Below are 72,089 nucleotides of genomic sequence, written 5' to 3' on the forward strand. Positions count from 1 at the left end.
CACTGTCACATCCTATATCAGTTTCTGTGAAGATGTGTGTGTACCAACAAAATCATTTCGGACACTCAACAACAACAAGCCGTGGTTCACTGCTAAACTTAAGCATCTTCGCCAAGCTAAGGAAGATGCATATCAGAGCGGGGACAGGGCCCTGTATAATCGAGCTAGAAACCAGCTTACTAAAGAAATTAACATTGCAAAGAGGATCTATGCAGCAAAGTTGGAAAAACAGTTTAGCGCGAACGACTCGAAATCAGTCTGGCGTGCATTCCAATCGCTGACTAATTACAAGCGACGATCCCCCCAAGCTGAGAAGAATAGCACACTAGCCAACGACTTGAATACCTTCTATTGCAGATTTGAAAAGGACAGTTTCACTCCACACACCCACCCGGCCGCACCCACGACCACAACCACACCTCTGACTTCTGCGTTAACCATCCATGAACAGGATGTGAGACGCATCTTCAAACAACAGAAGATTAACAAAGCAACAGGACCGGACCATGTGTCCCCATCCTGCCTCAAAGTCTGCGCGGACCAGCTCGCTCCAGTCTTCACTCAGATCTTTAACAGATCTTTGGAAATGTGCGAAGTTCCATCCTGCTTCAAACGCTCCACCATCATTCCAGTCCCCAAGAAACCTGCAATCTCTAGTCTGAATGACTACAGGCCTGTCGCTTTGACATCTGTGGTCATGAAGTCCTTTGAACATCTCGTGCTGGACCACCTCAAGAGTGTCACAGGTCCCCTGCTGGACCCCCTGCAGTTTGCCTACCAAGCGAACAGGTCTGCGGATGATGCAGTCAACATGGGACTGCACTTCATCCTAGAACACCTCGACAGTGCAGGGACCTACGCGAGGATCCTGTTCGTGGACTTCAGCTCAGCGTTCAACACCATCATCCCTGAACTCCTTTCAACCAAGCTTCTCCAGCTCAGCGTCTCACCTGCCATCTGCCAGTGGATTTACAGCTTTCTGACGGGCAGGACACAGCAGGTCAGGCTGGGGGAGGCCACCTCATCCACACGCAGCATCAGCACTGGGGCGCCCCAAGGTTGTGTCCTCTCTCCGCTGCTCTTCTCTCTCTACACGAACGACTGCACCTCAGCGAACCCGACTGTCAAGCTCCTGAAGTTTGCAGATGACACCACTGTCATCGGCCTCATCAAGGACGGTGACGAGTCTGCATATCGACAGGAAGCGGAGCGGCTGGAGCTGTGGTGCGGGCGACACAACCTGGAGCTGAACACGCTCAAGACGGTAGAGATGATCGTGGACTTCAGGAGGCATCCTTCGCCACAGCTGCCCCTCACGTTGTCCAGCTGCCTTGTGTCAACCGTCGAGACCTTCAAGTTCCTGGGAATTACAATCTCTCAGGACCTGAAGTGGGCGAACAACATCAACTCCGTCCTCAAAAAGGCCCAGCAGAGGATGTACTTCCTGCGGCTTCTGAGAAAGCACGGCCTGCCACCGGAGCTGCTGAGACAGTTCTACACAGCGGTCATCGAATCGGTCCTGTGTTCTTCCATCACAGTCTGGTTTGGTGCTGCTACAAAAAAGGACAAACTCCGACTGCAACGGACAATCAAAACTGCTGAAAGGATTGTCGGTACCCCCCTACCCACCATTGAGGACTTGCACGCTGCCAGAACTAAGACAAGGGCGTGCAAAATCCTCTCGGACCGTCTGTACCCCGGTCACCAGCTCTTCCAGCTCCTTCCCTCAGGTAGGCGCTACCGATCAACGCAAACTAGAACTAGTAGACATTCCAACAGCTTCTTCCCTCTTGCGATCAACTTCTTAAACACCTAACCTATAATTCCATTACAACAAGCTGGCAATTTTTTGACTTGAGTTCGTTGTCACATTTCTGTGGGGCCAATTATGTATTACTTGTGCACTCACTGTAGTTGTCTCGCCATGCTGCACTATTTGCATATACTGGCCACTCATGCCAGAGTAGCATCTGCTCCATTTGCACACTGATTGAGGAGTATCTGTAACATTTGCACAACCGACATTGTCCCAGATGATCGCACTACTCGTCACTTTAAACCGCATACACTCCTTGAAGTCTCAGCGCCCTTTGCACAATGGTCATTGCACCGGACTATTGCAATATTAGTCGTTCGAACTGCTCTAAGTGCTAGAGGACTCTGCATCTTTTTGCACAATTGTTTTTTGTCAATGTCTTTATGTCCCCAAAGTGTTCTGTAAATTGACTGTTTGTTGTACTAGAGCGGCTCCAACTACCGGAGACAAATTCCTTGTGTGTTTTGGACATACTTGGCAAATAAAGATGATTCTGATTCTGATTCTGATAAACTTTATTCTTTTTAGCAAATAATCATTACCATCTTTGGATCTATTAATAAAATATAAGGAATACATGTATATTTCAAGATGAAGATTGATTATATTTGAGGACGTTTAACCCTTTAATGGCCATTCTAGGCTTACATAACATAACGCCATAGTTTTTTATTAAACAAAGCACCAAAATGAATATATCCATCCATCCATCCATTTTCTGAGCCGCTTCTCCTCACTAGGGTCGCGGGCGTGCTGGAGCCTATCCCAGCTATCATTGGGCAGGAGGCTGGGTACACCCTGAACTGGTTGCCAGCCAATCGCAGGGCACATACAAACAAACAACCAACCATTCGCACTCACATTCACACCTACGGGCAATTTAGAGTTTTCAATTAACGTGCATGTTTTTGGGATGTGGGAGGAAACCGGAGTGCCCGGAGAAAACCCACACAGGCACGGGGAGAACATGCAAACTCCACACAGGCGGGGCCGGGGATTGAGGAAAAGCGTTATTGAAACACAATATCAACAAGTATACGACATATACACATTAAAAATATATATGTATGTACTATACAGTATAATGCTATGTAACGCTACTGCTTAAGTTAGGCTTACTATTGCACTTTATCGCTGTTGGTCAATGCCATATTTTATTTTGAAACCACTTTTCAACTCATAAATACACGCTGACATACACGCCTCAAATGTTTGCACACATACACCTCAAACACACTCACATGAACATGTCAGATCTATTCACATACCATCCTCAAATCCATTCATCATTTCCATCTCAAATGCTCGCATACATACTTGTGGGAGATTTATTTTAAGATAGATAGATAGATAGATAGACAGACAGACAGACAGACAGACAGATAGATAGATAGATAGATAGATAGATAGATAGATAGATAGATAGATAGATAGATAGATAGATAGATAGATAGATAGATAGATAGATAGATAGATAGATAGATAGATAGATAGATAGATAGATAGATAGATAGATAGATAGGGCCAGATGTGATCATGGTATGGAAAATATTAACGTTGCCCATTTTATGTTCGAGAAAATACGTTTGAACAGTGTTATTACAGGTGTATCAGTGCACAACCAAAGGATTGAGAGACTATGGGCAGAGCTCAATAGAGTTGTATCCAGACACTTTATAAATCTCTTTAACTTCATGGAGGAGCATGGGGTACTGGATTCGCTGAATGAACTACATCTATTTTGCCTGCACTATGTGTATCTGCCAAGAATTGAAAGAGCAACAACTGAATTTATCAATCAATGGAACAATTATGGCCTCTCTTCACAAGGGGGTGGCATGCAGGTGTTATTAAGAATGCAGGAATCTATCCAGCAATTAACAGTGTCTTTGATGATAAAAACGACTTTGGCGTTGATCAAGAAGGCCTATTACCTGAACTGCAAACTAATAATAATGTGGTGATTCCAGAAATTAATACAAACATGGATGACATTACAATGAACATGATTCAACAAGTGAACCCACTCGAAAATGATGGTAACCATGGAATAGATATTTTCTGTTCACTTCTGAACTTTATTCAGTGACTAAACATTGACTATACATCTGTTAAAGAAGACCAAGGTTTTTTTCCCCCTCTCAAGAGTTTGTAATTGGAGGTCAAGTTCATGAAAATTGTCTTATTTTTGTTACAAAAACACTAAAAACATTTTGGTTACTTCTGTAGATTTCTTAGCCATGTACTTTCACATTTGAGAATAACATGATCATGCTCGGCCAAACCCATATGTGTTCCCTCACGCAAAGTCGAACTTCTCCTTAAACAGTTCGTAAGAGGCATATAATGGCAACTTTATGCAATTAATGCACGTGCTGGCAAGAGGGAACAGAGAAAAAGCATCATCATCTCCTTGATGAAGGAACTGGACAGAAGGAGTTGGAGTAAAGCCAATAGGTGGTACCACAGATGCTCCTTTTGTGAATGCCAAGATTTTCTCAAGTTTGGATGGCCCCTCTTCTTCTGTTAGAACTAAACAGTCAGTTAAAGTACTTAAAAATAAATAAAATACACACACACAATAAGGGGGGTGGAATGAATGTGTGTATTTGACCACTAAAGCAAACCTTCTGCATCTAGATAGTAACCACCATCTCCTCAGCAGCTCTCTTATTGCTGAGGAGATGGTGGTTCCCTTCTGGGGAGAGACCAATATTGAAAAGATCATCCATCTGGTCAGCAGTCAGTTGGTGTGGCTCGAAGGAGAACAGGGGACGAAAGCCGTCTGGATGTTGTTGAATTTGCTGAAGAACCCCAAGAGTTTTCAGTCCTTCACAAAATCTGCAAACAATTGCACAAAGCACAACTGTAAAGTCAAATCACCCGTTGGTTTCATAGACTTTCATTATATTTTGTGACAGTCGTCTTAAACCGTGCTTGGCATACCCAAGAGAGAAAAGTGTACAACAGCTATTACTGCATACCTCTGAAATGGGCCTTGAACCCTGTGAATGACCTGAAACATGACAATGTCATGTACCAGCAGAGCCTTTTCTGTAATCGACTGCATAGGCCTCAAACATCCTGCATTGGCCAAGTAGTCGAGCAAAGGATTTATTTGATTTCTCGAGGTAATCAAGCGTTGTACTTTCAGATACCTAGCATCACAAGGATAAGCAGAGTGACTTATGGCAGCTTCATACAAGTCTTATTAAATTTTGACAACAGGGCTGGTTGATGTAGCCTTGAGTTTTTATTTTTTAACCCAAAATTCTCCAGACAGGGGGAGAAAGGCAAAGACATTCAAAACTCTGAAAGTTGCCCTTTAAATGCTACCCTTAAAATTTAAATACTGTGCACAAATTTTCAACATGAAATTAAATATTCCCTGAAGGATTAATATGTTACTGCAAAACTGAAAAAAAAATTAACAAATAAAAGGTGCTGCTTCCAAACAACCTTGTTTCACCAAATGCTTTCCTAACAGCGCACTGTTCCCTAACGTTACTATAAGTAAAAAGGGAAATGCGCTTTGCAATCAACACTTGCCAATTCAGCAGTGGTGGCATTCAAAGTAAAAGGTGGGTCGCTTCACCTTTCAAATTGGAAAACAAGAGAACTTTGCAATGTAAAATAATTGTAATGCAGTTTAAGATGTAACAACGACCAAATTACCTTTTTTACTTTATCCATGAGTTGGGTGTCAGCTATATCTTCAACATTTGGATTTGCTGAACCATTGACCAAAAGACTAAATAGTACTGGGGAAAGGAAGTTTGGTGGTGGACCGCCATGTAGCAAGCTCACTGCAGTGGCTCTCCCAGCAAAGTCGGACCAGTTCCCTCTGAGAGCTGCACAATGATATCATAAAAGGATATTTAATATTGAATAAAGAAAAAAAAATTCATCCATTTTCTTTTTACCGCTTCTCCTCACTAGGTTCGCGGGCGTGCTGGACTATCCCAGCTATCTTCAGGCGGGAGGCGAACCTAGCATGCATATTTTTGGAATGTGGGAGGAAACCGGAGTGCCCGGAGAAAAGCCACGCAGGCACGGGGGGAACATGCAAACTCCACACATTGAACCCCGGTCCCCAGAACTGTGAGGCAGATGTGCTAACCAGTCGATCAACGTGCAGTCAAAACATTTTTATCCATCCATCCATCCATTTTCTACCGCTTATCCGAGGTCGGGTCGCGGGGGGCAGTAGCTTTAGCAGGGACGCCCAGACTTCCCTCTCCCCAGCCACTTCATCCAGTTCTTCCGGGGGGATCCCGAGGCATTCCCAGGCCAGCCGAAGGACGTAGTCTCTCCAGCGTGTACTGGGTTGTCCCCGGGGTCTCCTCCCGGGGGGACATGCCTGGAACACCTCACCAGGGAGGTGTCTGGGGGGCATCCAAATCAGATGCCCCAGCCACCTCATCCAGCTCTTCTCGATGTGGAGGAGCAGCGGCTCTACTCTGAGATCCTCCCGGATGACCGAGCTTCTCACCCTATCTCTAAGGGAGAGCCCGGACACCCTGCAGAGGAAACTCATTTCGGCCGCTTCTATCCGGGATTTTGTTATTTCGGTCACGACCCACAGCTCTTGATCATAGGTGAGGGTAGGAACGTAGATTTGAGAGGTAAATTGAGAGCGTCGCCTTTCGGCTTAGCTCCTTCTTTACCACAACGGACCCATACAAAGTCTGCATCACTGCAGACGCTGCACGGATCCGCCTGTCAATCTCCCCTTCCACTCTTCCCTCACTCGTGAACAAGATCCCAAGATACTTGAACTCCTCCAATTGGGGCAGGATCTCATCCCCGATCTGGAGGTGAGCCCATGGGAAGGGGGACCCACGTTACCTTTTCGGGCTGTGCCCGGCCGGGCCCCATGGGTGCAGGTCCGGCCACCAGGCGGTCGCCTTCGAGCCCCACCACCAGGCCTGGCTCCAGAGGGGGGCCCCGGTGACTTGCGTCCGGGCAAGGGAAAACCAAGTCCATCGTATGTGATCATCATAAGGGGAACAAATTTTAGTTAAAAAAAAAAAAAGTTCCTACAGTCTGTCAAATGTGGAAGTAGGTCGGGGCATACAGTATTCCACATAAAAATAATCATGTACATTTATGTAATTCAACAATATAATCAACGCTCACTCCAATGAGGCCAGAGCAGAGCTGTATAGTAATAACAAAATCAAATTCTAATAAATTCTCAATAAATTCTAATATTTCACATGAAATAAAGCCAGTCATTACCTGTGAAGCCAGTCATTACCTGTGAAGCCAGTCATTACCTGTACTGTAAAGCGCCAAGTTCTTTCTGTTTTCCTTCCCCTCAAACATGGGTGACCTGAATCAACTAACTAACTAACTAACTAACTAACTAACTCACTAACTCACTATCTATCTATCTATCTATCTATCTATCTATCTATCTATCTATCTATCTATCTATCTATCTATCTATCTATCTATCTATCTAGCTATCTATCTATCTATCTATCTATCTATCTATCTATCTATCTATCTATCTATCTATGTTTACCTGACATCATCCCGGAATTTGCCCACAAAAGCCATCCCTGACACGTTGTGGAACAGTTTGGTGGTCCCAGTCCTTCTTGAATTCAAAGGCACTGAGTATGTGTCCATTTTTGTGCAACCATGATTTTGGACCATCACCTTGAACTGGTTGCCAGCCAATCGCAGGGCACTTACAAACAAAAAAAACATTCGCACTCACATTCACACCTACGGGCAATTTAGAGTTGTCAATCAACCTACCATGCATGTTTTTGGGATGTGGGATGAAACCAGAGTGCCCGGAGAAACCCATGCAGGCACGGGGAGAATATGCAAACTCCAGACAGGCGGGATTGAACCACACTCCTCAGAACTGTGAGGCAGACGCTCTAACCAGTCGTCCACCGTACCACCTATTTACATGATATCATTTGTAAACATTCAATTCTGCTTGTGAATTGTTGAACGAGCGCTTGTGGATCAGTGGGCACGCGCGTTTATTTTATAGACAAAAGTAACGCAATTTTGAAGATATTCACACACACACACAAGTTGAGAATCTTCACACGTGTGGGAAGGCCCGTCCCTCCATCCGCTAGGCGGCAGTGTTGCTGTCTACATTGAGAGTGTAGACTATGAAATAGATGATTGAGAGCTTGCGACTGTTATTATTTTAACACTGTTATAAAAATTTATTTTTTATTTTAACATTCCCAAAACGGTAGTCAAACCCGGGCTGCCGGGGTGAAAACAAGGAATCCTGACCACTAGACCAGATAATGGTGTCACTTCCATCCATTTTCAACAACGCTTATCCTGGTTAGGGTCGCGGGACGCTGGAGCCTATCCCAGCTGACTTCGGGCAAAAGGTGGACTACACCCTGAACTGGTCGCCAGTCAGTCGCAGGGCACATATAGACACGGACAACGATTCGCACTCACATTCACACCGTCACTGAGTGGGAACTGAACCCATGCTGCCTGCACCAAAGTCAGGCGAGTGTACCACTACAACATCAGTGGTGTCACTTCAACTTTCTTAATAAATCTTCACTTACTTTCAAGCCTAATTTTTCGGAAAACGACCAGGCCAAAACAAAAGAATTCAGGTTACATTCCCATACCGGGAGTAGGAGACCAGTGAAAACCACTACTCCTGACTGCCAGATCATATGGGACACATGTTGGTGTCTCTAACACTGATTCTTTCCAAAATTATGAATTAATTTTTTCAAGTGCAAAATATTTGAATTTTTTTGCATGAAGATCAAAGCCCTTCTTCTTCTTCTTCTTTCTCTAGATCTACAAAGACACAATGTAGTTCATTTTGACCCTCTCTGTAGTTTTCCATCAACATCCTCAAGGCAAATAATGCATCTGTGGTGGAAACATCCTTTGTGTGTGGAAACATCCTGTTGCTCTCAAATACTCACTTCTGAGTCCTGAGCTCACTAGCCTCCACTACTCTTTCCCATAACTTCATTGTGTGGCTCTTCAACTTTATTCCTCTATAGTTCCCACAGCTCTGCACATCACCCTTGTTCTTAAAAATGGGCACCAGCACACTTTTCCTCCATTCCTCAGGCATCTTCTCACGCGCTAGAGTTGAACAAGCTGGTCAAAAACTCCATAACCAATTCTCTGAGATGCTTCCATACCTCCACAGGAATGTCATCAGGACCAACTGCCTTTCCATTTTTCATCCTCATTAATGCCTTTCTAACTTCCCCCTTACTAATCATTGCCACTTCCTGGTCCACCACACTTGCCTCTTCTACTCTCCCTTCTCTCTCATTTTCCTCATTCATCAACTCCTCAAAGTATTCTTTTCATCTAGCTAGCACACTGCTGGCACCAGTCAACATATTTCCATCTCTATCCTTAATCACCCTAACCTGCTGCACATCCTTCCCATCTCTATCCCACTGTCTGGCCAGCCTGTATTGATCCTTTTCTCCTTCTTTCGTGTCCAACCTGCCATACTTGTCATCATATGCCTCTTGTTTGCCCTGTGTCGCATCTCAATATATTCCTTTCGCCTCTCCTCGGTCCTCTTCGTGTCCCACTTCTTCTTAGCTAACCTTTTTCATGTCCTGTGAGGTTCCACCACCAAGTCTCCTTCTCTCCTTTCCTGCCAGAAGATACACCAAGTACTCTCCTGCCTGCCTCTCTGATCACCTTCACCACATGCACACAACTAAGCTATGGTAACTTTTACTGCAGAACATCACCAGCACACCATGTACAACAGCTGCCTGACAAGCAAGAAAAGCTGTTTCCACCCGGTCTCGAACCAGGGACCTTTCGCGTGTTAGGCGAACGTGATAACCACTACACTATGGAAACTGTGGTGGCTGTTGTGCCCAAAAGCGGACATGGATTTATTGACAGACCAGACCACCAAGTTACCAACTCAGAAGCAGAATTGATCCATCCATCCATTTTCTGAGCCACTTCTCCTCACTAGGGTCACAGGGTTGCTGGAGCCTATCCCAGCTGCCATCGGGCAGGAGGCGGGGTACACCCTGAACTGGTTGCCAGCCAATCACAGGGCACATAGGAACAAACAACCATTCACACTCACAGTCATGCCTACAGGCAATTTAGAGTCTCCACTGAATGCATGTTTTTGGGTTGTGGGAGGAAACCGGAGTGCCCGGAGAAAACCCACGCAGGTACAGGGAGAACATGCAAACTCCACACAGGCGGGGCCGGGGATTGAACCCCGGATCCTCAGAACTGGGAGGCTGACGCTCTAACCAGTCGTCCACCGTGCCGCCAAGCAGAATTTAATATTTACAAAATGATAAGTCATAATGGAATTTATTTAAGCATTACTGAAGTCAGAATTCTTTTGAGAGGACCAAGTGTTTTGAGCAGTTATTGAGCCAACCATCTTTTCTTCTTATTTCGACATCACGATAATTCCTACAGCCATTTGTGATTTGAAGAAAGGAAACAAACAAAGTGAACACATGCAATGCAGCACTCTGAATTGGGTTTTACACCATATGCAAAGCTGAACACGAGTTAGCCAGGAGTTGATCCTCAAATCTTCTGATCCATTGTCAGATGTGTTATCCATTCCAGCCACAAGCCACAGAAAGGTTTGAAGCCCTCTGCAAGTCCCTGTGGAGGATTTTCACTGTCCCAGCAGCACGGCCACAAAAAAGCAACTGCAGGGGTTCGCTCTTGCCGTGACCCGGATTTGAACCGGGCTTGTTGCGGCCACAACGCAGAGTACTATCCACTATACGATCACGGTTTGGGTTGTTTGAACCTATCTCTCAAAGTATTTTCTTCCATTTTGATTAGTAATGGGGACCAATGCGCTAAAACCACATGTGAATAACCCAACACAGCTACAAATGGAAAATGTGCTCTAATGTGAGGATCATTTGAGTGTTTGCACCTCATTCAGCTGTTAAATGTGTAACTACAGTATTTGTGCAGACGACCTCAAGTTTCTTCCTCTCTCCTCCTTTGTTGGGGATGCCACGTGGGAGATAGAACAAGTGGTCAAAAGGGCTCAGAGAACCCAACCAGATCCCAAGACTGGACTTCCAGACTGGCTTTACGTCCCCAATTTCACACGCTCTGAAGTACTTCAGTGGGCCCACAACTCCAACTACATTTGGAAGGACGTCAGGGCTCGGTCTGCCGAAAGAATATAGCGGTTGGTGGATCTTCGTCGCTCCCCTACGCCTGTATACAAGGTGGGTCAGATGGTTTGGCTCTCCTCCCGTGACCTTTATCTCCAGACCGAATCACGGAAGCTCACGCCACGCTTCATTGGTCCTTTTCCGATCACTAAAGTCTTAAATCCCACTAGTTCAGTTGAAGCTCCCTCATTCTCTCAAAATCCACCCGACATTTCATGTGTCTCTGCTCAAGCCTGTCACCACCAGCACCCTTAGCCCTCCGCCCTTACCCCCTCCGCCCCACATAATCAACAAACATCCTGCTTTCACGGCGTCACACATCCCTTTCGGGGGGGGCTGTCATGATCTGTGCCCTGCTGCAGTTCCTATTTGGAACTTGGGTGGCACTTTGTGCCTCCCTTTTCCCTCTCTAACTCTCCAGCAAGCATCACCTCCTCGCCCACGCACCTGTTCTCAATCAGCACTAATCGCTGCCTGCATATACAGTAAGCCTTCCAGATCCAGGAATCCAGCACCAATAGTATCGTCCGTGGTACTCTTGTGATTCGTTCTCTTGTGTTCGATTGATTACTTGGCTACCCACATTTGTACTGACTCTCTTGTGTTCTCCTCCACCTCCAGTCTTCCTTACACATGTTTGGCAAACATAACAACCACTACACGACTGAAACTGTTGCTCTTGTGCTATCCGTCAGCAGGACCAGCAAACCGTCTCGCTGGCATTGCCATGCATTCAGGTGCATACACTCAGTGAAAGTAGGTCAAAAGACTCCTTGTTAGTATAGTGCACAGTATATCCGCCTGTCACGCGGAAGACAGGGGTCTGATTCACTGACGAGGAGTTAACTTCAACTGGTCTTTAGCTTTTCGTGGGGCTCTTCTTTGTGGGAAAACAAAAAAGCCCATCAGCCTTGTTTCCAAACAGGGACCTTACGCCTGTTTGGTGAACATAACAACCACTACATGACTGAAACTGTTGCTCTCGTGTTATCCGTTAGCAGGACCAGCAAACCGCCTCGCTAGCTGGCATTGCTGATGCGTTCAGGTGAATTGACATGGTAGACACTAGGTGAATGCAGTAGAAGGGACTCCTCGTTAGTATCAAGGGTATGTCACATTCCCACTGGAACACGGCCCCTCATTGAGGTGCCACTCGGATTGAGTGGCAAAACATGCCTGCGTTCAACACATTCTTTACGAGTTCCTGAGGAAATCTTCTCAATTTAAGTTTCAAAATGTAATTAAATACCAAAAAACTATTTAAGTTTGCATACTGTTCAATGATGCACCAGAGAGAAGAGAGTACTTAACCCCCCCCCCCCCCCCATTATATTATTTCTGTCTCATTGCTGAAATGCAAAACAAACATTTCTGTCGAAAAGTAAATCTGACAATTATCAAAGTATGTTAGACTTAATGAGGAATCGCAGAGCTTTCTGTTGCTAATTAATCGATACGGGATGACAGTGAATTCTGATCTTGACGCGCCTGTTATTCTTTTTTATATAAGCATCAGAATCATCCTGCACATCACCCTTGTTCTTAAAACTGGGCACCAACACACTCTATCTCCATTCCTCAGGCATCTTCTCACCCGCTAGAATTCTTAAACAAGCTGGTCAAAAACTCCACAGCCACCTCTCCGAGATGCTTCCAGACCTCCACAGGAATGTCATCAGGACCAATTGCCTTTCCATTTTTCATCCTCTCGAATGGCTTTCGAACTTCCTCCTGACTAATCATTGCCACTTCCTGGTCCACCACAGTTGCCTCCTCTACTCTTCCTTCCCTCTCATTTTCCTCATTCATCAACTCCTCAAAGTATTCTTTCCATCTATCCAGCACACTACTGGCACCAGTCAAGACAATTCCATCTCTATCCTTAATCACCCTATCCTTCCCATCTCTATCCCTCTGTCTGGCCAACCTGTAGAGATCATTTTCTCTTTCTTTTGTGTCCAACCTGGCATAAGTTATCATATGACTCTTGTTTGGCCTTTGCAACCTCTACCTCTACCATTACATCTCAATGTATTCCTCTTGCATCTCCTTGGCCTTTTGCCTTGAAAACAGAAGCTTAAAAAGACACACAAGAACCTACACTGGTGAGAAACCTTTTGCCTGCTCAGTTTGTGGTCAAAGATTCTCTGTCAAGGGAAACTTAAAAACACACACAATAACCCACACTGGTGAGAAACCTTTTGCCTGCTCAGTTGGTGGTCAGAGATTCATTGAAAACGGAAGCTTAAAAAGACACACCAGAACCCACACTGGTGAGAAACCTTTTGCCTGCTCAGTTAGTGGGCAAAATTCTCTGTCAAGGGAACCTTCAGAACACACACAAGAACCCACACTGGTGAGAAACGTTTTACCTGCTCAGTGGGTGGTAAATTACGATCATACTGGTTTACAAAAATTTACATTCTTGTATTCTGTCTACCATCTTTTATTTTTTCAATCTTTTCATTTTCTTTGTCTCTTCCAAAAGCCTCCTGTGGACAAATGTTGAGAATTATCACTGGTGCCAAAATACTTTTGTCTCATGTTTTAAAATGGGGAAATGATTGATCGAACTAGATTGTGATTAACTGTTTGACTTTTGGTGATACGGTTGAAAAGTGTAAATGGGAACCTTCATAAAATACAATTCTTCAAACAGTGAGAGTCACTCAATCGTCTTGCATGTCAAATTTATTTTCCCCATTGAAAAGAACTGAAATGCCTTTAATCCTTTCGAACCCCTCCAAAACCAAAATGAAAAAATGGCCTAAGCGACTAGACCGAAGTGTAAAACTGTGTGGAATTGAAACAATGTCCCCGCATAAACTAAATAAAAAACAAATGCAAACAAATGACCTCGACAAAATATGAGGAAATGCAATCTCAAGATGAATATGTATCAAAACAAATTTAAAAACAGACAATTAAAATTGCCAAAAAACATTCAAGAATCCACCCCTTCCCCACAATGTAAAACCAAGCATGTCAAAAACACACAAGGAATTTGTCTTCTGTAGTTGGAGCCGCTCTTGTACGACAACCGACAGTCAATTGACAGAGAATACTTTTGAGACATAAAGACATTGAAAAAAACAGTCACTGAGAAATAAAAGGTTGCTAGTAATCTGGTAATGCAGGTACAATTTATTTTTTATTTTTTTTTACAATTGTGCCCAAAGATGCAGAGTCCTCTAGCAATTAGAGCAGTTTGAATGACTAATATTGCAATGACCAATGTGCAAAAGGCGCCGAGACTTCAAGGAATGTATGCAGTTTAAAGTGACTAGTAGTGTGATAATCTGGGACAATTTCGATTTTGCAAATGTTGTTGATACTCCCCAGTCAGTGTGCAAGTGGTGCTGATGCTACTCTGGTATGAGTGGCCAGTATTGGTCAACAACAGATAACCAAAAATAAACACAAAAACAGCCACATGAGAACACACACCCACACATACACAAGCACACAGCAGACAGTGATCAATACCGGTTGTTTAGCAATGTGGTCAGGCAAGGAGAAATCATTGTTATTATTATTATCTATCCATCCATCCAATTTCTGTACTGCTTATCCTCACTAAGGTCACTATTTATGGGCGAGAGGCGGTGTACGCCCTGAACTGGTCGCCAGCCAATCACATATTATTATTAGAGGTGTAACAATTCGGGCCATGCAATTAACTGTTTGCTGAAAGCCGCCACTACCGACAAGTTGTGGAATATAAGTGATATGAAAAGCCACAATCACCGGAAGCAAGAAGCAAGCCGAGGCCAAACATCAATTTGTGAGAGATTTCAACCAGGTTTTCTTCATGATCGCAAGATGGAGATCTAAAAGGTTGGTAAAAACATTTGAACCACAATACAAATTTCCACCACATACTGTACTTCAGCAAAAAGCTAACGCAGACACTTTACTAAGAGACAGACCAAAGTAGTCAATGAGAGCATCGAGCAGGCAGACTGGAAAGTGTCTCACCCTGGACAGATGGGAACTTGGACATCACAAGCTACTCAGAGCTACGTAACCACTACAGTCACACTGTCAGGTTCAAGACACCTAAAACACTTGTAAAAAAACAAGACAGACACCGAGGTAGTTCAGTTTTCAGACTTGCAAGGAGAAACGGACGAGAAGTGTGTTTAGTTACAGTCTCGAATACCGCTCTGAATTCACTCTGTCCGTCCCCTCTCTTTTTATTTCCTTTTGGGCAGTTCCTAGTTACACAGCTGTTGTTGCTATTAAGTTGGGGGAGCACATCGCATCATCGTAAACAATCACATATATGACTCTCTGTGGAGATGTGTTCTTCCTCAAGGTTATTGCTCCAACCTTTGACCTCTGACCGCAAAATGCTCCAGCCGCCATCTTTGGAATGAGGGCACACATGTTTGTTGTAACTCATGTGTTCAGCACATAACACTCTTTGTTGTGGTCCAGATAGCAGAAGAGTTATAGCCTATTTATCAAGAAAGAGTAAACTCCTCTTCACAGACATCAACTTTTATGATACAATCAACATACTGCTAAATGCATGCTTTGAAAATACTATAAGAGTAAATATGGGATAACAATGTACTTTTATTCTAACATTTCCCTCCTGTTTATCACATATTTTCTCAAATTCTCATATCACCATACATCTGTAACTTCAGTAAGATTTGTTTTTTTTTTTTACTGTCAGATCATTTTTATGAAAACACATACATTTACTCTCAGAGGCAATGTTAATCTTTATTCATAGCCACCTGGATCTAGAAATAAATCAGGCAGGTCATAATGCACGTCATTATCATCATCACTGTCACTACCTTCAGAGTCAGGGCCAAGTAAAGGATACATTTGAGCCATCCGGGGTCTCCATGGGTGAGATTGATGTTGTTATCAATCTAATTAATGAGAGAACACAGACAAGGAATACAACAACATCCACACAAGGTCTAAATTACCAAAATTTAGGACACCACGGCTTTGTATTTTCCAAAGGCATTCATCCAGGAGTTCCTCATGGAGGTGTCAACACCATTTTACCATTAAGGGTTCGGAGTCCCTCTATGGACTTGGTGAGACTGCCATCCGTAGCTGTGTTAATGTGCAGTATTGTCCTCCTGAACATACCACATACTCCTCCTCTCTCACCCAACAACATGTCAACAGCTACCCTGTTTTGGAAATGCCATAAGTGATGTGACTGATAGCTGTTCAAGTGCAGCTTCAAACCCACTCTGTGTCCAATTGCCCAATTGTTTTTTTTGTTTTTTTTTACATTGTAATGGATGTAGTTGATTCTGTCTACGTTTTTGTTGGTTGTGCACCACCAACAGATCGAGGACTCAAATCCTGCATGCTATTTGATTCTCGAATTTGTACTCACTTGAAACACCATGGGGAACACCAACGGCGTCAATGTATGTTGGATCATTTTGGTCCTGCCAATCTGCTACTCTTTTCTCTGACTTCGCCAATGTTCTGGCATGACAGTAGATAACCTAGCTGTTAACTCTTATACAGACATAGGATGTGCTGATACCGGTAACAACAAGTTCACTCGAGCACGGAGACCTGTTACATTCTTTTGCAATTTATCAAATAGCATAGCATCTCCACACCACCACCAGATGTTCCCTCTTGGCTACGGATTGAAGTTAATTTCTACCACTATTGATACTGTAGGAACCTGAATTTTATAATCACCTATTACTCTCGAGGTTCCGTGAGTGTTCTTTTTCCTGAAAGAGCTACAATTTTAACAACGCGTTAAATGTCAACCAATTTATACCTAACAGAGGAGTCTATACATTTTACAGAGCTCTGGGTCCGCAGCTACGCTTATCCTTGCCTCATCAAAGACAGCGCAGACTGAACAAAGCTATCTGTTCTTGTATGGAATCGCCGTCATCTGATTTGTCCATGTTCCCATCTGACGTCCTCATTGTCCTGTAGAATGATGGACCATTTGCAGCTTGCTCCAGGTGCGGTCTTGCACAGTGGCTCCTTGCAGCCACTTCCTCTCCGACATCTGTCCTTCATGGTCTTCACATGTAGCCTGGTGGGGGCTTTCCTGCAATAAACTCCTACACCCTTATCTGATTTCCACTTGATACTATACTGCAATAAACACCCTTGTATACTCCCAGACCTTTTTGGAAAACAGGTGCGTGCTTATCAACTCTAGTCACAGGAAACACGCTGTCCCAACTCATACATGTAATTCCTAGGATTAGTATTATTCATAACATCAATGACACAATTTTGCGGAATGATGGCTGGTATTATCTGTAATAATGGTCTAGGGCCCATGCACACTACACAGTCCTCGTTTTCCAAGTGTTATCTTTTTATGAAAGTACTTTACCTCGTGACTTTGTCCTATGGACCAATAGTCACCCGTCTTGGGTATTAATTAGAGAATTCCAACTCAAATCTAATACATGTCCTGTAAGGTACCTCCAATACGTCTCATAATCTTTTCCAGTTATCTGTTTGGTGTTTGCAAATCCTTTTAAATTAGTAATTTGGAAGCCTCAATTTAGTTGTGTTTGGTGCTATGGTTACCCTAATTGAATTATTATATGCCCATGAGACTATACAGGGAATGACAGGAATTGGTGTTCCTGACTGTCCGCTACTATGTCTAATCCTATGTAAGAGTAAGGGTTTAGTGGTTACTTTATGGTCCGCTCGTTTAACCTTGGGTGATTCCCACAAATACCATACTAACATAAAACTCTAAATAACAGATAGCGTTGACATCCAACACCCCTTAGCTGATTTTAAACACTTAGGGGTCATTCTGGTTAAAATATCTCCTCTACCTTAGTTTGGTGTCTTATAAAATCTTCACTGACTTTCAGGTCTTCCCAGATTCTAAACGTCTGAGACCACACTATTATCAGACTTTTGCTCACCTCCCTTGTCGGAGTTTTCAACCAAAATGAAATTTTTACAATGTGTCAAATGAATCCAAGTTGACCTCTCTGCTATCTTTACAGCTATGGGGGTTGTCAACAATACTTGAAATGGGCCTTAATTTAGTCATTGTTTTTCTAACCTTTTTATGCATGTAGTCTGCTAAATTAGCTTCATCATTTGTTTCCCATTGCTTCTTAAATTGAGGTAGTATATAAAGCCTTCCAAACAATGTTTCATAGGCTGTTAGTCCTGAAATACTTATTTTTATATACAGCTTTACTAATTTCAAACACTGTGTCCACGGCCTTTCTGTTTCTTCAATGCACTTTTTTATTCTGTTTTTTATTTTATTTTTCCATTCATCCTTTCCACTAATCCAGCGCTTTTAGGATGGTAAGCACAATGATTCGTTATATCAATGTGAAACATTACTCCTATCTTTTTCACAATTTGGTTAACAAAATGGGTACCGTTATCACTGTATATTTTTTCAGGAATATCATATCTTGGAATGATATTCTTACAAAGTGCTTTTCCACTGTCAACGCGTCTGGATATTTGGTTAGAAGATTTCTATCCATTTTGAAAAGGCGTCTATGATGACCAAACAATATTTTTTCCTCACTTTGATTTAATTCAACAAAGTCCATATGGATAATTTGAAACAGGTATTGAGGTGCAGGAAATTTTCCTCTCCTGGGCCTCAAATTGCCTTGTGGATTATGCCTAGCACAAATCATACATGCTCTACAAAAGTTTTTTTTTTGAATAAGAATTAAAGCCATAGGTTGTATATCTGTCTTACCATCCCTCCTGTTGAGACATGTGTTGAACCATGGCTCAATACTGCTGCCCATTTATATAAGTTTTTTGGTAAGACAGGTTTATTATTTTTTGTCATACATAGATGTCTTTTGTCATGTTTAAGAATTCTGCATGTGTAACCAATTTGCCTGTTGATGATATCATTACCTGAGCTGAGTCATTAAATGGTAACCGTTCAGCTTTTATTAGTGTCTTTAGTCACTACTGCATAACCTGTTTGTGTTTTCCCTAGTTAATCTTTCTTAGATGAGCCATCTACAAATAGGACCTCTCCTTTTTCTAAGGGCTGATCTTTCAGGTCACTTCTGCTTTTGGCTGTTGTTTCTGCTAACTCTTGACAATCATGTTTTATTTCACAAAAAGCTTTTTCTGCTTCATCAATCCACTTTAAGGGTGATGTCATTTTGAGGTCTTCCTCATACATCATTTTACTCAGGTGCGCAATGATTTCCGCATAATTTTTAAACTCAGATTCTACAATAATTTGTTATCTTCTATTGCTCACATGTCTGTCCTGCAGCTGCTTTTTTTTTTTTTTATTAAGGCTTGAGTAGGTGTTATCACATTCCACGACCTTTTAAGGATGTGGTCAATGCCTGGAGGTGTGGGGGCTTTATTGCCTTGTGGCAATCTAGTAAGAGTGTATCCCCATCCTCCAAACACAAATGCAAACCAAAACTGACCATCCCCATCTATGGGTACAGAAAACAATGCATTGCTGATATCTACTACAGTAAAGACTATAGCATCTGTATTCAGTTTTTTTTCCCCCCCCCCCCTAATTTGTACTTCCTTCAACAAATCTTCCTCATCCTCAGTGAACATTAAGTCTCATTTTTGCTGGGAATGTAGGTGTATCCCCTCTTATGCCTGAATTGTCCAAAACAGTACCTTTCTTTCTATTCCTGTTGAGGCACTTGTTTCTGTATTGTTTGAAAAGGTAACCCAATCAGTTGCTCTCACACCTTGTTCAACTATTCTCCCTAAGTCTTTCCATTTTTTATGTCTATTATTTATTTATTTATTTTTTACAAAAAGATGTGGGGTGGAATCCACATTCTAAACAGTGCTTCCATCTCTTCATTTAATGTTACTCCCGCAACTGCTCTACTTTCTGTATCAGTGTATAAATAAATCACAGTGACTCTGGCTGGTGTTATTTTTGCCAATTTTCTCTCATATTCCACATCTGGACTAGGTGTCCCTTTGTACCAGAGTGTAATATGCAAATCATTCTCTGACATTTTGTCTTATAATTTGGGGATCATCTTTCTCCCTTCAGTCATTAATGTTGTTACTGTTTCTTTTATCTTTTATTATTTTATTTATTTTCCAGCATGGAGGGCATGATTTCCATACTCCTCCAAGGTGGCTGTTGGCAGGCCAATATAATGTTTGTTAACCCAGCTGCGAATTGCGTCTTTTAAACCTGCATGGAGAGCATTCTTCAACTGCTGTTGAAATGGCTCATTTACATCTCCATCCTCCTGCAGGCCGCTGTGAGTCTTGAATACAGTTGTCATTTTCACTCTGTATTCCTCAAAAAGGCTCATCATCCTTTTTTTTTGTACTCTTGCTATTTCAGTGTAATTTGCTCTCTGTCTGAAACGCTGGGTTGCTCTGTTAATTAATCCTTCCACCCGGTGTCCCAATTTACAACTATCATGGGCCAAAATCCCATTTGCATCTCTTGGATTCCATGGTCCTCTAATATTATGCCAATCTGGACCCATGGATCCACACTTGTTGGACTTCTGCATCATTTAAGTTATATGATCGTCTTAAATTTTCCCAGTTCCTCAACAAACTGGTTTATCTCAGCTTAATGTGGTCTCAGTCCTTCTAATGTGGAGGTGGTGGTAATTTAGGATAAGGGGCGGGGGGCAGTTACACCTCCCCGTTTTCACTTACTCCTCCAACTCTCTCTTCTCCTCGACACTGATCCTATCTCATCATCCTCCTTTCTATGGAACATTAATTGTTCTTTTTCCTTTTCTACATATTCTCTGTCTTTCTTTTCACATTCATTTTCCTTTCTTATTTTGTCTACATTCTCTGTCCGTTCTCTGTTTCCTCAAAATCATTTTCCTTCATTTTTTAAGGTTTTTATTTTTTTATATAATTGATTCCTGCAACGCGGCTATTTTTGTGTACTTAACCAATCATTAAAGCCGTGTTCAGTTATCCATGTGTCTAAATATTAAATTTTATCAGGATCCTGTTTTTTTTCTTCTTTTTTTTTTAATTTTAATTGAATTTAATGAACTTCCAATCTTTACACTGCAGTGTATCCCTGAGTTTTATTTTACTACTTCCTTTCCCCATTTTAGAGAATTTGGTCCAGTTTGTCAACACCTAGGATGTTCTAAAAACTGGTTTCTTATCAGTGGGACAGCAACTCAAATTTCCTGCTGTGGTAATTCTCACTTCAACCTTTTCAGGTGGAGAATTCTTGCCTTCGCATCCACAAAAAGTCTGCTGTTTACAACCCCACTGTTTTGGTATGGAATGAAAAACCTAGTGGTTTTCCATTTCCCGTTTACACTCTCATTCAAACAGTTTTCATTCACACTGGCTTCGTTAGAGGACTCCGCCATCCTATACGGAATTTAACTACGTCTGTCAACAGCTCGTTAGAGGACTCCGCCGTCCTATACGGAATTTAACTACGACACCACGAAACTTTCCTAGTTTCTTTTCTGACCTGCCATTGACTAGTATTCACAGGGTTTTTCTCAGGTTTCGCAAACCTTTTCCTTATTCATTAACCTTTTCCTTATTCATTCATACCTTTTTAAATGAAAACTCAACTCACCCCCGTCTGTCTTCTCAGAGTACCGTCAACCTTTGAATTCCAGCTGGCGGGACCGATTTCAGTCCCGGAAAGGGTTTTTTGGACGCACTTTAAATGGAGTCCGCCATGGCCATGGTCTTTATACTGCAATCCACCCGCCCGCTGGATTCGTCGGGTATGTTGGTATCCGGCTCGAAGGACCATTTAAATGTCAGGTTCAGGACACCTAAAACACTTGTAAAAAACAAGACAGACACCGAGGTAGTTCAGTTTTCAGACTTGCAAGGAGAAACGGACGAGAGTGTGTTTAGTTACAGTCTCGAAACCGCTCTGAATTCACTCTGTCCGTCCCCTCTTTTTATTTCCTTTTGGGCAGTTCCTAGTTACACAGCTGTTGTTGCTATTAAGTTGGGGGAGCACATCGCATCATCGTAAACAATCACATATATGACTCTCTGTGTTCTTCCTCAAGGTTATTGCTCCAACCTTTGACCTCTGACCGCAAAATGCTCCAGCCGCCATCTTTGGAATGAGGGCACACCTGTTTGTTGTAACTCATGTGTTCAGCACATAACACTCTTTGTTGTGGTCCAGATAGCAGAAGAGTTATAGCCTATTTATCAAGAAAGAGTAAACTCCTCTTCACAGACATCAACTTTTATGATACAATCAACATACTGCTAAATGCATGCTTTGAAAATACTATAAGAGTAAATATGGGATAACAATGTACTTTTATTCTAACACACACATCGTGACGAGTGAGTGCCTGGTAAAAAATATAATTAGAACATTTGAGCATTCCCTGTTTTGTGTTCGACTACAAGATTTTTTATTATTTTTATGTCGAAAAAGTCATCACTGTCATGGTCTGTCCCTGCAGTTCCTTTTTTGGACATCGGGTGGTGCTTTTTGCCTCGCCTTTCCCTCCCTCTCTCTCTCCCCTGCAATCAGCACCTCATCCGCGCACCTGATCCCAATCAGCACTCATCACTAACTGCATTTCAGCCTGCCAGATCCAGGAATCCATCGCCAGAGTATTGACGTTAATGTTAGTCTATTTGCAGGAATCATTTGCTTGTCTGAAATGAACATCACAAAGACATTGGACAAAGCAGTGTTTTAGCACGAGTGATAATTCTCAACACTTGTTAACAGGAAGCCTTGAAGAAGGTACACTGAATATAGATTTCAAATAAGAGCCAAAGTCATTTGTTTTAAGATTAAACATCATGCCAATGAGAATATTCTCTTTCATCAGGTCCAGAGCTTGACATGACCTTTTTGCTCACCAGCCACTGCGGCTAGTGGCTTCGCAGAGTTACGAGCCACTCACTATTTTCACTAGACACAATTTTGTGTTGGATAGATATATTCAAATTTTCTGACACTATGATTTTTGGGTTTTCATTATTAGTAAGCCATTATCACCAGCTTGCAAAAAATAAGGGCTTGTAGTATCTTTATTTTACTTGGGTTTCACTTTCTGAAATGAATGACAAAAAAACTATAACTAATGACTATATCAAGATTTTAATTGTTTTTAGATGTTCCTTTAAGTCCCGAAATCCATCCATCCATTTTCTGAACCGCTGATCCTCACAAGGGTCGCGGGCCTGCTGGAGCCGATCCCAGCTATCATCGGGCAGGAGGGGGGGTACACCCTGAACTGGTTCCCAGCCAATCACAGGGCACACACAAACAAACAACCATTCGCACTCACAGTCACACCTACGGGCAATTTAGAGTCTCCAATTAATGCATGTTTTTGGGATGTGGGAGGAAACCGGAGTGCCTGGAGAAAACCCATGCAGGCACAGGGAGAACATCAGAATCAGAATCAGAATCATCTTTATTTGCCAAGTATGTCCAAAACACACAAGGAATTTGTCTCCGGTAGTTGGAGCCGCTCTAGTACAACAGACAGTCAATTTACAGAACACTTTGGGGACATAAAGACATTGACAAAAAACAATTGTGCCAAAAGATGCAGAGTCCTCTAGCACTAAGAGCAGTTCGAATGACTAATATTGCAATAGTCCTAGTGCAATGACCATTGTGCAAAGGGCGCTGAGACTTCAAGGAGTGTATGCGGTTTAAAGTGACGAGTAGTGCGATCATCTGGGACAATGTTGGTTGTGCAAATGTTACAGATACTCCTCAATCAGTGTGCAAATGGAGCAGATGCTACTCTGGCATGAGTGGCCAGTATATGCAAATAGTGCAGCACGGCGAGACAACTACAGTGAGTGCATGAGTAATACATAATTGGCCCCACAGAAATGTCAAAAAATGTCCAGCTTGTTGTAATGGAATTATAGGTTAGGTGTTTCAGAAGTTGAAAAACTTCTTAAACATGCAAACTCCACACAGGCGGGGTCAGGGATTGAACCCCGCTTCTCAGAACTGTGAGGCCGACACTCTAACCAGTCGTCCACCGTGCCGCCTAAGACCTGAAAGATCTCAATTAATCGAGACCTCAACAGTCGATGACTTTACTGCTCCCTTTTTAAGTTTTTTTTTAAACATGTCGATCATCCATAGAGGTTGAAAAAAGTAGTTATTTTTTACAAAGTAAGGAAGATAAATTACAGGTTTTTTTTTTTTTTAATTTAAAGAGTAAAAGTAAATTGTTGACAGTAAGATAAAACATTTTTTACAGACACCTAAAACTCTACTTAAGTACAGTAAAGAATGTGCAGTAATCCCCACTCCCCCGCTGGGGTTAGGTTCAAAACACCTTACTTCCCACCATTGCAATCAGATTTTCAGAATGAAGACTGATTTCACTTGGCATGAACAAATGTTTACTCAACCAGCCTTCAAGACACAAAAATTCTCCTTCTCCTCTTTTGGCTCACAGAGTTCCTCCTCGTAGTCTGCTGTCCTTCTTGCACACAACTTCATACGACGATCACAACATATTATTATGTGTTATGTATTATTATATGTTAATTATAACACAACAAATCATTTGATGTAGGATGTTTTTTTTCTAGTTATTAACATTAGGGGTTTCCATTATGTTGGACACTGTCATGGAAAGACCTGACCACATTGACAGTGTTGCATGAGTTCGCATAACGCAGACATTTAAGGTGAACGTAACAAATACAGAATTGGGTTTAAAACCACATGTAAACCTGCACACGAGATCGCCAGGAGTTGAACCTAGAGTCTTCAGATCCAGAGTCAGACACATTATCCATTGCACCACTAGCGCCATAAAAGCGTTGGGCCCTCGACAAGCCCCTGTGGAGGATTTTCACTGTCCCACATCAACTGAACCTCAGGCCCCCACGGTGGCAAATAGGCACTAGCTCACCTGCAACCAACCCCCCCCATTCGAGTCCTGTGTGAGACCCATGAACACATCACACGTGGACAAAACTTCAATCATCTTAGTTCAAGAACACTCACTTCATGTGAGTGTTCATCCAAAGAATTCCGTACTAGATCGGCCGTGTCCCGGGTTAGCAACGTCTGAAATTCAGCTACTGTGGGTCGAAGATGGTTTAAATTATATCACCATGGTGTAGATAGGAAAAGAAATGGAGTAGGGGTTATTTTAAAGGAAGAGTTAACTGAGAATGTCTTGGAGGTGAAAAGAATATCAAATCGAGTGATGAGGCTGAAACTTGAAATTGAGGGTGTTATGTATCATGTGATTAATGACTATTCCCCACAGGTAGGATGTGACCGAGAGGTGCAAGAGAAATTCTGGAAGGAGCGAGACGAAGTAGTTCTGAGCATCCCAGAAGGAGAGAGTCGTGATTGGTGCAGATTGTTATGGACATTCAGGAAAGGAACTTGTAGGGACAGATGGAAGTAGACTTTGCAAAAAGGATGGAAATGGCTGGAGTGAACACTTTTTTCCAGAAGAGGCAGGAACATAGGGTGACCTACAAGAGCGGATGGAGAAGCACATAGGTGGATTACATCTTGCCGACTGGTTAGAGCGTCAGCCTCACAGTTCTGAGCACCCGGGTTCAATTCCCGGCCCCGCCTGTGTGGAGTTTGCATGTTCTCCCCAGTGCCTGCGTGGGTTTTCTCCGGGCACTCCGGTTTCCTCCCACATCCCAAAAAACATGCATTAATTGGAGACTCTAAATTGCCCGTAGGTGTGACTGTGAGTGCGAATGGTTGTTTGTTTGTATGTGCCCTGCGATTGGCTGGCAACCAGTTCAGGGTGTACCCCGCGTCCTGCCCGATGACAGCTGGGATAGGCTCCAGCACGCCCGCAACCCTAGTGAGGAGAAGCGGCTCAGAAAATGGATGGATGGATGGATTACATCTTGTGCAGACAATGTAATCTGAAGGAGGTTACCTTCTGTAAGGGAGAGTGGGGCTCGACTGCATAGGATGGTGGTGTGGAAGATGACTCTGGTGGTGGGGAGGAAGATTAGGAAGACAAAGGCAGAGCAGAGAACCATGTGGTGGAAGCTGAGACAGAGGGTGTAGCGCTACAGCCCCGTGCAACAACCATATTTAATGTTTCATTTCCTCCATTCTGCTTGACCTAACAGCCAAATAGGACAAAAAAGGAGAAAAAAAGAGGAGGCTTACATGGAAAAGGATGACGCGCTGTGGCGACCCCCAAAAGAAAAGAAGAAGATCATCTCATCAAAAAGGCCTTGTTCACAACTAGACTTAAAACAAGGGACCTTTCACATGGGAGGTGCACATGATCACCACTAAACTACAGTAACTTCCACTCCAGTAAAGACGGCAAACCACGTACAACAGTTCTGACGAGAGAGACAAAAAATAACCTGTTTCCACCCGGACTCAAACCAGGGACCTTTCGTGTGCTAAACTAACGTGAAAACCACTACACTATGGAAACTGCTGTGGATGCAATGCCCAAGAGTGGACATGGAGTTAATTACAGACCGGGCCAGCGTATAAATATTTTGAATGATAAGTCATGATAAATTCACACATAAAAAAGAAAAGAAGACGTAAATCGCAGATATATTTGTGGATCTGACAAACATGTAAATAATTTTGAGACAAATCTCCCCCCTTAGTTGTCGATATCAGATTTAAAAAGAAAAGGAAAAAAAACCTCTCTCATATGAAAGGAACATGATAGCCACTACACGACAAAACTGCTACTTTTGCTGCATTCACAGGATGCTACAGCGACTTGTCGCTGTGCATCACTCCTGGGCGTTTGATCGCGGGTGGTCATCGCGCACGTAGCCAACCAGAGAAGAGGGGGAGGGGCCTTACCTGTTGGAGGTGTGAACAACCACACATCCTCATGATGCAATAGTAATGGGCACGGCAGTTCTTTTGAGTGTCATTTAAACCAGTTCTACAAAAAGATTCGTTCACCGAATCGTTCAGCTCATTTTCAGAGACTCATTCAAGTGCTTCCTCATTCCGTTCATGATCCATCCCTGAGGTTCATGTTCACTCAACACATTCACCGAAGGACGATGCGTTGTTGTTGTCACGTAAACTAGGAAAGGCGGGGAGATTTTAAAAAACAAACAAACAAACAAACAAACAAAAACCTTCAGCTAAATTACCAACTACCTAGCTCTGTCTCGGCAAACTCTCAAACACCCGGCTTCGGTTGTGACTCATGAACATGTGTGCAGCGAGCTCAGCTACCGAACATCCTTCCGCATCCCCTGACGTCAAGCGAGGCTCTCACTTTTCTGCATTCCACTGCGGTGGACAGCGTCGTTGACCAGCACCCGCCACCCGGGCTTCCTGCTCACTGTTATTGTCATCTGATTAGCGTCTTTGGGTGTCTTGCGAAGCGCTTCATAAGTTTAATGTATGATTATTATTATTATTATGAAATAAAAAGCTTAATAATCGCATTAGAGACACAGAGGGAATTATATATGTGTACATACATTTATTATTAAATTACATTTATTTTAATTATGTGTTCTTCTTTCTATGTGCTTGACAGACTCAACATTAGCCGTTAGCTTGAAGAAATGGCTGCTAGTGCAAGCTATCCCTCGTGTAAAAACCACGTGTTAATTGCAGATATATTTGTGCCAAAGATTTTAACTCAAATCTCTCCCACAGTTTTTCATGGCAGATAAAAAGAAAAAAGAACAAACAAGCCTTGTTTCCACCCAGTTTCGAACCAGGGACCTTTTGCGTGTGAGGCAAACGTGATAACCACTACACTATGGAAACTACTGGTTTGAATTGTCTAACAGACCCAACAGTACTTTTTGGAGCTGCCAGCCAGCAAGCCGATGGAAAAAAAATCTGCATTTGACGTTTTGGACGGTAAATCGTGGAGTTATCAATCATTGATTCATTCATTCATGTTCCGTCCCGCTTCTCCTCACTCGCCTTTGAAAAGTCTGAGGCGCTCCCTTCAGGCCAGAGGGCACGGGAAGAAATTCAAATAGCCACCGCGGTTTTGGGCACATCCTCCGAGCGCACAGGCCCATGTGTCTCTCTAACCCTTCCCACCATCACCAACAGCTGCAGAAACGTGCGTACGCCAGCCATGAATTTGGCGTGAGGCACCGCACATTTCCACGCTCATTTCACTCTTGATACATCTGAACTTTGCCGTGAAAAAAACTTGCGCCACGTTTTTGTGCAGACGTTTTCTGGATTTGAGCGACGCCATGTTTCAGTCGGAAAGCCACACAGGTTTTTGCACATGAGGCCCCTGATGACTTGTTTCTCCTGGATGTGTAGATGGTCGTCGTGAATCTGTTTGTTTTGTCCTTGTTTCCTATTTTTATTTTCGGATTTAAAATTTTTTTTTTTAGATTATTGATTCACCTTACACGCGAAAGGTCCTCGGTTTCGAAACCGGGTGGAAACAGCTTATCTTTCGAGCTGTTGTCTGCTGTTTGTCTACCCCGTTATACGTCTCAACAGACGCAAAAGTATGATTTTTCCGGTCCGATTTCTCAGATGTTCCAAATGTCAACGATATGGACACAAGGGAGACAGAGTTGTCCAAAATGTGGAGGAGAACACAGGGTGACATTTGGGTGTGGATGCAAAGTACGAAAGACGAAATCAGTCCGGTTCAAGTGGTCAATAAAATCAGTGAAGCGGGTCCAAAATAAAAAACAGAGTGAGAATATTGCCATGCCAACAGAAAATGTGATTCTCTGTATGGTGTACGTCATAAATTGGGTGGAAATTGCAGTAAAACAGAAAACAGAAAGGATTGAAATTAGTGTTAAGGCAGCAGAGAAGGATTTGGGACTGAAAGAAAACCTGTCATGCATGAGGCCTGCAAGGATGTGGCACAAAAATGGAGGTGGAACAGAAGCATCTGGGCAGAGGATCCAGATTGATCAAATATCATGCTAATAATATAATGGAACGCGAGAGGTTTATTAGCCAATAGGATTCACGAAAGAACTTGAAAAGAAACCTGATGTTATCTGTGTCCAGGAAACGTGGCTTAAACCAGCATTAGATTTTGTAATTAACAGATATGAAAGCATTAGAAGAGATAGAGTCGTGGACGTGGACGAGCGATTTTTCTAAAACAAGATATACAATATAGAATTATAAGGAAATATATAGAATTAGAATATGTAGTTATATAAATGGTTCCAAAAGAAGGTTTAAAAATAATAAATTATAATAATCCGTGTATGAAGCTTCCACTTAAATTATTGGATTAACTGGTTATGTATATGACAGGTAGCATGGTATGGTGTGGGGATTTTAATGCGCATAGTACATTATGGGATGGCAATAATGATGGGAACGGAGTGGTAGTGGAGGAAATCATAGAGATAAAAACTTGGTGTGTTTGAATGATGGGAGAGGAACAAAAATGAATGAGGACAGGATCAGGAACAGCAAGACCTGACAAACGTGTCAGATGATTTGGCTGGTTTGTGTGAGTGGGATGGAATTAAGAGAACAACTGTAGGATGTGACCATTATCCAGGTTTTAAGCCTGACGCGACTCCTGCGTCACTTCCGGTTTAGCGTGATTTTATGTTCCAGCGTTATAAATCAAGCTATTTGGTCTCGTAAATGGTCACTTTTTCGACGTATAAAATTTCGGAGAAAGCGACGACAAACCTTTTATCTGTCTTGTAATCTGAAGGTTGCTACAGGAATTAGATGGGTTCTCGATAGCCAGAGGTCTTTTGTCGAACCCAAACACACACAAATGATACAGGTAGTGAATTTTTCTCGAAAATTTCATGAGCTCTACCAGGGGGAATCTCCAAGGAAACAAGGCAGGAAAAAGCAAACGAAGGACAAACATTGGTAGGAAGAGGCTGGGCTTGTGATGTGAGGGTGGAATGAGCATGTATTGACAATGCATATAGCTGGGGATTCCTGTTCTTGTTCATCTAAACACAAATCAGAATCAGAATCAGAATCATCTTTATTTGCCAAGTATGTCCAAAACACACAAGGAATTTGTCTCCGGTAGTTGGAGCCGCTCTAGTACAACAAACAGTCAATTTACAGAACACTTTGGGGACATAAAGACATTGACAAAAAACAATTGTGCAAAAAGATGCAGAGTCCTCTCGCACTTAGAGCAGTTCGAACGACTAATATTGCAATAGTCCGGTGCAATGACCATTGTGCAAAGGGCGCTGAGACTTCAAGGAGTGTATGCGGTTTAAAGTGACGAGTAGTGCGATCATCTGGGACAATGTCGGTTGTGCAAATGTTACAGATACTCCTCAATCAGTGTGCAAATGGAGCAGATGCTACTCTGGCATGAGTGGCCAGTATATGCAAATAGTGCAGCATGGCGAGACAACTACAGTGAGTGCACAAGTAATAAATAATTGGCCCCACAGAAATGTGACAACGAACTCAAGTCAAAAAATTGCCAGCTTGTTGTAATGGAATTATAGGTTAGGTGTATAAGAAGTTGATCGCAAGAGGGAAGAAGCTGTTGGAATGTCTACTAGTGAGTGGGATGGAATTAAGAGAATATATGTGCTAAATATGCACTAATCTGTACTTTCAGTAGACCACAAGCTGGACTTACTTTGCATGAAACAGAATTTACGCAGGCTGGTCGATTTCCCGGATGTTTGGCCGGTCTGGTCTGCACGGGGAACAGGTGGATTTGGCAGAAAAGGAAAGGAAAAAGGAGAGCAGGAAAAAAAAATGTTCCCAGGCAAGGCGGCCCGAGCCCGTATGTCGCTATTTGCAAGACGTTCGGAGCGGACGTGCGCTGCCCCAGCTTCCTTCCCGACGGAGTTTGCCCGGGCACCCAAAAGGGTAGCTCGGCGCGCTGGCACTATGCCGTGCGGTGGGGAAGGGTCCGATGTGTCCTCGCCACCTCATGGTGCGAGGTGGGGCTTCCTGGCTAAGCCAGTCTTCGGCAAGTTGGTCGAACGAGAGCCATCAAACAGCAGGTTCCTCACCTTCTTGGTGATTAAGCCAGTTTCCCCCTCCCCCAAAAAAGTCTTTGTTAATGAAACACTTCAGGCTGGCTGGGGGTGAAAGTTAATTGACTTAACGTTTGAGTGAGAAACCAGTTGACCGTAGCGCAGCTTTGATGAGCTCCTTGGGACTGGCTGGTAATTCATTTAGCGTCCGTGTGCGAAGTTAAATCTAGCATACCCGTTGCCGTCTGTCTCGCCGGGGGATCGGAGACAGCGATGTAGCTCAGTCTGGGTTTGGGGGTCAGTCATGTCCATTACATTGGTGTCATTACTTTACATTTTGGCAACACACAACAACTACATGTATCGTGCTCTAGACCACGGGTGCCCAATACGTCGATCGCGATCGACCAGTCGATCGCAAAGGTAGTGTGGGTAGATCGCGTCATGCAGATGTACACAGACAGGCATGCGCAGGCGCACACAACGGCGCCTTCCTTGCAAGCTAGTGACTTATCGTTTAATTTAGAAACTAAACTTAAGGGATAAAAATGTGTGAGGGCGCTGGACCAAGTAAAAAGACGAAAACGTACCACTTCCATACGGAATGGGAGGAGGACTATTTTTTTACGATGTCATTTTCAAAGTGCGTTTGCCTTATCTGCCTGTCCAACATCGCTATTGTCATGAACGGAACAGAGGCTAGGACCCAAAAATGCAAGACTCCAAAACAAATGGACAGTTTCCAAAAAGAGAGGTTTAATAGACGGGCATACACGGGCAGGCAATCCAAGAAGGGCAACAGTATCCAAGAACATGAGAAAAGAGGCAAGGTCGATAATCGGAACAGGGTCAAAGTCTTACTGTGAGTCTGTGACAAGGAATGCTGGAACGTGACGACAAGGTACAACGAACTGGCAACGAGTGGGAATGAGACACGAGGTTAAATACAATCGGTAATTAGGTATGAACGAGGCACAGGTGGTGAAGATGTTCACAGGAGCAGGTGTGTGAGAAACGAGAGAGAGGAAGACAAAACCTGGAACACACGACAGTACCCCCCCCTTAACGGCCGGCCCCAGACGGCCCTGGGGCCCTTGGATGCGCAACACGGAAGTCCCGAATGAGCGAATCGTCCATGATAAACGCAGACGGTACCCATGAACGTTCCTCAGGCCCATAGCCCTCCCAGTCCACCAGATATTGAAACCCCCTCCCCCTCCGACGAGACGACAACAGCCGCGTCACAGCGAAGACAGGGCCCCCATCCACAAATCGGGGGTGAGGAGGGGGCCTGGAAGGCGGAACCAGAGGGGACTCCCGGGCTGGTTTGAGTAGGCTGACATGAAAAGCAGGGTGGACCCGCATCGACCTTGGGAGCCTCAGCTTCATGGTGACAGGGTTGATGATCTTTGTGATGGGGAAGGGCCCAACGAACCTGGGAGCGAGCTTCTTGGACTCCACCCGGAGTGGAATATGTTTGGTCGAGAGCCAAACTCGCTGACCCACTTTGTAGTTCGGGGCCGGTGTCCTCCGACGGTCAGCAGCGGCTTTGTAGGACCGTCCCTGGCGCAGCAGCATCTGTCGGGCTCGCTCCCAGGTCCTCCTGCAGCGTCTCACCAAGGTTAATGCCACTGGAACTGTGGACTCAGGGCCTATGGCAGGAAACAGAGATGGTTGGTAACCATGCACAACGTGAAAAGGCGATAGACCAGTGGATGCAGAGGGGAGGGAATTGTGGGAGAATTCGACCCAAACCAATTTCTGAGACCAGGATCGCGGATCCTGTGAAGCGAGACATTGGAGCCCAGTCTCCAGCTCCTGGTTCAGCCTCTCGGTTTGGCCGTTGGTTTCAGGATGAAACCCGGTGGTATTGCCTTTAGAGGCCGGTAATCCTGTCACAAAGTCTACGGAAATGTCTGACCAAGGACGTTGTGGTATTGGCAGGGGTCGCAACTCCCCAGAAGGACGTTGATGAGAGGGCTTGTTGGCAGCACATACCTGGCAAGCATTGACATAATCAATAACATCCCTCCTAATATTAGGCCACCAAAAGCGCTGTTCGACCACTGATTGAGTCTTGGCAATGCCTGGGTGACATACAGTGCGGTTCGTGTGAGCCCAGTGGATGACTCTTCCCCTTAAGGTCGGAACCACATAAAGCCTGTTTTCAGGGCAATCGTCAGGGCTAGGAGTGTCTTTCAGAGCCCCTTTAACCGCCGTTTCAATGTCCCAAACAAAAGCGGAAATAAAACATGACTTGGGCAAAATAGTCTTTGGGTCGGACAAAGAATTCTCTTCGGAGAAAATGCGTGACAAAGCAGCTGGCTTACCATTTTTAGAACCGGGTCGGAAGGATAGCGTGAAATTAAATCTAGTAAAGAACAGAGCCCATCTAGCCTGCCTCGCATTTAAGCTTTTAGCAGTCTTAATATACTCAAGGTTCTTGTGATCTGTCCATACTAAAAACGGAGTCTGTGCCCCCTCTAGCCAGTGCCTCCACTCCATCAAGGCCACCTTGACTGCCAGCAGTTCACGGTCACCAATGTCATAATTTTTCTCAGCTGGGGTCAATTTTTAGGAGAGAAAAGCACAAGGATGTAATTTATCATCCTTGAGAGATTTCTGGGAGAGCACTGCTCCTATTCCGGCATCAGACGCATCGACTTCTACCACAAACTGCTGTTGGAGATCTGGCAAAGTAAGGATGGGAGCGGAGGTAAAGCTCGACTTAAGTTTTTGAAACGCTGCCTGACAAAGCGGGTTCCATGCAAAAGGTTTGTGTGGCGAGGTAAGATCATGCAAAGGAGAGGCTATAGAACTGAAATTCCTGATGAATTTTCTGTAGAAGTTTGCGAACCCTAAGAACCTTTGTACATCTTTGCGTGACGTGGGAGTAGGCCAATTAATTACTGCATCGACTTTGCAAGGGTCCATTTTGACTTCACCTTGAGCCAGGACAAAACCCAGAAAAGAAACTGACGCCTTGTGGAACTCACATTTCTCAGCCTTAACATATAGTTGGTTCTGCAGTAACTGCTGCAAAACAGAGCGGACATGAATAATGTGAGTCTCCTCATCCGGGGAGAAAATCAAAATGTCATCCAAATAAACAAAAACATAAACATTCAGCATGTCACGCAGGACATCATTGACGAGGTTCTGGAAAACAGCTGGAGCGTTAGTAAGCCCAAAAGGCATTACCAAATATCCATAATGTCCTGTTGGTGTGTTAAATGCTGTTTTCCATTCATCCCCCTCCCTTATTCTGACTAGATGATATGCATTTCTTAAGTCCAGTTTGGTGAAAACCTTGGCTCCCTCCAGGAACTCAAAGGCGGTGGAGATGAGAGGAAGAGGGTACCTGTTTTTTACAGTGATATCGTTGAGACCCCGGTAATCGATACAGGGTCGCAGGGTCTTGTCTTTCTTGTCCACAAAGAAAAATCCTGCTCCCGCAGGGGATGAAGATGGGCGAATGATCCCGGCTGCCAGTGATTCCTCCACGTACTCCTTCATGGCCTTGTGTTCCGGCCCTGAAAGAGAGAACAACCTGCCTCGAGGGGGTGTGGTTCCAGGCAGCAAGTCAATAGCACAGTCATAAGGTCTGTGGGGTGGAAGGGATTTGGCCTTGGAAAAAACGTCTTTAATATCCTGGTAACAGGTGGGCACTTGAGATAAATCAGGATCCCCAGATGGGGTCTGTGGATTGTCCTTAGAAACATGACCCTGAACATCACATGGCGGCTTGAAACAGTTCCGGGCGCAATTGCTGCCCCATGACATAACCTGCCCAGAGGACCAGTCAATGTGGGGGTTATGTAATCTCAACAATGGGTTCCCTAAGATAAGGTCCTGATTCATGGCGTCAAAAACATGAAAACTAATGCGTTCCGAGTGAGAATCGGGAAATGTCAATGTGAGTGTTTGAGTGCGGTGAGTGATTTTGCCCATAAAACTGCCGTCTGCAGCATAGGTGTTGCGGTGGCGTTTTATTTCAAAGGTTCTAAGGTGCATACGTTTAACGAGGATGGAGTTGAGTAAGTTTGCGTCAGAACCAGAGTCAATTAATACAGGTGTATGAATTTCTTGATCAGGAGAGCATAGTGTCACTTTAGGAAGAACCCGTGTAGGGTCTTCCTTCATCAAATTCAGACTCACCTCTCCCGTGCCCTTGCTACCGGCACCGGCAACTTTGACGTGACAGTTGCTCACGGAATGACCCAACTGACCGCAGTAGAAGCACCGCCCTTCCCTCAGTTGACGTTCCTCAGGGGAGAGACGGAACCTGCCCAGTTGCATGGGTTCCTCCGTGGGGACGTTAGCCAGTGGGTTGAGACCGGAACCAGGGGATCTGCCTTGGTTTGGCTGGTCACCGAGGCTTGTCCTCAAAGTGCGCGGTGACGCAGCCTTCCGCCGATCTCCATCCAGCTCGCGATCCAAAAGCCTCTTGTCGATTTTTACGGCGAGAGCGATGAGAGTGTCCAAGTCGGTCGGCAGGTCTAGCGGCACTAAATGATCCTTGACAGCGGGGGATAGTCCTTGAAAAAAGGCATCGAGTAGCGCCCGATTATTCCAATGACTCTCAGCTGCTAGAATGCGAAACTCAATCGCGTAATCTGACACCCTGCGCATGCCTTGTCGTAAGGTGACAAGGGAGCGAGCTGCCTCACGATCAGGAGTGGAAAATTGAAAAAGTTGCTCCATAGTCTTTACGAAAAAAGCCCATGAATGACACGTGGCGGAATTGCGGCTCCATTCAGCAGTAGCCCACGCCTCCGCACGACCAGTCAGGTGGGAAATGACGAAAGCGATCTTTGCCCGCTCGGTGGGGAAGGCAGCTGCCTGGAGCTCAAAGTGGAGTTCGCACTGCGTGATGAACGGCTTAATGTTCCCAGAATTTCCAGAGAACCTCTCCGGTCGAGAGAGCTGTGGGCAGACAGCAGCGGAGGTGGCAGGTGGCTGCATGTTGACTGTTACACATGGAAATACCGTGGCGGTATTGGGTGTGGTGCCAACTGGTTCCTTTTCTTGGATAATTTTCATAAGAAGTTCAAACTGTGAGGCCACCTGTCTCATCATATTGTCCTGATGCCTTGACAGTACCTCTAGATGAAGGTGGAGGGCAGCAAGCTGCTCATCCTGCTTCGAGAGGCGTTGACCCTGCGCTTGAAGGGCTTTGCGCACCGGGTCTGAGTCTGCTGGTTCCATGTTATGGCCAGTTCGTTCTGTCATGAACGGAACAGAGGATAGGACCCAAAAATGCAAGACTCCAAAACAAATGGACAGTTTCCAAAAAGAGTGGTTTAAAAGACGGGCATAGGTCAGTACACGGGCAGGCAATCCAAGAAGGGCAACAGTATCCAAGAACATGAGGCAAAGAGGCAAGGTCGATAATCGGAACAGGGTCAAAGTCTTACTGTGAGTCTGTGACAAGTAATGCTGGAACGTGACGACAAAGTACAACGAACTGGTCACGAGTGGGAATGAGACACGAGGTTAAATACAATCGGTAATTAGGTATGAACGAGGCACAGGTGGTGAAGATGCTCACAGGAGCAGGTGTGTGAGAAACGTGAGAGAGGAAGACAAAACCTGGAACACACGCACACACACACACACACACACACATGACAATAAGTTTGCATACTGTTCAATGATGCACCAGAGAGAAGAGAGTACTTACCCCCCCCCTCCCCCCATTATATTATTTCTGTCTCATTGCTGAAATGCAAAACAAACATTTCTGTCGAAAAGTAAATCTGACAATTATCAAAGTATGTTAGACTTAATGAGGAATCGCAGAGCTTTCTGTTGCTAATTAACCGATACGGGATGACGGTGAATTCTGATCTTGACGCGCCTGTTATTCTTTTTTATATAAGCATCAGAATCATCCTGCACATCACCCTTGTTCTTAAAACTGGGCACCAACACACTCTATCACCATTCCTCAGGCATCTTCTCACCCGCTAGAATTCTTAAACAAGCTGGTCAAAAACTCCACAGCCACCTCTCCGAGATGCTTCCAGACCTCCACAGAAATGTCATCAGGACCAATTCCCTTTCCATTTTTCATCCTCTCGAATGGCTTTCGAACTTCCTCCTGACTAATCATTGCCACTTCCTGGTCCACCACAGTTGCCTCCTCTACTCTTCCTTCCCTCTCATTTTCCTCATTCATCAACTCCTCAAAGTATTTTTTCCATCTATCCAGCACACTACTGGCACCAGTCAAGACAATTCCATCTCTATCCTTAATCACCCTAACCTGCTGCACATCCTTCCCATCTCTATCCCTCTGTCTGGCCAACCTGTAGAGATCATTTTCTCTTTCTTTTGTGTCCAACCTGGCATAAGTTATCATATGACTCTTGTTTGGCCTTTGCAACCTCTACCTCTACCATTACATCTCAATGTATTCCTTTTGCCTCTCCTTGGCCTTTTGCCTTGAAAACAGAAGCTTAAAAAGACACACAAGAACCCACACTGGTGAGAAACCTTTTGCCTGCTCAGTTTGTGGGCAAACTTCTCAGTCAAGGGAAACTTAAAAACACACACAAGAACCCACACTGGTGAGAAACGTTTTACCTGCTCAGTTTGCGGTCAAAGATTATCTCATAAGTATCGGGCTAAAACAAATGAAAAAATAAATGTTTAATATCAAAGGAAATTACGATCATACTGGTTTACAAAAATCTACATTCTTGTATTCTGTCTACCATCTTTTATTTTTTCAATCTTTTCATTTTATTTGTCTCTTCCAAAAGCCTCCTGTGGACAAATGTTGAGAATTATCACTGGTGCCAAAATACTTTTGTCTCATGTTTTAAAATGGGGAAATGATTGATCGAACTAGATTGTGATTAACTGTTTGACTTTTGGTGATACGGTTGAAAAGTGTAAATGGGATCCTTCATAAAATACAATTCTTCAAACAGTGAGAGTCACTCAATCGTCTTGCATGTCAAATTTATTTTCCCCGTTGAAAAGAACTGAAATGCCTTTAATCCTTTCAAACCCCTCCAAAACCAAAATGAAAAAATGGCCCAAGCGACTAGACCGAAGTGGAAAACTGTGTGGAATTGAAACAATGTCCCCGCATAAACTAAATAAAAAAACAAATGCAAACAAATGACCTCGACAAAATATGAGGAAATGCAATCTCAATATGAATATGTATCAAAACAAATTTAAAAACAGACAATTAAAATTGCCAAAAAACATTCAAGAATCCACCCCTTCCCCACAATGTAAAATCAGAATCAAAATCATCTTTATTTTGCCAAGTATGTCAAAAACACACAAGGAATTTGTCTTCTGTAGTTGGAGCCGCTCTTGTACGACAACCGACAGTCAATTGACAGAGAATACTTTTGAGTCATAAAGACATTGAAAAAAACAGTCACTGAGAAATAAAAGGTTGCTAGTAATCTGGTAATGCAGGTACAATTTATTTTTATTTTTTTTGACAATTGTGCACAAAGATGCAGAGTCCTCTAGCAATTAGAGCAGTTTGAATGACTAATATTGCAATGACCAATGTGCAAAAGGCGCCGAGACTTCAAGGAATGTATGCAGTTTAAAGTGACTAGTAGTGTGATAATCTGGGACAATTTCCATTTTGCAAATGTTGTTGATACTCCTCAGTCAGTGTGCAAGTGGTGCTGATGCTACTCTGGTATGAGTGGCCAGTATTGGTCAACAACAGATAACCAAAAATAAACACAAAAAACAGCCACATGAGAACACACTACCCACACATACACAAGCACACAGCAGACAGTGATCAATACCGGTTGTTTAGCAATGTGGTCAGGCAAGGAGAAATCATTGTTATTATTATTATCTATCCATCCATCCAATTTCTGTACTGCTTATCCTCACTAAGGTCACTATTTATGGGCGAGAGGCGGTGTACGCCCTGAACTGGTCGCCAGCCAATCACATATTATTATTAGAGGTGAAACAATTCGGGCCATGCACTAAACTGTTTGCTGAAAGCCGCCACTGCCGACAAGTTGTGGAATATAAGTGATATGAAAAGCCACAATCACCGGAAGCAAGAAGCAAGCTGAGGCCAAACATCAATTTGTGAGAGATTTCAACCAGGTTTTCTTCATGATCGCAAGATGGAGAGCTAAAAGGTTGGTAAAAACATTTGAACCACGATACAAATTTCCACCACATACTGTACTTCAGCAAAAAGCTAACGCAGACACTTTACTAAGAGACAGACCAAAGTAGTCAATGAGAGCATCGAGCAGGCAGACTGGAAAGTGTCTCACCGTGGACAGATGGGAACTTGAACATCACAAGCTACTCAGAGCTACATAACCACTACGTCACACATCGTGACGAGTGAGTGCCTGGTAAAAAATATCATTAGAACGTTTGAGCATTCCCTGTTTTGTGTTCGACTACAAGATTTTTCATTATTTTTATGTCGAAAAAGACATCAGTCATGGTCTGTCCCTGCAGTTCCTTTTTTGGAACTCGGGTGGCGCTTTTTGTCTCCCCTGCAATCAGCACCTCATCCGCGCACCTGATCCCAATCAGCACTCATCACTAACTGCATTTCAGCCTGCCAGATCCAGGAATCCATCGCCAGAGTATTGACGTTAATGTTAGTCTATTTCCAGGAATCATTTGCTTGTTTGAAATGAACATCACAAAGACATTGGACAAAGCAGTGTTTTAGCACGAGTGCTAATTCTCAACACTTGTTAACAGGAAGCCTTGAAGAAGGTACACTGAATATAGATTTCAAATAAGAGCCAAAGTCATTTGTTTTAAGATTAAACATCATGCCAATGAGAATATTCTCTTTCATCAGGTCCAGAGCTTAACATGACCTTTTTGCTCACCAGCCACTGCGGCTAGTGGCTTCGCAGAGTTACGAGCCACTCACTATTTTCACTAGACACAATTTTGTGTTGGATAGATATATTCAAATTTTCTGACACTATGATTTTTGGGTTTTCATAATTAGTAAGCCATTATCACCAGCTTGCAAAAAATAAGGGCTTGTAATATCTTTATTTTACTTGGGTTTCACTTTCTGAAATGAATGACAAAAAAACTATAACCAATGACTATATCAAGATTTTAATTGTTTTTAGATGTTCCTTTAAGTCCCGAAATCCATCCATCCATTTTCTGAACCGCTGATCCTCACAAGGGTCGCGGGCCTGCTGGAGCCTATCCCAGCTGTCATCGGGCAGGACGCGGGGTACACCCTGAACTGGTTGCCAGCCAATCGCAGGGCACATACAAACAAACAACCATTCGCACTCACAGTCACAGTCACACCTATGGGCAATTTAGAGTCTCCAATTAATGCATGTTTTTGGGATGTGGGAGGAAACCGGAGTGCCTGGAGAAAACCCATGCAGGCACAGGGAGAACATCAGAATCAGAATCAGAATCATCTTTATTTGCCAAGTATGTCCAAAACACACAAGGAATTTGTCTCCGGTAGTTGGAGCCGCTCTAGTACAACAGACAGTCAATTTACAGAACACTTTGGGGACATAAAGACATTGACAAAAAACAATTGTGCAAAAAGATGCAGAGTCCTCTAGCACGAAGAGCACTTCGAATGACTAATATTGCAATAGTCCAGTGCAATGACCATTGTGCAAAGGGTGCTGAGACTTCAAGGAGTGTATGCGGTTTAAAGTGACGAGTAGTGCGATCATCTGGGACAATGTTGGTTGTGCAAATGTTACAGATACTCCTCAATCAGTGTGCAAATGGAGCAGATGCTACTCTGGCATGAGTGGCCAGTATATGCAAATAGTGCAGCACGGCGAGACAACTACAGTGAGTGCACGAGTAATACATAATTGGCCCCACAGAAATGTCAAAAAATTTCCAGCTTGTTGTAATGGAATTATAGGTTAGGTGTTTAAGAAGTTGAAAAACTTCTTAAACATGCAAACTCCACACAGGCGGGGTCAGGGATTGAACCCCGCTTCTCAGAACTGTGAGGCCGACACTCTAACCAGTCGTCCACCGTGCCGCCAAGACCTGAAATATCTCAATTAATCGAGACCTCAACAGTCGATGACTTTACCGCTCCCTTTTTAAGTTTTTTTTTAAACATGTCGATCATCCATAGAGGTTGAAAAAAGTAGTTATTTTTTACAAAGTAAGGAAGAGAAATTACAGGTGTTTTTTTTTTAATTTAAAGAGTAAAAGCAAATTGTTGACAGTAAAATAAAAAATTTTTTACAGACACCTAAAACTCTACTTAAGTACAGTAAAGAATGTGCAGTAATCCCCACTCCCCCGCTGGGGTTAGGTTCAAAACACCTTACTTCCCACCATTGCAATCAGATTTTCAGACTGAAGACTGATTTCACTTGGCATGAACAAATGTTTACTCAACCAGCCTTCAAGACACAAAAATTCTCCTTCTCCTCTTTTGGTTCACATAGTTCCTCCTCGTAGTCTGCTGTCCTTCTTGCACACAATTTCATACGACAATCACAACATATTATTATGTGTTATGTATTATTATATGTTAATTATAACACAACAAATAATATGATGTAGGATTTTTTTTTCTAGTTATTAACATTAGGGGTTTCCATTATGTCGGACACTGTCATGGAAAGACCTGTCCACATTGACAGTGTTGCATGAGTTCACGTAACGCAGACATTTAAGGTGAACGTAACAAATACAGAATTCTGAATTGGGTTTAATACCACATGCAAACCTGCACACGAGCTAGCCAGGAGTTGAACCTAGAATCTTCAGATCCGGAGTCAGACACATTATCCATTGCGCCACTAGCACCACGAAAGTGTTAGGCCCTCTACAAGCCCCTGTGGAGGATTTTCACTGTCCCACATCAACTTCAAACATTTTGTTCCTCCTGCCATGAAACAAAGCCCTGAATGCTAACCAATGAGCGGTGACCGTCATTTCATCATTTTTGCTGTTTACACTGTATGCGTAATACAATTGCCTACCCAGCATGGCATCCTTACACACGGCATCTCTACCGGTCGGGTTATGGCTGCTTCCTGTTCCATTCTCTTCTTTCTCCCCCCATTCAGCGCTCTCACCGCCGTGGCCCGGATTCAATTCCCAGTCAGGGAAGATTAATCCTTAAACCTGTTTGGAAATGTGTTTCTCATGATTATGATTTGCATTGACCTGGGTTTGATCCTCTCTTAATGCAGTCCGATGGAGGGAACAAGCCAGTGCAAACTGTAGACTGGTCCCAAGCCCGGTTGGCGGATGGTCCAGTCGGGGTCTTGAACCTCAGGACCCCAAGGTGGCAAATAGGCACTAGCTCACCCGCAACCAATTGTCAAATTCCCCCCCCCCCCCACATTCGAGTCCTGTGTGAGACCCATGAACACATCACATGTGGACAAAACTTCAATCATCTTAGTTCAAGAACACTCACTTCATGTGAGTGTTCATCCAAAGAATTCCGTACTCGATCGGTCGTGTCCCGGGTTAGCAATGTCTGAAATTCAACTACTGTGGGTCGAAGATGGTTTAAATTTTATTACCATGGTGTAGATAGGAAAAGAAATGGAGTAGGGGTTATTTTAAAGGAAGAGTTAACTGAGAATGTCTTGGAGGTGAAAAGAATATCAAATCGAGTGATGAGGCTGAAACTTGAAATTGAGGGTGTTATGTATAATGTGATTAATGACTATTCCCCACAGGTAGGATGTGACCGAGAGGTGCAAGAGAAATTCTGGAAGGAGCGAGACGAAGTAGTTCTGAGCATCCCAGAAGGAGAGAGTCGTGATTGGTGCAGATTGTTATGGACATGTTGGTGAGGGAAACAGGGTTGATGAAGAAGTAATGGCATTCAGGAAAGGAACTTGTAGGGACAGATGGTAGTAGACTTTGCAAAAAGGATGGAAATGGCTGTAGTGAACACTTTTTTCCAGAAGAGGCAGGAACATAGGGTGACCTATAAGAGCGGATGGAGAAGCACATAGGTGGATTACATCTTGCCGACTGGTTAGAGCGTCAGCCTCACAGGTCTGAGCACCCGGGTTCAATTCCCGGCCCCGTCTGTGTGGAGTTTGCATGTTCTCCCCGTGCCTGCATGGGTTTTCTCCGGGCACTCAGGTTTCCTCCCACATCCCAAAAAACATGCATTAATTGGAGACTCTAAATTGCCCGTAGGTGTGACTGTGAGTGCGAATGGTTGTTTGTTTGTATGTGCCCTGCGATTGGCTGGCAACCAGTTCAGGGTGTACCCCGCCTCCTGCCCGATGACAGCTGGGATAGGCTCCAGCACGCCCTCAACCCTAGTGAGGAGAAGCGGCTCAGAAAATGGATGGATGGATGGATTACATTTTGTGCAGACAATGTAATCTGAAGGAGGTTACCTTCTGTAAGGGAGAGTGGGGCTCGACTGCATAGGATGGTGGTGTGGAAGATGACTCTGGTGGTGGGGAGGAAGATTAGGAAGACAAAGGCAGAGCAGAGAACCATGTGGTGGAAGCTGAGACAGAGGGTGTAGCGCTACAGCCCCGTGCAACAACCATATTTAATGTTTCATTTCCTCCATTCTGCTTGACCTAACAGCCAAATAGGACAAAAAAAGGAGAAAAAAAGAGGAGGCTTACATGGAAAAGGATGACGCGCTGTGGCGACCCCCAAAAGAAAAGAAGAAGAAGATCATCTCATCAAAAAGGCCTTGTTCACAACTAGACTTAAAACAAGGGACCTTTCACATGGGAGGTGCACATGATCACCACTAAACTACAGTAACTTCCACTCCACTAAAGATTTACAACGTGACCAGCAAACCACGTACAACAGCTCTGACGAGAGAGACAAAAAATAACCTGTTTCCACCCGGACTCAAACCAGGGACCTTTCGTGTGTTAAGCTAACGTGAAAACCACTACACTATGGAAACTGCTGTGGTTGTAATGCCCAAGAGTGGACATGGAGTTAATTACAGACCGGGCCAGCGTATAATATTTTGAATGATAAGTCATGATAAATTCACACATAAAAAAGAAAAGAAGACGTAAATCGCAGATATATTTGTGGATCTGACAAACATGTAAATAATTTTGAGACAAATCTCCCCCCTTAGTTGTCGATATCAGATTTAAAAAGAAAAAGAAAAAAAACCTTTCTCATATGAAAGGAACATGATAGCCACTACACGACAAAACTGCTACTTTTGCTGCATTCACAGGATGCTACAGCGACTTGTCGCTGTGCATCACTCCTGGGCGTTTGATCGCGGGTGGTCATCGCGCACGTAGCCAACCAGAGAAGAGGGGGAGGGGCCTTACCTGTTGGAGGTGTGAACAACCACACATCCTCATGATGCAATAGTAATGGGCACGGCAGTTCTTTTGAGTGTACTGCATCATTTAAAGCAGTTCTATAAAAAGATTCGTTCACCGAATCGTTCAGTTCATTTTCAGAGACTCATTCAAGTGCTTCCTCATTCCGTTCATGATCCATCCCTGAGGTTCATGTTCACTCAACACATTCACCGAAGGACGATGCGTTGTTGTTGTCACGTAAACTAGGAAAGGCGGGGAGATTTAAAAAATCAATCAAACAAACAAACAAAAACCTTCAGCTAAATTACCACCTACCTATCTCTGACTCGGCAAACTCTCGAACACCCGGCTTCGGTTGTGACTCATGAACATGTGTGCAGCGAGCTCAGCTACCGAACATCCTTCCGCATCCCCTGACGTCCAGCGAGGCTCTCACTTTTCTGCATTCCACTGCGGTGGACAGCGTCGTTGACCAGCACCCGCCACCCGGGCTTCCTGCTCACTGTTATTGTCATCTGATTAGCGTCTTTGGTTGTCTTGCGAAGCGCTTCATAAGTTTAATGTATTATTATTATTATTATTGTGAAATAAAAAGCTTAATAATCACATTAGAGACACAGAGGGAATTATATATGTGTACATACATTTATTATTAAATTACATTTATTTTAATTATGTGTGCTTGTTTCTATGTGCTTGACTGACTCAACATTAGCCGTTAGCTTGAAGAAATGGCTGCTAGTGCAAGCTATCCCTCGTGTAAAAACCACGTGTTAATTGCAGATATATTTGTGCCAAAGATTTTGACACAAATCTCTCCCACTAGTTTTTCATGGCAGATAAAAAGAAAAAAAGAACGAACAAGCCTTGTTTCCACCCGGTTTCGAACCAGGGACCTTTTGCGTGTGAGGCAAACGTGATAACCACTACACTATGGAAACTGCTGGTTTGATTTGTCTAACAGACCCAACAGTACTTTTTGGAGCTGCCAGCCAGCAAGCCGATGGGAAGAAAAATCTGCATTTGACGTTTTGGACGGTAAATCGTGGAGTAATCAATCATTGATTCATTCATTCATGTTCCGTCCCGCTTCTCCTCACTCGCCTTTGAAAAGTCTGAGGCGCTCCCTTCAGGCCAGAGGGCACGAGAAGAAATTCAAACAGCCACCGCGGTTTTGGGCACATCCTCCTGAGCGCACAGGCCCATGTGTCTCTCTAACCCTTCCCACCATCACCAACAGCTGCAGAAACGTGCGTACGCCAGCCATGAATTTGGCGTGAGGCACCGCACATTTCCACGCTCATTTCACTCTTGATACATCTGAACTTTGCCGTGAAAAAAACTTGCGCCACGTTTTTGTGCAGACGTTTTCTGGATTTGAGCGACGCCATGTTTCAGTCGGAAAGCCACAGTAGGTTTTTGCACATGAGGCCCCTGATGACTTGTTTCTCCTGGATGTGTAGATGGTCGTCGTGAATCTGTTTGTTTTGTCCTTGTTTCCTATTTTTATTTTCGGATTTTTAAATTTTTTTTTTAGATTATTGATTCGCCTTACACGCGAAAGGTCCTCGGTTTCGAAACCGGGTGGAAAACAGCTTATCGTTCCAAGATGGCGCCTACCAGTGTGGTAGCCTCGGTAACGCGCTCTCTAGTATTGTCTTTGTTTTTGTGTTTTTTCGTCCGTCTTTGGAGACCCTACACGACTCACTTACACAAGGGGAGACTTGCTAACCATCAAGGAGGCTACTCCGGACTTTCTGTCACCAACGTTCGCAAATCCGCTCAGTTCTTTTCCCCGAGTTACTTACCGGGGCGGCGTCCGCGGTTTTCGGCGCATGGAGACGGAAACGGCGCCACAGAGGGATCCAAGTGAAACTCGGCAAGAGAGGACACAGATTGGCGTTCCTGTCGATCCACCTCGCGAATGTACGCTCCCTACCCAACAAAATGGACGAGCTTCATCTTCTGTTAAAGACCAGTAAAGACTTCGGCCGTACCGCCGCCATGTGCTTCACGGAGACCTGGCTTTACGACGCTGGACCCGATGGCGCCGTCATGCTTCCCGACTTCCATATTCATCGAGCGGACCGCGACATGGAATCATCGGGGAAAACAAAGGTATGCTTCTATATCAATGAAAAATTGTGTGCGGACGTCACGGAGCTCAGCACACACTGCAGCCCGCATTTGGAGTCGCTGTTTTTGAACTGCAAACCATTTTACTCGCCGCGTGAGTTTGCATCATTCATTCTCGCTGCCGCCTTTATTCCGCCTCAAGCTAACACGAACACCGCACTGCTAACGCTCGTCGAACAAGTCAACGAAATTGAAAAAAAAACATCCGGACTCACCCCTCATGATTCTCGGGGACTTTAACAAAGCTAAACTCTACCACGAACTCCCTAAATACAAGCAGCACATCGACTGTCTTACCAGGGAAAATAACATTTTAGACCACTGCGACACGATGCTAAAAAACACATAGCCGTGCTATACCTCGTGCCGCCCTGGGCTCGTCTGATCACTGCTTAATTCATGCGCGAAGCCTACAGTGAAAACAGTGAAAAGGTGGACCGATGAAGCAAAGATGGAACTTCAAAGCTGCTTAGACTGCACAGACTGGCGTGTCTTTGAAAATTCAGCTGGCAGCCTGGATGAATATACGGACACTGTTACATCCTATATCAGTTTCTGTGAAGATGTGTGTGTACCAACAAAATCATTTCGCACATTCAACAACAACAAGCCGTGGTTCACTGCTAAACTTAAGCAGCTTCGCCAAGCTAAGGAGGACGCATATCAGAGCGGGGACAGGGCCCTGTATAATCGAGCTAGAAACCAGCTGGATTTACAGCTTTCTGACGGGCAGGACACAGCAGGTCAGGGTGTGGGAGGCCACCTCATCCACACGCAGCATCAGCACTGGGGCGCCCCAAGGTTGTGTCCTCTCTCCGCTGCTCTTCTCTCTCTACACGAACGACTGCACCTCAGCGCACCCGACTGTCAAACTCCTGAAGTTTGCAGATGACACCACTGTCATCGGCCTCATCAAGGATGGTGACGAGTCTGCATATCGACAGGAAGCGGAGCGGCTGGAGCTGCGGTGCGGCCGACACAACCTGGAGCTGAACACGCTCAAGACTGTAGAGATGATCGTGGACTTCAGGAGGCATCCTTCGCCACAGCTGCCCCTCACGTTGTCCAGCTGCCTTGTGTCAACCGTCGAGACCTTCAAGTTCCTGGGAATTACAGTCTCTCAGGACCTGAAGTGGGCGACCAACATCAACTCCGTCCTCAAAAAGGCCCAGCAGAGGATGTACTTCCTGCGGCTTCTGTGAAAGCACGGCCTGCCACCGGAGCTGCTGAGACAGTTCTACACAGCGGTCATCGAATCAGTCCTGTGTTCTTCCATCACAGTCTGGTTTGGTGCTGGTACAAAAAAGGACAAACTCCGACTGCAACGGACAATAAAAAGTGCTGAATGGATTGTCGGTACCCCCCCCACCCACCATTGAGGACTTGCACGCTGTCAGAACTAAGACAAGAGCGTGCAAAATCCTCTCGGACCCTCCGCACCCCGGTCACCAGCTCTTCTAGCTCCTTCCCTCAGGTAGGCGCTACCGATCAATGCAAACTAGAACTAGTAGACATTCCAACAGCTTCTTCCCTCTTGCGATCAACTTCTTAAACACTTAACCTACAATTCCATTACAACATGCTGGCAATTTTTTTGACTTGAATTCGTTGTTTTTTTACTCGTGCACTCACTCTAGTTGTCTCGCCATGCTGCACTATTTGCATACACTGGCCACTCATGCCAGAGTAGCATCTGCTCCATTTGCACACTGTTTGAGGAGTATCTGCAACATTTGCACAACCAACATTGTCCCAGATTATCGCACTCCTCGTCACTTTAAACCGCATACACTCCTTGAAGTCTCGGCGCCCTTTGCACAATGGTCTTTGCACCGGACTATTGCAATATTAGTCATTCGAACTGCTCTAAGTGCGAGAGGACTCTGCATCTTTTGCACAATTGTCAAAAAAAAAAAAAAAAAAAATGTACTGGCATTACCAGATAACTAGCAACCCTTTACTGCTCAGTGACTATTTTTTTGTCAATGTCTTTCTGTCTCTAAAGTGTTCTCTGTCAATTGACTGTCTGTTGTCGTACAAGAGCGGCTCCAACTACCGGAGACAAATTCCTTGTGTGTTTTTGGACATACTTGGCAAATAAAGATGATTCTGACACTGATTCTGAAGAATGAGCTGGAAGCGACGTCTGCGTCGAAGTATTGAGAGGGTGGCCGCCAAGGCGAGCCCCGAAAGATTCAATGAAAAGCAGGCAACTTCGACAACTCAAACCATGTAGAGCAGCGGAAGAAGGCTTGTAACCAGCACAGAAGAAATTGCACAACCCAAGTGGTCGTTGTAGATGCACCAGAAGAGTTGGGTTCTCGGCCTTGGAAACGACAGGGTGGGCAAAAAGATGGCACCGAGGTGCGCTTTGCAAGGTGTACAGAACAAGTGCACAGGAAGTCTGAGCCCACGTCTTGTGCTGTTGAAGCCTTGCGTCTGTCTTGCTGTACTTTGTCACGCAGTAGGTCAAACACGTCCTCGGACATGACAGTGATGTCTGCTGCAGTAAAGATATATATATTTTGTGAAGATATCAGGTAAAGTTAATTATGGAAAAACAAAAAAAGCAAGCGATAACCAACCATTCTGGCAAATGATAATAATGGCAAATGCATTCACACTTTATTTGAATAAAATGCAAATGACAGGTTGGATGAACACTCGGTTTACCTGCTACTTCTGATGTGTTTTGAAAAATGATGAAAATCTTATTGTAATTGAACACCCACACCTCATGTATGCATGTTCGAAATTGTATTTATTAGTACTCACTCACGAGTCACGATGTGTGACATCATAGTTAAGGAGCTCTGAGTAGCTTGTGATGTTCAAGTTGCCATCTGTCCAGGGTGAGACACTTTCCAGTCTGCCTGCTCGATGCTCTCTTTGACTACCTTGGTCTGTCTTAGTCGTGTTGGTGTTCGTTTTGCTGAAGTACAGTATGTCCGTGAAGGAATTTCAAATGTGTTTCCCAACCTTTTAGCTCTCGATTGTGCAATCATGAAGAAGTCTCACAAATTGATGGTTGGCCTCGGCTTGCTTCTTGCTTGAGGGTGAGTGTGGCTTTTCATATTACTTTTATTTCATGACTTGTCGACGGTTTATTGCATGCCCGTCATGTTTTTTTCCTCAATTGTTTTTTACGACTGGAAAACCAAAATGCGTCCATACTTTTCATCAAATACTTTACTGATTTAACTTTGATGGACATTCAGTGGCCTGGATTCAACCTTTACAGATTCCACTTGTGAAGTTTTGCGTTCTGCACTGCGCACTTCTCATCCTGCGCAGTGAGCAGTGAATCATGGGTGATGTGATTCGCTTCTTAGACTGGCCCATTCAATCGCGCCAGAAAAAAAACAACACAATTTAATACTCCCATGTTCCCAAACTTAATCGAGTCACGCTGAACAATTTATCATTAAAAGTGGTAAAAAAAAAGAAATAAAAAATAATTCAAAAAACACACATTCATCCATCTCAAGTCTGCCGTACGAAAATCTAATCTTATCTAATCTAATCCTAGGAATATGAATCGATACATCGATATTAAGAATGGATCATTGCACCCTGAATAATAATAATAATAATGATTTCTCCTTCCCTGGCAATATCGCGACACTCCCGGTATTAATCACTGTGTGCTTGTTTATGTGTGTGTGTGTGTTTTTGTGTGGTTGTATTTTGTGATGGGCTGGGCTCTTGAATATTTTTTTGCGATTTTAATTTGACTGTTTTGAAATTTGTTTTGACACTGTATCTACTAATATTGAGACTATACTTGCACATGTTTTGTGAAGCTCTTTTGTTTGTAATATATTTTTATTGGGTTTCTGCTTGGACATTGTTTCAGATTCAAAAAATCTCACTCCATGATTTAAAATGGTCAGTGGTTATATCAGCCGCATATATAGGATGCAGGTGTTGGTTGTATTTACGCAGGCGTTGGTGGTATAGTGGTGAGCATAGCTGCCTTCCAAGCAGTTGACCTGGGTTCGATTCCCGGCCAAAGCAAGATTTTTTAATGCAGCCCTATGGGGGGCACAAGTCAGTGCAAACTGTAGGCCGGTCCCAAGCCCGGATAAATGCAGAGGGTTGCGTCAGGAAGGGCATCCGGCTTAAAACTTTGCCAAACAAATATGAGCGTTCATCCAAAGAATTCCATACCGGATCGGTCGTGGCCCGGGTTAACAACGGCTGCCACCGGCGCCGTCAACCTGCAGGGCGCCGTTGAAAATTCAGCTACTGTGGGTCGAAGTCAAAGAAGAAGAGGAGGTGGAAAGCGGGTTCTTCGGCAGAAAGAGAAGAGGAAAACACAGAGCCTTGAACTGAATGTGGGACTTTGAATGTTGGGACTATGACAGGAAAATCTCGGGAGTTGCTTGACATGATGCTTTGGAGAAAGGTTGATATATTGTGTGTCCAGGAGACCAGGTGGAAAGGCAGTAAGGCTAGAAGTTTAGGGGCAGGGTTTAAATTATTTTACCATGGTGGAGATGGGAAGAGAAATGGAGTCGGGTTATTTTAAAAGAAGAGTTGGCTCAGAATGTCTTGGAGGTGAAAAGAGTATCAGATCGTGTGATGAGGCTGAAACTTGAAATTGAGGGTGTCATGTATAATGTGATAAGTGGCTATGCCCCACAGGTAGGATGTGACCTAGAGGTGAAAGAGAAATTCTGGAAGGAGCTAGACAAAGTAGTTCTGAGCATCCCAGACAGAGAGAGAGTCGTAATTGGTGCAGATTGTAATGGACATGTTGGTGAAGGTAAAAGGGGTGATGAAGAAGTGATGGGTAACTACGGCATCCAGGAAAGGAACTTGGAGGGACAGATGGTGGTAGACTTTGCAAAAAGGATGTAAATGGCTGTAGTCAACACTTTTTTCCAGAAGAGGCACGAACATAGGGTGACCGACAAGAGCGGAGGTAGAAGCACGCAGGTGGATTACATCTTGTGCAGATGATGTAATCTGAAGGAGGTTACCAACTGTAAGGTAGTGGTAGGGGAGAGTGTGGCTAGACAGCATAGGATGGTGGTGTGTAAGATGACTCTGGTGGTGGGGAGGAAGATTCGGAAGACAAAGGCAGAGAAGAGAACCATGTGGTGGAAGCTGAGACAGGATGAGTGTTGTGCAGCTTTTCGGGAAGAGGTGAGACAGGCCTTCGGTGGATGGGAGGAGCTTCCAGAAGACTGGACCTCTGCAGCCAAGGTGATCAGAGAGGAAGGCAGGAGAGTACTTGGTGTATTTCTGACAGGAAAGGAGAAAAGGAGACTTGGTGGTGGAACCACAACAGTACAGGAAATCCTACAAGGAAAAAGGTTAGCTCAGAAGAAGTGGGACACTGAGAGGACCGAGGAGAGGTGAAAGGAATACATTGAGATGCGACACAGGGCAAAGGTAGAGGTGGCAAAGGCCAAACAAGAGGCATATGATGACATGTATGGCAGGTTGGACACTAAAGAAAAGGATCTATACATGCGGGCCAGACACAGGGGTTGAGATGGGAAGGATAGTGCAGCAGGTTAGGGTGATTAAGGATAGAGATGGAAATATGTTGACTGGTGCCAGCAGTGTGCTAGCTAGATGAAAACAATACTTTGAGGAGTTGATGAATGAGGAAAATGAGAGAGAAGGGAGAGTAGAAGAGGCAAGTGTGGTGGACCAGGAAGTGGCAATGATTAGTCAAGGGGAAGTTAGAAAGGCATTAAAGAGGATGAAAAATGGAAAGGCAGTTGGTCCTGATGACATTCCTGTGGAGGTATGGAAGCATCTAGGAGAGGTGGCTGTGGAATTTTTGACCAGCTTGTTCAATAGAATTCTAGTGCGTGAGAAGATGCCTGAGGAATGGAAGAAAAGTGTCCTGGTGCCCATTTTTACTTCTTTTAAGAACAAAGGTGATGTGCAGCGCTGTGGGAACTATAGAGGAATAAAGTTGATGAGCCACACAATGAAGTTATAGGAAAGAGGAGTGGAGGATTGACTCAGGACAGAAGTGAGTATTTGCGAGCAACAATATGGTTTCATGCCTAGAAAGAGTACCACAGATGCATTATTTGCCTTGAGGATGTTGATGGAAAAGTACAGAGAAGGTCAGAAGGAGCTACATTGTGTCTTTGTAGATATAGAGAAAGCCTTTGACATAGTACCCAGAGAGGAACTGTGGTACTGCATGCGGAAGTCTACAGTGGCAGAGAAGTATGTTAGAATAATACAGGACATGTACGAGGGCAGCAGAACAGCGGTGAGGTGTGCTGTAGGTGTGGATGGATAGGCTGACAGATGAGGTTAGACTGGAATCCCCGTGGACCATGAGGTTTGCAGATGACATTGTGATCTGCAGTGAAAGCAGGGAGCAGCTCGAGGAACAGTTAGAAAGATGGAGGCATGAACTGGAAAGAAGAGGAATGAAGATTAGCCGAAGTAAGACAGAATATATGTGCATGAATGAGACGGGTGGAGGGGGAAGAGTGAGGCTACAGGGAGAAGAGATAGCAAGGGTGGAGGACTTCAGATACTTGGGGTCAACTGTGCAGAGCAATGGGGAGTGTGGTCAGGAAGTGAAGAAACGGGTCCAAGCAGGTTCAAACGGGTGGAGGAAGGTGTCAGGTGTGTTATGTGACAGAAGAGTCTCTGCTAGGATGAAGGGCAAAGTTTATAAAACAGTGGTGAGACCAGCCATGATGTACGGATTACAGACAGTGGCACTGAAGAGACAACAGGAAGCAGAGTTGGAGGTGGCGGAAATGAAGATGTTGAGGTTCGCTCTCGGAGTGACCAGGTTGGATAAAATTAGAAATGAGCTCATCAGAGGGACAGCCAAGGTTGGATCTTTTGGAGACAAAGTTAGAGAGAGCAAACTTCGATGGTTTGGACACGTCCAGAGGAGAAATAGTGAGTATATTGGTAGAAGGATGATGAAGATGGAGCTGCCAGGCAAGAGAGCTCGAGGAAGACCAAAGACAAGGTTGATGGATGTCGTGAGGGAAGACATGAGGGCAGTTGGTGTTCGAGAGGAGGATGCAGGAAACATGGATTACATGGAAAAGGATGACGCGCTGTGGCGACCCCTAACGGGACAAGCCGAAAGGAAAAGAAGAAGAAGAAGATTACGAGCAAGTCCTTTAACGTCTCGTCAACGTTTACATACCTGATGAAAGATGGACCCTCCATGGCTGAAGTCACGATGCAAGCTTCTTGCTGGTCTTGGAACTGATTACTTTTGGAAAGCCCCCTGAGGTTTTCTAGACACTGATGCTCTTTCATCACGTGACTGCGTACGTCACAAAGAGCGCAGCGTCTCCTTGGTTACACATACCGCACAGCTCGAACTGAAAAGAGTTTGGAAAAACAGCAAACCTCCAAATAGGTTATATTCGAACGCTTTTCCCAACGAGTAAAAGTCAAACTAGCTCATTCACATCTTAATAAATATACCGAGAGAAAGTTGCCTGGATGTTTGTTATTCGCCTATCATTCAGTTCTCACACGCTCGTACTCGGCCTCATTATAACATTTTTGACTATTTCACGTGTAGTATGCGGAGGACAATTTCGGAAACTGTCTGTAATAACAGTCTGGTCACTCCAAATTTAGATGTAATAACGGCAATAATGGGGCTTGAGTCGACATGTCGCTTTCAGTCTGTGTCTACAAGTTACACAGGGTGACAAATGTGGAACAAACTGTGGAACAAACTTTCCACATTTGCTTTTGTTTTTGGAAGTTACCGTTAGCGCGACGGGGTGAGTTCCAGTGTGTATCCTCCAAAATAAAAGCTCATGAGCTTAAACTAAGAAGTCAACGTAAAAACTCAATTAACTTTACAAAGTAGAAAACAAATCGTGATAAAACGCTACCCCTTACAATTTTAACGATGCTATCTTTTAATTTAACCAAAAACATTAACTGAAAATTAACTACTCTGTGTTTGCATTTACCATGTATATTAAATCAAAGTCAAAGGCATTGTTAGCCCTAAAAAAAAAAGAAAAGTAAATAATGAAACAGTGTCAGCGGTTCTGCAAAAAAATTAGGACAAAAAGGGCAAAATGTTTGCAGCTGTTGTTAATGCTGATGAATGTATCGTGGAAAACTTAATTTCAGTAGTTTAATTCAAAGAGTAAAGGTCAATATGTCAGCAAGGTGCTGACCTATTGGATGAACCAGGTATGTATAAATACATTGAGAATTCTTCATATGAACCATATATGGAAGTGTACCTTGCATAAATAACTGTGTGAACCCATATTGCTGAACACAACTTTTTTGTCCTGAGCTTACTCTGATGACTTGCACTGAATGGAATCAGCCAGAGATGCATCATCCGGAAAGTCGCTGCTGACAGCTAGCCTCAAGCACACTTCCAAATGATCATCAGTCATGGTGGAACGATACTTGGACTTGATGATCTTCATGTGAGAAAAGGCTGACTCGCACAAATAAGTTGAGCCGATTAATGCAGTCAAACAGGTTGCACATTTCCTCATGTTGGGGTACTTCTCCTCTGTGAGTAAGCACCAGAACTGTCCATGAGCTTTGGACTTCAGCGCAATATCGGCTTGTAATGTCAAAATCTCCTCCTCTACTACAGTAGAATTGAGGTCAAAGAGTGTTGTCATTTTGATGCGAGTGAAACAACCTCAGCATCTTCCTGAAAAGGGTAGCACATGAACTCGATTGGCTCGAGTAATGCAAAGTCTTTAAATCGTTTGTCAAACTCTGACAGACAATTATCAATCTGTTCTGTGTAGCGTACGCTGTCAAGCTGCACACATGATTTCCCTTGCGTCTCCAACTCCGACACAAGGTTTGTGAAGTTTGCCAAATCGTGGCGCTGGAGCTTTGAGGAGAAATGTCGCATTTTTCGTTTGAAAGCTTTAATTGAGGTTATCATATTGATCGCAGTTTTATCTTTTCCTTGCAGCTCTAAGTTCAGTTCATTCAGCATGTTGGTCAGATCAATTAAAAATGCCAAGTCCAGCAGCCACTGGTCATTATTTAATTGGCTATATTCTGCATGTTTAGCTTCACTGAGCAAAACCTTCATCTCCGGAGAGAGATCTCGAAATCTTTGCAGGAATTTCCCTCGACTGAGCCATCTGACATCAGTTTGCAACAGTCATTCTTGATAGTTGGAGAGCTCTGATCGAGGACAGTATTTCCTCTTGGTTTTTAAAGTCTTGGAACAACGTGTCCGCTGCTTCAATGAATGCCTCTTTCACCATCTCTCCATCTTGGAAGGATTTCTTGTTCTTCACGATTAAGTGGCTCACCCGAAATGAAGCTTCGGTGGCTGCCTTTGCTTTCGAAATTCGTTGCATGAAAAATTATTGCTGCCCGGACAATTGGGATTTTAATTCCTTTACCTTTCTCCTTCTCAGCTCGCTTTTCGGTGGGAAGTAAATGTCATCGTTTTTTATGCACAGTCTGAAAATGCCGCTCCGCGTTTCCTTTTTTCGGAATAGCGATGTTGGACAGGCAGATGAGGCAAACGCACTTTGAAAATGACATCGTAAAAAAATAGTCCTCCTCCCATTCCGTATGGAAGTGGTACGTTTTCGTCTTTTTACTTGGTCCAGCGCCCTCACACATTTTTATCCCTTAAGTTTAGTTTCTAAATTAAACGATAAGTCACTAGCTTGCAAGGAAGGCGCCGTTGTGTGCGCCTGCGCATGCCTGTCTGTGTACATCTGCATGACGCGATCTACCCACACTACCTTTGCGATCGACTGGTAGATCGCGATCGACGTATTGGGCACCCCTGGTCTAGAGCACGATACATGTAGTTGTTGTGTGTTGCCAAAATGTAAAGTAATGACACCAATGTAATGGACATGACTGACCCCCAAACCCAGACTGAGCTACATCGCTGTCTCCGATCCCCCGGCGAGACAGACGGCAACGGGTATGCTAGATTTAACTTCGCACACGGACGCTAAATGAATTACCAGCCAGTCCCAAGGAGCTCATCAAAGCTGCGCTACGGACAACTGGTTTCTCACTCAGACGCTAAGTCAATTAACTTTCACCCCCAGCCAGCCTGAAGTGTTTCATCAACAAATACTTTTTTTGGAGGAGGGGGAAACTGGCTTAATCACCAAGAAGGTGAGGAACCTGCTGTTTGCTGGCTCTCGTTCGACCAACTTGCCGAAGACTGGCTTAGCCAGGAAGCCCCACCTCGCACCATGAGGTGGCGAGGACACGTCGGACCCTTCCCCGCCGCAGGGCATCGTGCCAGCGCGCCGAGCTACCCTTTTGGGTGCCCGGGCAAACTCCGTCGGGAAGGAAGCTGGGGCAGCGCACGTCCGCTCCGAACGTCTTGCAAATAGCGACATACGGGCTCGGGCCGCCTTGCCTGGGAATTTTTTTTTTTTCCTGCTCTCCTTTTTCCTTTCCTTTTCTGCCAAATCCACCTGTTCCCCGTGCAGACCAGACCGGCCAAACATCCGGGAAATCGACCAGCCTGCGTAAATTCTGTTTCATGCAAAGTAAGTCCAGCTTGTGGTCTACTGAAAGTACAGATTAGTGCATATTTGTGTTTAGATGAACAAGAACAGGAACCCCCAGCTATATGCATTGTCAATACATGCTCATTCCACCCTCACATCACAAGCTCAGCCTCTTCCTACCAATGTTTGTCCTTCGTTTGCTTTTTCCTGCCTTGTTTCCTTGGAGATTCCCCCTGGTAGAGCTCATGAAATTTTCGAGAAAAATTCACTACCTGTATCATTTGTGTGTGTTTGGGTTCGACAAAAGACCTCTGGCTATCGAGAACCCATCTAATTCCTGTAGCAACCTTCAGATTACAAGACAGATAAAAGGTTTGTCGTCGCTTTCTCCGAAATTTTATACGTCGAAAAAGTGACCATTTACGAGACCAAATAGCTTGATTTATAACGCTGGAACATAAAATCACGCTAAACCGGAAGTGACGCAGGAGTCGCATCAGGCTTAAAACCTGGATAATGGTCACATCCTACAGTTGTTCTCTTAATTCCATCCCACTCACACAAACCAGCCAAATCATCTGACACGTTTGTCAGGTCTTGCTGTTCCTGATCCTGTCCTCATTCATTTTTGTTCCTCTCCCATCATTCAAACACACCAAGTTGTTATCTCTATTATTTCCATCCCATAATGTACTATGCGCATTAAAATCCCCACACCATACCATGCTACCTGTCATATACATAACCAGTTCATCCAATAATTTAAGTGGAAGCTTCATACACGGATTATTATAATGTATTATTTTTAAACCTTCTTTTGGAACCATTTATATAACTACATATTCTAATTCTATATATTTCCTTATAATTCTATATTGTATATCTTGTTTTAGAAAAATCACTCGTCCACGTCCACGACTCTATCTCTTCTAATGCTTTCATATCTGTTAATTACAAAATCTAATGCTGGTTTAAGCCACGTTTCCTGGACACAGATAACATCAGGTTTCTTTTCAAGTTCTTTCGTGAATCCTATTGGCTAATAAACCTCTCACGTTCCATTATATTATTAGCATGATATTTGATCAATCTGGATCCTCTGCCCAGATGCTTCTGTTCCACCTCCATTTTTGTGCCACATCCTTGCAGGCCTCATGCATGACAGGTTTTCTTTCAGTCCCAAATCCTCTCTGCTGCCTTCACACTAATTTCAATCCTTTCTGTTTTCTGTTTTACTGCAATTTCCACCCAATTTATGACGTACACCACACAGAGAATAACATTTTCTGTTGGCATGGCAATATTCTCACTCTGTTTTTTATTTTGGACCCGCTTCACTGATTTTATTGACCACTTGAACCGGACTGATTTCGTCTTTCGTACTTTGCATCCACACCCAAATGTCACCCTGTGTTCTCCTCCACATTTTGGACAACTCTGTCTCCCTTGTGTCCATTTCGTTGACATTTGGAACATCTGAGAAATCGGACCGGAAAAATCATACTTTTGCGTCTGTTGAGACGTATAACGGTTTAGACAAACAGCAGACAACAGCTCAAAAGATAAGCTGTTTCCACCCGGTTTCGAAACCGAGGACCTTTTGCGTGTAAGGTGAATCAATAATCTAAAAAAAAAATGAAAAAATCCGAAAATAAAAATAGGAAACAAGGACAAAACAAACAGATTCACGACGACCATCTACACATCCAGGAGAAACAAGTCATCAGGGGCCTCATGTGCAAAAACCTGAGTGGCTTTCCGACTGAAACATGGCGTCGCTCAAATCCAGAAAACGTCTGCACAAAAACGTGGCGCAAGTTTTTTTCACGGCAAAGTTCAGATGTATCAAGAGTGAAATGAGCGTGGAAATGTGCGGTGCCTCACGCCAAATTCATGGCTGGCGTACGCACGTTTCTGCAGCTGTTGGTGATGGTGGGAAGGGTTTGAGAGACACATGGGCCTGTGCGCTCAGAGAATGTGCCCAAAACCGCGGTGGCTGTTTGAATTTCTTCTCGTGCCCTCTGGCCTGAAGGGAGCGCCTCAGACTTTTCAAAGGCGTGAGGAGAAGCGGGACGGAACATGAATGAATGAATCAATGATTGATTACTCCACGATTTACCGTCCAAAACGTCAAATGCAGATTTTTTTTCCATCGGCTTGCTGGCTGGCAGCTCCAAAAAGTACTGTTGGGTCTGTTAGACAATTCAAATCAGCAGTTTCCGTAGTGTAGTGGTTATCACGTTTGCCTCACACGCAAAAGGTCCCTGGTTCGAAACCGGGTGGAAACAAGGCTTGTTCGTTCTTTTTTCTTTTTATCTGCCATGAAAAACTGTGGGAGAGATTTGTGTTAAAATCTTTGGCACAAATATATCTGCAATTAACACGTGGTTTTTACACGAGGGATAGCTTGCACTAGCAGCCATTTCTTCAAGCTAACGCAGAATGAAGGAAATGAAACATTAAATATGGTTGTTGCACGGGGCTGTAGAGCTACACCCTCTGTCTCAGCTTCCACCACATGGTTCTCTGCTCTGCCTTTGTCTTCCTAATCTTCCTCCCCACCACCAGAGTCATCTTCCACACCACCATCCTATGCAGTTGAGCCCCACTCTCCCTTACAGAAGGTAACCTCCTTCAGATTACATTGTCTGCACAAGATGTAATCCATCCATCCATCCATTTTCTGAGCCGCTTCTCCTCACTAGGGTTGCGGGCGTGCTGGAGCCTATCCCAGCTGTCATCGGGCAGGAGGCGGGGTACACTCTGAACTGGTTGCCAGCCAATCGCAGGGCACATACAAACAAACAACCATTTGCACTCACAGTCACACCTACGGGCAATTTAGAGTCTCCAATTAATGCATGTTTTTTGGTATGTGGGAGGAAACCGGAGTGCCCGGAGAAAACCCACGCAGGCACGGGGAGAACATGCAAACTCCAGACAGGCGGGGCCGGGAATTGAACCCGGGTGCTCAGAACTGTGAGGCTGACGCTCTAACCAGTCGGCAAGATGTAATCCACCTATGTGCTTCTCCATCCGCTCTTGTAGGTCAACCTATGTACTCTCTCCTTCTGGGATGCTCAGAACTACTTCGTCTCGCTCCTTCCAGAATTTCTCTTGCACCTCTCGGTCACATCCTACCTGTGGGGAATAGTCATTAATCACATGATACATAACACCCTCAATTTCAAGTTTCAGCCTCATCACTCGATTTGATATTCTTTTCACCTCCAAGACATTCTCAGTTAACTCTTCCTTTAAAATAACCCCTACTCCATTTCTTTTCCTATCTACACCATGGTGATATCATTTAAACCATCTTCGACCCACAGTAGCTGAATTTCAGACGTTGCTAACCCGGGACACGGCCGATCTAGTACGGAATTCTTTGGATGAACACTCACATGAAGTGAGTGTTCTTGAACTAAGATGATTGAAGTTTTGTCCACGTGTGACGTGTTCATGGGTCTCACACAGGACTCGAATGGGGGGGGTTGGTTGCGGGTGAGCTAGTGCCTATTTGCAACCGTGGGGGCCTGAGGTTCAAGACCCCGACTGGACAATCCGCCAACCGGGCTTGGGACCAGCCTGCAGTTTGCACTGGCTTGTTCCCTCCATCGGACTGCATTAAGAGAGGATCAAACCCAGGTCAATGCAAATCATAATCATGAGCAACACATTACCAAACAGGTTTAAGGATTAATCTTCCCTGACTGGGATTTGAATCCGGGCCACGGCGGTGAGAGCGCTGAATGGGGGGAGAAGGAAGAGAATGGAACAGGAAGCAGCCATAACCCGACCGGTAGAGATGCCGTGTGTAAGGATGACATGCTGGGTAGGCAATTGTATTACGCATACAGTGTAAACAGCAAAAATGATGAAATCACGGTCACCGCTCATTGGTTAGCATTCGGGGCTTTGTTTCATGGCAGGAGGAACAAAATGTTTGAAGTTGATGTGGGACAGTGAAAATCCTCCACAGGGGCTTGTAGAGGGCCCAACGCTTTCATGGCGCTAGTGGTGCAATGGATATTGTGTCTGACTCCGGATCTGAAGATTCTAGGTTCAACTCCTGGCTAGCTCGTGTGCAGGTTTGCATGTGGTATTAAACCCAATTCAGAATTCTGTATTTGTTACGTTCACCTTAAATGTCTGCGTTATGCGAACTCATGCAACACTGTCAATGTGGTCAGGTCTTTCCATGACAGTGTCCAACATAATGGAAACCCCTAATGTTAATAACTAGAAAAAAACATCCTACATCATATGATTTGTTGTGTTATAATTAACATATAATAATACATAACACATAATAATATGTTGTGATCGTCGCATGAAATTGTGTGCAAGAAGGACAGCAGACTACGAAGAGGAACTATGTGAACCAAAAGAGGAGAAGGAGAATTTTTGTGTCTTGAAGGCTGGTTGAGTAAACATTTGTTCATGCCAAGTGAAATCAGTCTTCAGTCTGAAAATCTGATTGCAATGGTGGGAAGTAAGGTAAACCTAACCCCAGCGGGGGAGTGGGGATGACTGCACATTCTTTACTGTACTTAAGCAGAGTTTTAGGTGTCTGTAAAAATTTTTTTTATCTTACTGTCAATAATTTACTTTAACTCTTTAAATTACAAAAAACAAACCTGTAATTTCTCTTCCTTACTTTGTCAAAAATAACTACTTTTTTCAACCTCTATGGATGATCAACATGTTTAAAAAAAAATATATATATATATAATATACTGTACATGTACGGGTAGGTCGCGACTTTGCAACATTAGGAACATGCGGGTGACAACAGTTGAGAACCGTTGTCGAAGGCTTTTCTTCACCTGCGTAAAAAAAACCATCCAATTGTATGTGTCTCGGCGGCACGGTGGAGACTGGTTACAGCGTCTGCCTCACAGTTCTGAGGACTGGGGTTCAATCCCCGGCCCCGCTTGTGTGGAGTTGGCATGTTCTCCCCGTGCCTGCGTGGGTTTTCTCTGGGCACTCCGGTTTCCTCCCACATCCCCAAAACATGCATGCTCGGTTAATTGACGACTCTAAATTTCCCGTAGGTGTGAATGTGAGTGTGAATGGTTGTTTGTTTGTCTGTGCCCTGCGATTGGCTGGCAACAGGTTCAGGGTGTACCCTACCTCCTGCCCGATGTTAGCTGGGATAGGCTCCAGCACGCCCGCGACCCGAGTGAGGAGAAGCGGCTCAGAAAATGGATGGATGGATGAGACGAATGCGTTATTTCGTCAAGCACTACTTCCAATTATGTTTACATTCGATTTTCTTTCATTGATCTCTCTTAAACCCAAATGGGTGGTTTATTTGTTTCTGGGTGTGAATGACCTAATTTTCAACTTATTTGATCGTCTCTCGATGCCGCTGTGCATTATGTAACCATTTCGGGTCTCAATTTCATCTTTTATTGTCATGAACAAGCATGCATGCACACAAAATGTGTTATCTGCATTTAACCCATCACAGTGAACACATACAAATGTTAGTGGAACACACTAGAGGAGGGGGCAGCTGAAGCGCCCGGGGAGCATTTCGGGTTATCAGTGTCTTGTTCAAGGACACCACAGCCGTGAATCTGGGGGATGTTGGCAGATGGTCCAGTCGGGGTTTTGAACCTAGGTCCCCCACGGTGGCAGCCGATGATCTTAACCATTGGTTCACGGCTGCCGGCTTTACAACATTAGGAACATGCGGGTGACAGTTGACAACCACTGTTAAGACCACTCGCCTGCTTGAGTATTAGCCAAGGTTGTCATGCACAATAGGTCCCAGTAGGTAACAGTAGCGTTTTGAGACACACATCAAACTGTTGTACCCGAAAGTGTTATCAGTGTGTGACATTCGACAAGACGAATGCATTATTTTCTTCAAGTCCTCTAATTATGTTTAAATTTTTTAGATTTTCTTTAATTAGTTAAATCATGGCAGCACGGTTGTGTGAATGTGAGTGTGAATGGTTGTTTGTATGTGCCCTGCGATTGGCTGGCAACCAGTTCAGGTCGTACCCCAAATGGGTGGTTTATATGTTTCTGGGTGTGAATGACCGCACTTTCAAGTTATTTTATCGTGTCTCGATGCCGCTGTGCATTATAGGTATCCATTTACTGTCTCAATTTAAACTAAAATTAGAAGCATATTTCTTCATGTACTAGCACACAGTAGCGTTTCATCTAGCGTATGTTCCGGCTTGCCCCTTATGTGTATGGTTGTTCACATGCTCATGACGACACCGTCGCTTGACATAGCGTGCGCGGGAATGACTTGCGTGCTCGTGCCAAGTTCAACTCGTACTTACCTGGCAGGGGAGACACCATGATCAAGAAGGTGGTTCAGCCCTTGCACTCTGGTTGTGCTCACCCCTGATCATTGGTTCACAAAAGAGAAGACAGTGTTTTCAATCATGATGTAGTTGTGTGGTAATGAAGCATGGCACTATGTGACTGATAGAGCATTTGAGTGCACTGAATCATTCAAAACTGTTCAACAAAAACATTCATTCACGTTCAGTTCTTCTTCACATAGTCATTCAAGTGCGTTCTTATTCAGTTAATGATCCATCCCCGAAGCTCACGTTCGCCCAACACCTTCACCGAAGGACTATGTGTTGTTGTTGTCATGTATTGTAAACAAGGAAAGGCGGGGAGATGATTTATTTACAAAAACAAAAAGGCTAAATTATGACCTACCTGTCACTCTTCATATTAGCATTAGCATATTACTCCAATTCTAAAGTCTTTCCACTGGCTCCCAGTCAGCTGTAGAACAGATTTTAAAGTTCTCTTACTGGTCTCTATATCACTAAATGGTTTAGGTACTGAATAAATTAATTAAATGAGTCCTTGAAGTCTCGGCGCCCTTTGCACAATGGTCATTGCACCGGACTACTGCTATATTAGTCATTCAAACTTCTCTCAGTGCTAGAGGACTCTGCATCTTTGTACAATTGTAAAAAAATAAATTAATAAAAATAGAAAATGTACCGGCATTACCAGATAACTATTAACCCTTTATTGCTCAGTGACTGTTTTTTTTTTGTCAATGTCTTTATGTCTCAAAGTGTTCTCTGTCAATTGACTGTCTGTTGTCGTACTGGAGCGGCTCCAACTACCGGAGACAAATTCCTTGTGTGTTTTTTGGACGTCCTTGGCAAATAAAGATGATTCTGATTCTGATTCTGATTCAAGACCCCGACCGGTGCATCCGCCAACATCCCCCGGACTCACGGCTGTGGTGTCCTTGAGCAAGACAGTGATACCCCAAACTGCTCCCCGGTCCCCTGTTTCACAATTAAAGCTAATTGTGAAACAGGGGGCCGACTCGTGACCATACATTTCCTTAAGATTATTATACTTCAGTATTATAACCGAACTACATTTGTTTACAAATATGCATGTTTTTCTTTTTTTGTATGTTTTCAGTAATAATGGTGTAAAATAGTTAAATATTTCACGAGTGGTTGGTTTTGCTTTCACTCTGTCGTTTTTTGCATTCATTCTTGGGCTGAGCATGCTTACTGTTTTTGGATATAAGTTGAAATGTTTAATGGCAAAAATTCATGTCTTTTGACGTTTCTGGCATGTCTTTAATCGATTATTAACACTTATCACATGACAAATTTGAACGTTGTGTAACCAAATTAGGGGAAGGGGTGTAATTCGCCTCCTCTGCGACGATGGCGCTAGCGTCCTACTGTCAGTTCGCAAAGAAAGAAACAGGAAGTAGTTGAGCGAGGCAGTGCCATTGATGTTTTTTCGTCAAAATGTTGACCAAACAGCTATTCAGCTTGTGGCCACATCATTATACCAGCAACCGACTTTTATTCCAAATAACTCATGATCTCTTTGGTTGTTTAAGACTTAATACACGGCTAAAGGATCTGCGTTAATCTCCGCATTCTATTGGATCGACGTGGACCACGTGACCAAGGAACACGAGCATCTGACAACATTATTTCGATATAAACGTTGAAAAACAACACAGTTGACATTCGTTTCATATTTGTTGTTTGGCGTGTCCATATGTGACTCATCTGTGATTATCATGTCGATATGTGCCACCATAACTTTGGCTTGTAGGCTGGAGAATGAGGTCGTCTTTTCTGGCATTATGTTGGCATCGCTTCTTGGCCTTTTGGCTAAGATCAAGTGTAATATCTGTTCTTATCAGTTTAATATCTGATATGTCCCCTATCCGGGGAACAAATATTAAACTGATTTTTGGAGCTGGGAGATGGAATAGGGGCTTGCTCTGTCCACTCAACGCATCGACCTGGTATTGCAGTACCTCCAGGAACAGTGCACCCCCACAACTTGGTCAAAATAAATATCAACTTGAACTGTATTTAAAGCAGTGAACAGAAGGTAAACAAGTAACTCTGGGGTCTGTCTGTTATTCTGACCTTCAGTATTGTATGGAGGTGTATTAAGTTTGGACATGGAGCATCGGAGAAAAGTGACAATGTTAATGCCATGTTTTCTGGAAACAAATACACAGAGCAGCCCAGTCTGGCTGGTGGACGTCATGGCAGGCAATAGGACTTTAGCGGTACAGCAAACCCATTTGAAACTGCATTTAAAAATATAATATACTGTCCATGTTTTGAGAGGCTGTTTAAAAAAATAAAAGAATTCAATTTATATTAAAGTGGGTCACGACCCATATCCTAAACTTAAGAGAAACCCGCCTATGAACTTTGAAAGGTACACTTTTGAACAATGTTCAGGTGTAACACCTTTGAGAACTTGTCCGACAGCTTTCATCGGATTGACTTCAAACTTGGTCAGTACCATCGCAACACCTGGGACATTAAGTTATCAAAAGCTTTTTTTCCCGACATACTATATGACAGTGGCGGCTCTTTAACTGAAGCTTTTCTCATGTCGCCACAAAACAGGACACGGTGACAATTCATCAAAGACCTATTTGCGCTACGTTGCACCTACGCCTACGAAAATTCCTGCACGCGTGCAGCATCCCGAGAACAAACAAACCAAATTGCAATTACAGCCCATATCCTAAACTCAACAGAAAATGGTCTACAACCATTTAAATGTAATATTCACAGTACTTTAATGTCCCACAATAATGATCAACAATGGATACACTAGTGTAGTAGGCCTAAGAGTTAAATATCCCTCATGCAGCAACTGTACAAATTATGGACAACAAAGACGAGAGGGCTTGATGTTTGAATTTATCCCCTCCTATCGGTTGAGGGCCTTCAGGTCCATAAAAGCTCATCAGTTTGGTGAGCTCACTTTCACACCAGCAGCCATGCCTGAGACTGCATTCAGCCTTTTTTTTTTTTTGAAGAACATGCAGGTCATGACCAACCTGCAAGGCCGCAGCTCACTCACTGGTTAAAGTGTATCTGTCATATGTTGTTCTGACTTATTGACCTATTTAAGGCTCTAATTACCTCAAAAAAATGTTTCCATTTTGTTGACGTGTGTGTGTGTGTGTGTACAGTGGTGCAAAAAAGTATTTAGTCAGTCACCAATTGTGCAAGTTCTCACACTTCAAAAAAGGAGAGAGGCCTGTAATTTTCATCATGCGTATACCTCACCTATGGGAGACAAAATTAGGAAATAAACATCCAGAAAATCAAATTTTAAAATAATTTATGAGCAAATTATGGTGGAAAATAAGGATTCAGTATGTAACAAAAGTTCATCTCAATACTTTGTTATATACGCTTTGTTGGCAATGACAGAGGTCAAATGTTTTCTGTAAGTCTTCACACGGTTTTCACGCACTGTTGCTGGTATTTTGGCCCATTCCTCCATGCAGATCTCCTCGATATCAGTGATGTTTTGGGGCTGTCGCTGGGCAACACAGACTTTCAACTCCCTCCAAAGATTTTCTATGGGGTTGAGATCTGGAGAGTGGGTCGGCCACTCCAGGACCTTGAAATGCTTCTTACAAAGCCACTCCTTCGTTGCCCGGGTGGTGTGTTTGGGATCATCGTCATGCTGAACGACCCAGCCATGTCATATCTTCAATGCCCTTGCTGTTGGAAGGAGGTTTTCACTCAAAAACTCACGATACATGGCCCCATTCATTCTTTCCTTTACACGGCTCAGTCGTCCTGGTCCCTTTGCCGAAAAACAGCCCCAAAGCATGATGTTTGCACGACCATTCTTCACAGTTGGTATGGAGGTTCTTTGGATGCAACTCGGCATTCGTTTTCCTCCAAACACGGCGAGTCGAGGTTTTACCAAAATGTTATATTTTGGTTTCATCTGACCATATGACTTTCTCCCAATCCCCTTCTGGATCATCCAAATGCTCACTAGCAAACTTCAGACAGGCCTGGACATGTACGGGCTTAAGCAGGGGGCCATGTCTGGCACTGCAGGATTTGAGTGCTTGGCAGCGTAGTTTTTTCCTGATGGTAGCCTTTGTTATTTTGGTTCCAGCTCTCTGCGGGTCATTCACTCGGTCCCCCCGTATGGTTCTTAGATTTTTGCTCACTGTTCTTGTGATAATTTTGACCTTTGATCTTGTGTGGTGCCCCAGATCGAGGGAAATTATCAGTGGTCTTGTATGTCTTCCATTTTCTAATAATTGCTCCCGCAGTTGATTTCTTCACACCAAGCTGCTTACCTATTGCAGATTCAGTCTTCCCAGCCTGGTGCAGGTCTACAATTTTGTTTCGGGTTTCCTTTTACATCTCTTTGGTCTTGGCCATAGTGGAGTTTGGAGTGTGACTGTTTGAGGTTGTGGACAGGTGTTTTTTATACTGATAACGAGTTTAAACAGTTGCCATTAATACAGGTAACGAGTGGAGGACAAAGGAGCCTCTTAAAGAAGAAGTTACAGGTCTGTGAGAGCCAGAAATCTTGCTTGTTTGTTGGTGATATAATACTTGTTTTCCACCATAATTTGTGAATAAATTATTCAAAAGACTCCTACTGTCATGTGTGTGTGTGTGTGTGTGTGTGTGTGTGTGCGTGTGTTCCAGGTTTTGTCTTCCTCTCTCTCGTTTCTCACACACCTGATGCTGTGAGCATCTTCACCACCTGTGCCTGCCTCGTTCATACCTAATTACAATTGTATTTAACCTCGTGTCTCATTCCCACTCGTTGCCAGTTCGTTGTACCTTGTCGTCACGTTCCAGCATTCCTTGTCACAGACTCACAGTAAGACTTTGACCCTGTTCCGATTATCGACCTTGCCTCTTTGCCTCATGTTCTTGGATACTGTTGCCCTTCTTGGATTGCCTGCCCGTGTACCGACCTATGCCCGTCTATTAAACCACTCTTTTTGGAAACTGTCCATTTAAAAAAAAAATGACCCGCAGAGAGCTGGAACCAAAATAACAAAGGCTACCATCAGGAAAAAACTTTTGGAGTCTTGCATTTTTGGGTCCTATCCTCTGTTCCGTTCATGACAGAACGAACTGGCCATAACATGGACCCAGCAGACTCAGACCCGGTGCGCAAAGCCCTTCAAGCGCAGGGTCAACGCCTCTCGAAGCAGGATGAGCAGCTTGCTGCCCTCCACCTTCATCTAGAGGGACTGTCAAGGCATCAGGACAATATGATGAGACAGGTGGCCTCACAGTTTGAACTTCTTATGAAAATTATCCAAGAAAAGGAACCAGTTGGCACCACACCCAATACCGCCACGGTATTTCCATGTGAAACAGTCAACATGCAGCCACCTGCCACCTCCGCTGCTGTCTGCCCACAGCTCTCTCGACCGGAGTGGTTCTTTGGAAATTCTGGGAACATTAAGCCGTTCATCACGCAGTGCGAACTCCACTTTGAGCTCCAGGCAGCTGCCTTCCCCACCGAGCGGGCAAAGATCGCTTTCGTCATTTCCCACCTGACTGGTCGTGCGGAGGCGTGGGCTACTGCTGAATGGAGCCGCAATTCCGCCACGTGTCATTCATGGGCTTTTTTCGTAAAGACTATGGAGCAAATCTTTCAATTTTCCACTCCTGATCGTGAGGCAGCTCGCTCCCTTGTCACCTTACGACAAGGCATGCGCGGGGTGTCAGATTACGCGATTGAGTTTCGCATTCTAGCAGCTGAGAGTCATTGGAATAATCGGGCGCTACTCGATACCTTTTTTCAAGGACTATCCCCCGCTGTCAAGGATCATTTAGTGCCGCTAGACTTGCCGACCGACTTGGACACTCTCATCGCTCTCGCCGTAAAAATCGACAAGAGGCTTTTGTATCGCGAGCTGGATGGAGATCGGCGGAAGTCTGCGACACCGCGCACTTTGAGGACAAGCCTCGGTGACCAGCCAAACCAAGGCAGATCCCCTGGTTCCGGTCTCAACCCACTGGCTAACGTCCCCACGGAGGAACCCATGCAACTGGGCAGGTTCCGTCTCTCCCCTGAGGAACGTCAACGCCGGCTGAGGGAAGGGCGGTGCTTCTACTGCGGTCAGTTGGGCCCTTCCCCATCACAAAGATCATCAACCCTGTCACCGTGAAGCTGAGGCTCCCAAGGTCGATGCGGGTCCACCCTGCTTTTCATGTCAGCCTACTCAAACCAGCCCGGGAGTCCCCTCTGGTCCCGCCTTCCAGGCCCCCTCCTCCCCCCCGGTTTGTGGATGGGGGCCCGGTCTTCGCTGTGAAGCGGCTGTTGTTGTCTCGTCGGAGGGTGAGGGGGTTTCAATATCTGGTAGACTGGGAGGGCTATGGGCCTGAGGAACGTTCATGGGTACCGTCTGCGTTTATCATGGATGATTCGCTCATTCGGGACTTCCACGTTGCGCATCCAGGGGCCCCAGGGCCGTCTGGGGCCGGCCGTTAAGGGGGGGGTACTGTCATGTGTGTGTGTGTGTGTGTGTGTGTGTGCGTGTGTTCCAGATTTTGTCTTCCTCTCTCTCGTTTCTCACACACCTGATCCTGTGAGCATCTTCACCACCTGTGCCTCGTTCATACCTAATTACCGATTGTATTTAACCTCGTGTCTCATTCCCACTCGTTGCCAGTTCGTTGTACCTTGTCGTCACGTTCCAGCATTCCTTGTCACAGACTCACAGTAAGACTTTGACCCTGTTCCGATTATCGACCTTGCCTCTTTGCCTCATGTTCTTGGATACTGTTGCCCTTCTTGGATTGCCTGCCCGTGTACCGACCTATGCCCGTCTATTAAACCACTCTTTTTGGAAACTGTCCATTTGTTTTGGAGTCTTGCATTTTTGGGTCCTATCCTCTGTTCCGTTCATGACTCCTACATATGTATTGTGATTATGATGCATGATATATTGTCTTGTTTTGCGAACAAAAATGAGTTATGAGTGCCAGCTATGGTGGCAATGAACTTTACAATAAGGACAACAAGAAGCAGTTTGGCAGAGAGTGATCAGTTCTTTAAAAACGCTTCAAGCTGTTTTTTTGTCACTCCCCTTTGAAGTTTAAATCTCACACTAAACAAAAAACAATTAAGGGTTGTTTATCATTTTGCGCAAAATGTTTCTTTACATTCCATTAAATTATGTAATTACTGTATCTTTTTATAAAGTAAAATAGCATAGATTGCTATTTTCTTATTGAAAAATTCTACAGAAAATTGTTTTTTTTGGGGCTCTCGAACAGATTAATGCCATATCCATTTATTTCAATGAGGATGATTTGAGATTTGTGTGTTTTGGGTTACGAGTCGAGGTGGGTAGTAACGCGTTACATTTACTCTGTTACATTTACTCAAGTAACATTTTCGAGGAACTGTACTTGTCAGAGTACTTTAAATGCACCATACTTTTTCTTTTACTTGAGTATTTATGTGAAAAAGGATTGACACTTTTACTCCGTTACAATGATCGACATGTCGTTTGCGACTTTTATTTATCCATTCTTGCGTGTGCGCCTGTGCGTGTCTATTTTTAGACTCCATCTTCGACTTCCGCATAGGTCGCCTGTTTTCATCACTAATGTCAATTGACTCCAAGATCTGCTGAGCGCATGCCTGACAAGAGACCCTGACGCCTGTGCCACTCTGTCCCAGCTTCAACAGCACCCTTGGTTCCACTGAGGCAGCACGGAAGACTACTGAAGACTACTGATCAGCCTATTTTATTCCTGAAATTCATATCAACTGTATATATTGCTGTACAAAGAGATCCAAGGGTGACAAAGATGCTTCAATTTTGAAATCACACCGTGTTTATACTGTATATTTCCGTATTATTTTGTGGTTGTTACATTCAGACATACGGTCATTTCAAATACTTTTTAGAATGGTACACATTCAGTTCCAAATTAAAATGAACATAAAAGAACATGCAACAATCGTACAAAGCAAACTAAACATTTTTAGCAATATAGCAATTGCACATTGTACATTCAAATTAACAGTAGCACCAACTGAGCACAAGCCAATATGAATTATATGTTGAACATTTTCCTTTAAAAAAAACAAAGTATTGCACAAAGTTAAAATAGTGTCCAATGTAGCACTTATCGAGCAACTTTATTTTTTTACATTTAGATCATTCTTATGTTGGTTTCGTTTTTCCTCCATTTTTAATCCCTAAAGGAATGTTCAAATTTCACCTGTGACATCAGAATGATCAGTAAACAATTTCCTGGTTTAGCATGAGTCCATAGGCTTGTATTTGAATATTTTCATTTTCCTAATTGGATTAATTGATCAATATCAATTTTCTATCCCGCCTGTGAGTTTTAGCCCATTCCAGCTGACTTTGGGTAAAAGATGGCTACAACTGCTCCCAGTTTTCTTCTTGTACAGATAAGCCACGCTCCAACTGAAGTTTGACCAGCATTTTTCTTCTTCACACCAGTAAACACAGTGAAAAACGTGTGCGCCTTCTGACCAGAAATTTAGGAGTTGTTACAGTCCTTGAGCGTCCATTTTTTTGTTTTCACCTACGAGCCCCTGGCAGCACGTTTCCTTTTCACTGATCATGTGACGCTGCATGCTGACTATTCAGTGGCAATATACACTGTGACCAGTAGGTGGTAGTATCATGCCACAGAACTTTCATCCAACCATTCATCCATTTTCTGAGGTGCTTCTCCTCACTCGGGTCGCGGGCGTGCTGGAGCCTATCCCAGCTATGATCGGGCAGGAGGTGGGGTACACCCTGAACTGGTTGTCAGCCAATCGCAGGGCACATACAAACAAACAACCATTCGCACGCACAGTCACACCTACTGGCAATTTAGAGTCTTCAATTAATGCATGTTTTTGGGATGTGGGAGGAAACCTGAGTGCCCGAAGAAAACCCACGCAGGTACGGGGAGAACATGCAAACTCCACATAGGCGGGGCCGGGGATTGAACCCGAGTCCTCAGCGCTGTGAGGCTGACGCTCTAACCAGTCGGCGACCGTGCCGCCACCACAAAACTTGTCGACATTAAATTTATAACAAGACATT

At 44.0% G+C, this 72,089-nt stretch overlaps 7 non-coding genes across 7 annotated transcripts; 3 read left to right on the forward strand and 4 right to left on the reverse strand.

Moving 5' to 3' along the window:
• Positions 1–9,597: 9,597 nt before the first annotated feature.
• On the reverse strand, positions 9,598–9,670 carry trnav-aac (transfer RNA valine (anticodon AAC)). Its single transcript has one exon. It is a non-coding gene; the product is annotated as a tRNA-Val (tRNA).
• A 16,620-nt stretch (positions 9,671–26,290) lies between these two features.
• trnaa-agc (transfer RNA alanine (anticodon AGC)) lies at positions 26,291–26,363 on the reverse strand. Its single transcript has one exon. It is a non-coding gene; the product is annotated as a tRNA-Ala (tRNA).
• A 1,249-nt stretch (positions 26,364–27,612) lies between these two features.
• trnav-cac (transfer RNA valine (anticodon CAC)) lies at positions 27,613–27,685 on the reverse strand. The gene has a single exon. It is a non-coding gene; the product is annotated as a tRNA-Val (tRNA).
• A 17,315-nt stretch (positions 27,686–45,000) lies between these two features.
• trnav-cac (transfer RNA valine (anticodon CAC)) lies at positions 45,001–45,073 on the reverse strand. The gene has a single exon. It is a non-coding gene; the product is annotated as a tRNA-Val (tRNA).
• A 5,140-nt stretch (positions 45,074–50,213) lies between these two features.
• trnag-ucc (transfer RNA glycine (anticodon UCC)) lies at positions 50,214–50,285 on the forward strand. Its single transcript has one exon. It is a non-coding gene; the product is annotated as a tRNA-Gly (tRNA).
• Positions 50,286–58,934: 8,649 nt separating this feature from the next.
• Positions 58,935–59,007, forward strand: trnav-cac (transfer RNA valine (anticodon CAC)). The gene has a single exon. It is a non-coding gene; the product is annotated as a tRNA-Val (tRNA).
• Positions 59,008–64,843: 5,836 nt separating this feature from the next.
• On the forward strand, positions 64,844–65,034 carry LOC133398413 (U2 spliceosomal RNA). Its single transcript, XR_009767811.1, has one exon. It is a non-coding gene; the product is annotated as a U2 spliceosomal RNA (small nuclear RNA).
• Positions 65,035–72,089: the final 7,055 nt, after the last annotated feature.

This window comes from Phycodurus eques, unplaced genomic scaffold, assembly GCF_024500275.1.
Source record: "Phycodurus eques isolate BA_2022a unplaced genomic scaffold, UOR_Pequ_1.1 contig_134, whole genome shotgun sequence".
In the NCBI taxonomy this organism is placed as follows: Eukaryota; Metazoa; Chordata; class Actinopteri; order Syngnathiformes; family Syngnathidae; genus Phycodurus; species Phycodurus eques.